The sequence below is a fragment of the Ranitomeya imitator genome, unplaced genomic scaffold (assembly GCF_032444005.1).
Source record: "Ranitomeya imitator isolate aRanImi1 unplaced genomic scaffold, aRanImi1.pri SCAFFOLD_325, whole genome shotgun sequence".
In the NCBI taxonomy this organism is placed as follows: domain Eukaryota; kingdom Metazoa; phylum Chordata; class Amphibia; order Anura; family Dendrobatidae; genus Ranitomeya; species Ranitomeya imitator.
This window is the reverse complement of record NW_027193546.1, coordinates 926,824-998,375: the sequence shown is the minus strand read 5'-3', so window position 1 is coordinate 998,375 and position 71,552 is coordinate 926,824. Positions and strand designations below refer to the sequence as shown.

The 71,552-nt window shown below is 53.8% G+C and overlaps 5 protein-coding genes across 5 annotated transcripts; all 5 read left to right on the top strand.

The window, feature by feature from the left end:
* Nucleotides 1-33,045: 33,045 nt before the first annotated feature.
* Nucleotides 33,046-33,983, top strand: LOC138653664 (histone H3). The gene has a single exon (XM_069743268.1). The coding sequence runs from the start codon at nucleotides 33,076-33,078 to the stop codon at nucleotides 33,484-33,486; it is 411 nt and encodes a 136-aa protein (XP_069599369.1). The 5' UTR covers nucleotides 33,046-33,075; the 3' UTR covers nucleotides 33,487-33,983.
* Nucleotides 33,984-38,941: 4,958 nt separating this feature from the next.
* LOC138653701 (histone H2B 1.1-like) lies at nucleotides 38,942-39,322 on the top strand. Its single transcript, XM_069743309.1, has one exon. It carries the CDS (start codon nucleotides 38,942-38,944, stop codon nucleotides 39,320-39,322), a length of 381 nt encoding a protein of 126 aa, XP_069599410.1.
* Nucleotides 39,323-43,490: 4,168 nt separating this feature from the next.
* Nucleotides 43,491-43,922, top strand: LOC138653723 (histone H2A type 1). The gene has a single exon (XM_069743338.1). The coding sequence runs from the start codon at nucleotides 43,530-43,532 to the stop codon at nucleotides 43,920-43,922; it is 393 nt and encodes a 130-aa protein (XP_069599439.1). The 5' UTR covers nucleotides 43,491-43,529.
* A 5,273-nt stretch (nucleotides 43,923-49,195) lies between these two features.
* LOC138653700 (histone H2B 1.1-like) lies at nucleotides 49,196-49,598 on the top strand. Its single transcript, XM_069743308.1, has one exon. It carries the CDS (start codon nucleotides 49,218-49,220, stop codon nucleotides 49,596-49,598), a length of 381 nt encoding a protein of 126 aa, XP_069599409.1. The 5' UTR covers nucleotides 49,196-49,217.
* A 9,391-nt stretch (nucleotides 49,599-58,989) lies between these two features.
* On the top strand, nucleotides 58,990-59,410 carry LOC138653722 (histone H2A type 1). The gene has a single exon (XM_069743337.1). It carries the CDS (start codon nucleotides 59,018-59,020, stop codon nucleotides 59,408-59,410), a length of 393 nt encoding a protein of 130 aa, XP_069599438.1. The 5' UTR covers nucleotides 58,990-59,017.
* The last annotated feature ends 12,142 nt before the right edge of the window (nucleotides 59,411-71,552 follow it).

The window sequence follows — 71,552 nt, the reverse complement described above, 5'->3', positions numbered from 1 at the left end:
GAGAAATCACCTCCTCCCCGGAGAGCTGTATGATCAGTGCCAACACCTTCTCCCCGCAGAGCTGTATGATCAGTGCCACCACCTCCTCCCTGCAGAGCTGTATGATCAGTGCCACCACCTCCTCCCCGCAGAGCTGTACGATAAGTGCCACCACCTCCTCCCCGCAGAGCTGTATGATCAGTGCCACCACCTCCTCCCCGCAGAGCTGTATGATCAGTGCCACCACCTCCTCCCCGCAGAGCTGCATGATCAGAGCCACCACCTCCTCTCCGCAGAGCTGTATGATCAGAGCCACCACCTCCTCCCTGCAGAGCTGTATGATCAGAGAAATCACCTCCTCCCCGGAGAGCCGTATGATCAGTGCCACCACCTTCTCCCCGCAGAGCTGTATGATCAGAGCCACCACATTCTCCTCGCAGAGCTGTAGGATGAGAGCCATCACCTCCTCCCCGCAGAGCTGTATGATCAGTGCCACCACCCTCTCCCCGCAGAGCTGTATGATCAGAGCCACCACCTACTCCCCTCAGACCTGTATGATCAGAGCCATAACCTCCTCCTCCCTGCAGAGCTGTATGATCAGAGAAATCACCTCCTCCCCGGAGAGCTGTATGATCAGTGCCAACACCTTCTCCCCGCAGAGCTGTATGATCAGTGCCACCACCTCCTCCCTGCAGAGCTGTATGATCAGTGCCACCACCTTCTCCCCCGCAGAGCTGTATGATCAGTGCCACCACCTCCTCCCCGCAGAGCTGTATGATCAGAGCCACCACCTCCTCCCTGCAGAGCTGTATGATCAGAGAAATCACCTCCTCCCCGCACAGCTGTATGATCAGTGCCACCACCTCCTCCCCGCAGAGCTGTATGATCAGTGCCACCACCTCCTCCCCGCACAGCTGTATGATCAGTGCCACCACCTCCTCCCCGCAGAGCTGCATGATCAGAGCCACCACCTCCTCCCCGCAGAGCTGTATGATCAGAGCCACCACCTCCTCCCTGCAGAGCTGTATGATCAGAGAAATCACCTCCTCCCCGGAGAGCCGTATTATCAGTGCCACCACCTTCTCCCCGCAGAGCTGTATGATCAGAGCCACCACATTCTCCCCGCAGAGCTGTAGGATCAGAGCCATCACCTCCTCCCCGCAGAGCTGTATGATCAGTGCCACCACCCTCTCCCCGCAGAGCTGTATGATCAGAGCCACCACCTACTCCCCTCAGACCTGTATGATCAGAGCCATAACCTCCTCCTCCCTGCAGAGCTGTATGATCAGAGAAATCACCTCCTCCCCGGAGAGCTGTATGATCAGTGCCAACACCTTCTCCCCGCAGAGCTGTATGATCAGTGCCACCACCTCCTCCCTGCAGAGCTGTATGATCAGTGCCACCACCTCCTCCCCGCAGAGCTGTACGATCAGTGCCACCACCTCCTCCCCGCAGAGCTGTATGATCAGTGCCACCACCTCCTCCCCGCAGAGCTGTATGATCAGTGCCACCACCTCCTCCCCGCAGAGCTGTATGATCAGTGCCACCACCTCCTCCCCGCAGAGCTGTATGATCAGTGCCACCTCCTCCTCCCCGCAGAGCTGTATGATCAGTGCCACCACCTCCTCCCCGCAGAGCTGTATGATCAGTGCCACCACCTCCTCCCCGCAGAGCTGTATGATCAGTGCCACCACCTCCTCCCCGCAGAGCTGTATGATCAGTGCCACCACCTCCTCCCCGCAGAGCTGTATGATCAGTGCAACCTCCTCCTCCCCGCAGAGCTGTATGATCAGTGCCACCACCTCCTCCCCGCAGAGCTGTATGATCAGTGCCACCACCTCCTCCCCGCAGAGCTGTATGATCAGTGCCACCACCTCCTCCCCGCAGAGCTGTATGATCAGTGCCACCTCCTCCTCCCCGCAGAGCTGTATGATCAGAGCCACCACCTCCTCCCTGCAGAGCTGTATGATCAGAGAAATCACCTCCTCCCCGCACAGCTGTATGATCAGTACCACCACCTCCTCCCCGCAGAGCTGTATGATCAGAGCCACCACCTCCTCCCCGCAGAGCTGTATGATCAGTGCCACCACCTCCTCCCCGCAGAGCTGCATGATCAGAGCCACCACCTCCTCCCCGCAGAGCTGTATGATCAGAGCCACCACCTCCTCCCCGCAGAGCTGTATGATCAGTGCCACCACCTCCTCCCCGCAGAGCTGTATCATCAGTGCCACCACCTACTCCTCCCTGCAGAGCTGTATGATCAGAGAAATCACCTCCACCCCGCAGAGCTGTATGATCAGTGCCACCACCTCCTCCCCGCAGAGCTGTATCATCAGTGCCACCACCTACTCCTCTCTGCAGAGCTGTATGATCAGAGAAATCACCTCCACCCCGCAGAGCTGTATGATCAGTGCCACCACCTTCTCCCCCGCAGAGCTGTATGATCAGAGCCACCACCTCCTCCCCGCAGAGCTGTATGATCAGTGCCACCACCTCCTCCCCGCAGAGCTGTATCATCAGTGCCACCACCTACTCCTCCCTGCAGAGCTGTATGATCAGAGAAATCACCTCCACCCCGCAGAGCTGTATGATCAGTGCCACCACCTCCTCCCCGCAGAGCTGTATCATCAGTGCCACCACCTACTCCTCCCTGCAGAGCTGTATGATCAGAGAAATCACCTCCACCCCGCAGAGCTGTATGATCAGAGCCACCACCTCCTCCCCGCAGAGCTGTATGATCAGAGCCACCACCCTCTCCCCGCAGAGCTGTATAATCAGTGCCACCACCTCCTCCCCGCAGAGATGTATGATCAGAGCCACGACCTCCTCCCTGCAGAGCTGTATGATCAGAGAAATCCCCTCCTCCCCGCAGAGCTGTATGATCAGTGCCACCACCTCCTCCCCGCAGAGCTGTATGATCAGTGCCACCACCTCCTCCCCGCAGAGCTGTATGATCAGTGCCACCACCTCCTCCCCGCAGAGCTGTATGATCAGTGCCACCACCTTCTCCCTGCAGAGCTGTATGATCAGAGAAATCACCTCCTCCCCGCACAGCTGTATGATCAGTACCACCACCTCCTCCCTGCAGAGCTGTATGATCAGAGAAATCACCTCCTCCCCGCAGAGCTGTATGATCAGTGCCACCACCTCCTCCCCGCAGAGCTGTATGATCAGTGCCACCTCCTCCTCCCCGCAGAGCTGTATGATCAGTGCCACCACCTCCTCCCCGCAGAGCTGTATGATCAGTGCCACCACCTCCTCCCCGCAGAGCTGTATGATCAGTGCCACCACCTCCTCCCCGCAGAGCTGGATGATCAGTGCCACCTCCTCCTCCCCGCAGAGCTGTATGATCAGAGCCACCACCTCTTCCCTGCAGAGCTGTATGATCAGAGAAATCACCTCCTCCCCGCACAGCTGTATGATCAGTACCACCACCTCCTCCCCGCAGAGCTGTATGATCAGAGCCACCACCTCCTCCCCGCAGAGCTGTATGATCAGTGCCACCACCTCCTCCCCGCACAGCTGTATGATCAGTGCCACCAACTCCTCCCCGCAGAGCTGCATGATCAGAGCCACCACCTCCTCCCCGCAGAGCTGTATGATCAGAGCCACCACCTCCTCCCCGCAGAGCTGTATGATCAGTGCCACAACCTCCTCCCCGCAGAGCTGTATCATCAGTGCCACCACCTACTCCTCCCTGCAGAGCTGTATGATCAGAGAAATCACCTCCACCCCGCAGAGCTGTATGATCAGTGCCACCACCTCCTCCCCGCAGAGCTGTATCATCAATGCCACCACCTACTCCTCCCTGCAGAGCTGTATGATCAGAGAAATCACCTCCACCCCGCAGAGCTGTATGATCAGTGCCACCACCTTCTCCCCCGCAGAGCTGTATGATCAGAGCCACCACTTCCTCCCCGCAGAGCTGTATAATCAGTGCCACCACCTCCACCCCGCAGAGCTGTATGATCAGAGAAATCACCTCCACCCCGCAGAGCTGTATGATCAGAGCCACCACCTCCTCCCCGCAGAGCTGTATGATCAGAGCCACCACCCTCTCCCCGCAGAGCTGTATAATCAGTGCCACCACCTCCTCCCCGCAGAGCTGTATGATCAGTGCCACCACCCTCTCCCCGCAGAGCTGTATAATCAGTGCCACCACCTCCTCCCCGCAGAGCTGTATGATCAGTATGATCAGAGCTGTATGATCAGAGAAATCACCTCCTCCCCGCACAGCTGTATGATCAGTACCACCACCTCCTCCCCGCAGAGCTGTATGATCAGAGCCACCACCTCCTCCCCGCAGAGCTGTATGATCAGAGCCACCACTTCCTCCCCGCAGAGCTGTATAATCAGTGCCACCACCACCTAGTTAGACCGCACGTGGAGTACTGTGTCCAGTTTTGGGCACCGGTGCTCAGGAAGGATATAATGGAACTAGAGAGAGTACAAAGGAGGGCAACAAAATTAATAAAGGGGATGGGAGAACTACAATACCCAGATAGATTAGCGAAATTAGGATTATTTAGTTTAAAAAAAATGACGACTGAGGGGCGATCTAATAACCATGTATAAGTATATAAGGGGACAATACAAATATCTCGCTGAGGATCTGTTTATACCAAGGAAGGTGACGGGCACAAGGGGGCATTCTTTGCGTCTGGAGGAGAGAAGGTTTTTCCACCAACATAGAAGAGGATTCTTTACTGTTAGGGCAGTGAGAATCTGGAATTGCTTGCCTGAGGAGGTGGTGATGGCGAACTCAGTCGAGGGGTTCAAGAGAGGCCTGGATGTCTTCCTGGAGCAGAACAATATTGTATCATACAATTATTAGGTTCTGTAGAAGGACGTAGATCTGGGTATTTATTATGATGGAATATAGGCTGAACTGGATGGACAAATGTCTTTTTTTCGGCCTTACTAACTATGTTACTATGTTACTATGTTACCTCCTCCCCGCAGAGCTGTATGATCAGAGAAATCACCTCCTCCCCGGAGAGCTGTATGATCAGTGCCAACACCTTCTCCCCGCAGAGCTGTATGATCAGTGCCACCACCTCCTCCCTGCAGAGCTGTATGATCAGTGCCACCACCTACTCCTCCCTGCAGAGCTGTATGATCAGAGAAATCACCTCCACCCCGCAGAGCTGTATGATCAGTGCCACCACCTTCTCCCCCGCAGAGCTGTATGATCAGTGCCACCACCTCCTCCCCGCAGAGCTGTATGATCAGAGCCACCACCTCCTCCCTGCAGAGCTGTATGATCAGAGAAATCACCTCCTCCCCGCACAGCTGTATGATCAGTGCCACCACCTCCTCCCCGCAGAGCTGTATGATCAGTGCCACCACCTCCTCCCCGCAGAGCTGCATGATCAGAGCCACCACCTCCTCCCCGCAGAGCTGTATGATCAGAGCCACCACCTCCTCCCTGCAGAGCTGTATGATCAGAGAAATCACCTCCTCCCCGGAGAGCCGTATGATCAGTGCCACCACCTTCTCCCCGCAGAGCTGTATGATCAGAGCCACCACATTCTCCCCGCAGAGCTGTAGGATCAGAGCCATCACCTCCTCCCCGCAGAGCTGTATGATCAGTGCCACCACCCTCTCCCCGCAGAGCTGTATGATCAGAGCCACCACCTACTCCCCTCAGACCTGTATGATCAGAGCCATAACCTCCTCCTCCCTGCAGAGCTGTATGATCAGAGAAATCACCTCCTCCCCGGAGAGCTGTATGATCAGTGCCAACACCTTCTCCCCGCAGAGCTGTATGATCAGTGCCACCACCTCCTTCCTGCAGAGCTGTATGATCAGTGCCACCACCTCCTCCCCGCAGAGCTGTATGATCAGTGCCACCTCCTCCTCCCCGCAGAGCTGTATGATCAGTGCCACCACCTCCTCCCCGCAGAGCTGTATGATCAGTGCCACCACCTCCTCCCCGCAGAGCTGTATGATCAGTGCCACCACCTCCTCCCCGCAGAGCTGTATGATCAGTGCCACCTCCTCCTCCCCGCAGAGCTGTATCATCAGTGCCACCACCTACTCCTCCCTGCAGAGCTGTATGATCAGAGAAATCACCTCCACCCCGCAGAGCTGTATGATCAGTGCCACCACCTCCTCCCCGCAGAGCTGTATCATCAGTGCCACCACCTACTCCTCCCTGCAGAGCTGTATGATCAGAGAAATCACCTCCACCCCGCAGAGCTGTATGATCAGTGCCACCACCTTCTCCCCCGCAGAGCTGTATGATCAGTGCCACCACCTCCTCCCCGCAGAGCTGTATGATCAGAGCCACCACCTCCTCCCTGCAGAGCTGTATGATCAGAGAAATCACCTCCTCCCCGGAGAGCCGTATGATCAGTGCCACCACCTTCTCCCCGCAGAGCTGTATGATCAGAGCCACCACATTCTCCCCGCAGAGCTGTAGGATCAGAGCCATCACCTCCTCCCCGCAGAGCTGTATGATCAGAGCCACCACCTACTCCCCTCAGACCTGTATGATCAGAGCCATAACCTCCTCCTCCCTGCAGAGCTGTATGATCAGAGAAATCACCTCCTCCCCGGAGAGCTGTATGATTAGTGCCAACACCTTCTCCCCGCAGAGCTGTATGATCAGTGCCACCACCTCCTCCCTGCAGAGCTGTATGATCAGTGCCACCACCTCCTCCCCGCAGAGCTGTACGATCAGTGCCACCACCTCCTCCCCGCAGAGCTGTATGATCAGTGCCACCACCTCCTCCCCGCAGAGCTGTATGATCAGTGCCAACACCTTCTCCCCTCAGAGCTGTATGATCAGTGCCACCACCTCCTCCCCGCAGAGCTGTATGATCAGTGCCACCTCCTCCTCCCCGCAGAGCTGTATGATCAGTGCCACCACCTCCTCCCCGCAGAGCTGTATGATCAGTGCCACCACCTCCTCCCCGCAGAGCTGTATGATCAGTGCCACCACCTCCTCCCCGCAGAGCTGTATGATCAGTGCCACCTCCTCCTCCCCGCAGAGCTGTATCATCAGTGCCACCACCTACTCCTCCCTGCAGAGCTGTATGATCAGAGAAATCACCTCCACCCCGCAGAGCTGTATGATCAGTGCCACCACCTCCTCCCCGCAGAGCTGTATCATCAGTGCCACCACCTACTCCTCCCTGCAGAGCTGTATGATCAGAGAAATCACCTCCACCCCGCAGAGCTGTATGATCAGTGCCACCACCTTCTCCCCCGCAGAGCTGTATGATCAGAGCCACCACTTCCTCCCCGCAGAGCTGTATAATCAGTGCCACCACCTCCACCCCGCAGAGCTGTATGATCAGAGAAATCACCTCCACCCCGCAGAGCTGTATGATCAGTGCCACCACCTCCTCCCCGCAGAGCTGTATCATCAGTGCCACCACCTACTCCTCCCTGCAGAGCTGTATGATCAGAGAAATCACCTCCACCCCGCAGAGCTGTATGATCAGTGCCACCACCTTCTCCCCCGCAGAGCTGTATGATCAGAGCCACCACTTCCTCCCCGCAGAGCTGTATAATCAGTGCCACCACCTCCACCCCGCAGAGCTGTATGATCAGAGAAATCACCTCCACCCCGCAGAGCTGTATGATCAGAGCCACCACCTCCTCCCCGCAGAGCTGTATGATCAGAGCCACCACCCTCTCCCCGCAGAGCTGTATAATCAGTGCCACCACCTCCTCCCCGCAGAGCTGTATGATCAGTGCCACCACCTCCTCCCCGCAGAGCTGTATAATCAGTGCCACCACCTCCACCCCGCAGAGCTGTATGATCAGAGAAATCACCTCCACCCCGCAGAGCTGTATGATCAGAGCCACCACCCTCTCCCCGCAGAGCTGTATAATCAGTGCCACCACCTCCTCCCCGCAGAGCTGTATGAACAGTGCCACCACCTCCTCCCCGCAGAGCTGTATGATCAGTGCCAACACCTCCTCCCCGCAGAGCTGTATGATCAGTGCCACCTCCTCCTCCCCGCAGAGCTGTATGATCAGAGAAATCACCTCCACCCCGCAGAGCTGTATGATCAGTGCCACCACCTCCTCCCCGCAGAGCTGTATCATCAGTGCCACCACCTACTCCTCCCTGCAGAGCTGTATGATCAGAGAAATCACCTCCACCCCGCAGAGCTGTATGATCAGTGCCACCACCTTCTCCCCCGCAGAGCTGTATGATCAGAGCCACCACTTCCTCCCCGCAGAGCTGTATAATCAGTGCCACCACCTCCACCCCGCAGAGCTGTATGATCAGAGAAATCACCTCCACCCCGCAGAGCTGTATGATCAGAGCCACCACCTCCTCCCCGCAGAGCTGTATGATCAGAGCCACCACCCTCTCCCCGCAGAGCTGTATAATCAGTGCCACCACCTCCTCCCCGCAGAGCTGTATGATCAGTGCCACCACCTCCTCCCCGCAGAGCTGTATGATCAGTGCCACCACCTCCTCCCCCCCGCAGAGCTGTATGATCAGTGCCACCTCCTCCTCCCCGCAGAGCTGTATGATCAGAGCCACCTCCTCCTCCCCGCAGAGCTGTATGATCAGTGCCACCACCAGAAGAGGGGACGGGAAGAAAAACATTAGACTCGAACAAAGACGACCCAGGAAAACATACTCAGAAGGGAGGTAAGAACATTTCTAAAACAATCCACAGTGAGGAGATTGGAACAAAACAAAATCCTCTAAACTGCATGCTCGCAAACGCCAGAAGCCTGACAAACAAGATGGAAGAACTAGAAGCAGAAATATCTACAGGTAACTTTGACATAGTGGGAATAACCGAGACATGGTTAGATGAAAGCTATGACTGGGCAGTTAACTTACAGTGTTACAGTCTGTTTAGAAAGGATCGTAAAAATCGGAGAGGAGGAGGGGTTTGTCTCTATGTAAAGTCTTGTCTAAAGTCCACTTTAAGGGAGGATATTAGCGAAGGGAATGAGGATGTCGAGTCCATATGGGTCGAAATTCATGGAGGGAAAAATGGTAACAAAATTCTCATTGGGGTCTGTTACAAACCCCCAAATATAACAGAAACCATGGAAAGTCTACTTCTAAAGCAGATAGATGAAGCTGCAACCCATAATGAGGTCCTGGTTATGGGGGACTTTAACTACCCGGATATTAACTGGGAAACAGAAACTTGTGAAACCCATAAAGGCAACAGGTTTCTGCTAATAACCAAGAAAAATTATCTTTCACAATTGGTGCAGAATCCAACCAGAGGAGCAGCACTTTTAGACCTAATACTATCTAATAGACCTGACAGAATAACAAATCTGCAGGTGGTTGGGCATTTAGGAAATAGCGACCACAATATTGTGCAGTTTCACCTGTCTTTCACTAGGGGGACTTGTCAGGGAGTCACAAAAACACTGAACTTTAGGAAGGCAAAGTTTGAACAGCTTAGAGATGCCCTTAATCTGGTAGACTGGGACAATATCCTCAGAAATGAGAATACAGATAATAAATGGGAAATGTTTAAGAACATCCTAAATAGGCAGTGTAAGCGGTTTATACCTTGTGGGAATAAAAGGACTAGAAATAGGAAAAACCCAATGTGGCTAAACAAAGAAGTAAGACAGGCAATTAACAGTAAAAAGAAAGCATTTGCACTACTAAAGCAGGATGGCACCATTGAAGCTCTACAAAACTATAGGGAGAAAAATACTTTATCTAAAAAACTAATTAAAGCTGCCAAAAAGGAAACAGAGAAGCACATTGCTAAGGAGAGTAAAACTAATCCCAAACTGTTCTTCAACTATATCAATAGTAAAAGAATAAAAACTGAAAATGTAGGCCCCTTAAAAAATAGTGAGGAAAGAATGGTTGTAGATGACGAGGAAAAAGCTAACATATTAAACACCTTCTTCTCCACGGTATTCACGGTGGAAAATGAAATGCTAGGTGAAATCCCAAGAAACAATGAAAACCCTATATTAAGAGTCACCAATCTAACCCAAGAAGAGGTGCGAAACCGGCTAAATAAGATTAAAATAGATAAATCTCCAGGTCCGGATGGCATACACCCACGAGTACTAAGAGAACTAAGTAATGTAATAGATAAACCATTATTTCTTATTTTTTAGTGACTCTATAGCGACAGGGTCTGTTCCGCAGGACTGGCGCATAGCAAATGTGGTGCCAATATTCAAAAAGGGCTCTAAAAGTGAACCTGGAAATTATAGGCCAGTAAGTCTAACCTCTATTGTTGGTAAAATATTTGAAGGGTTTCTGAGGGATGTTATTCTGGATTATCTCAATGAGAATAACTGTTTAACTCCATATCAGCATGGGTTTATGAGAACTCGCTCCTGTCAAACCAATCTAATCAGTTTTTATGAAGAGGTAAGCTATAGACTGGACCACGGTGAGTCATTGGACGTGGTATATCTCGATTTTTCCAAAGCGTTTGATACCGTGCCGCACAAGAGGTTGGTACACAAAATGAGAATGCTTGGTCTGGGGGAAAATGTGTGTAAATGGGTTAGTAACTGGCTTAGTGATAGAAAGCAGAGGGTGGTTATAAATGGTATAGTCTCTAACTGGGTCGCTGTGACCAGTGGGGTACCGCAGGGGTCAGTATTGGGACCTGTTCTCTTCAACATATTCATTAATGATCTGGTAGAAGGTTTACACAGTAAAATATCGATATTTGCAGATGATACAAAACTATGTAAAGCAGTTAATACAAGAGAAGATAGTATTCTGCTACAGATGGATCTGGATAAGTTGGAAACTTGGGCTGAAAGGTGGCAGATGAGGTTTAACAATGATAAATGTAAGGTTATACACATGGGAAGAGGGAATCAATATCACCATTACACACTGAATGGGAAACCACTGGGTAAATCTGACAGGGAGAAGGACTTGGGGATCCTAGTTAATGATAAACTTACCTGGAGCAGCCAGTGCCAGGCAGCAGCTGCCAAGGCAAACAGGATCATGGGGTGCATTAAAAGAGGTCTGGATACACATGATGAGAGCATTATACTGCCTCTGTACAAATCCCTAGTTAGACCGCACATGGAGTACTGTGTCCAGTTTTGGGCACCGGTGCTCAGGAAGGATATAATGGAACTAGAGAGAGTACAAAGGAGGGCAACAAAATTAATAAAGGGGATGGGAGAACTACAATACCCAGATAGATTAGCGAAATTAGGATTATTTAGTCTAGAAAAAAGACGACTGAGGGGTGATCTAATAACCATGTATAAGTATATAAGGGGACAATACAAATATCTCGCTGAGGATCTGTGTATACCAAGGAAGGTGACGGGCACAAGGGGGCATTATTTGCGTCTGGAGGAGAGAAGGTTTTTCCACCAACATAGAAGAGGATTCTTTACTGTTAGGGCAGTGAGAATCTGGAATTGCTTGCCTGAGGAGGTGGTGATGGCGAACACAGTCGAGGGGTTCAAGAGAGGCCTGGATGTCTTCCTGGAGCAGAACAATATTGTATCATACAATTATTAGGTTCTGTAGAAGGACGTAGATCTGGGTATTTATTATGATGGAATATAGGCTGAACTGGATGGACAAATGTCTTTTTTTGGCCTTACTAACTATGTTACTATGTTACTATGTTACCTCCTCCCCGCAGAGCTGTATGATCAGTGCCACCACCTCCTCCCCGCAGAGCTGTATGATCAGTGCCACCACCTCCTCCCCGCAGAGCTGTATGATCAGAGCCACCACCTCCTCCCCGCAGAGCTGTATGATCAGAGAAATCACCTCCTCCCCGCACAGCTGTATGATCAGTACCACCACCTCCTCCCCGCAGAGCTGTATGATCAGAGCCACCACCTCCTCCCCGCAGAGCTGTATGATCAGTGCCACCACCTCCTCCCCGCAGAGCTGTATGATCAGTGCCACCTCCTCCTCCTCGCAGAGCTGTATGATCAGAGAAATCACCTCCACCCCGCAGAGCTGTATGATCAGTGCCACCACCTCCTCCCCGCAGAGCTGTATCATCAGTGCCACCACCTACTCCTCCCTGCAGAGCTGTATGATCAGAGAAATCACCTCCACCCCGCAGAGCTGTATGATCAGTGCCACCACCTTCTCCCCCGCAGAGCTGTATGATCAGAGCCACCACTTCCTCCCCGCAGAGCTGTATAATCAGTGCCACCACCTCCACCCCGCAGAGCTGTATGATCAGAGAAATCACCTCCACCCCGCAGAGCTGTATGATCAGAGCCACCACCTCCTCCCCGCAGAGCTGTATGATCAGAGCCACCACCCTCTCCCCGCAGAGCTGTATAATCAGTGCCACCACCTCCTCCCCGCAGAGCTGTATGATCAGTGCCACCACCTCCTCCCCGCAGAGCTGTATGATCAGTGCCACCACCTCCTCCCCGCAGAGCTGTATGATCAGTGCCACCTCCTCCTCCCCGCAGAGCTGTATGATCAGAGCCACCTCCTCCTCCCCGCAGAGCTGTATGATCAGTGCCACCACCTCCTCCCCGCAGAGCTGTATGATCAGTGCCACCACCTCCTCCCCGCAGAGCTGTATGATCAGTGCCACCACCTCCTCCCCGCAGAGCTGTATGATCAGTGCCACCTCCTCCTCCCCGCAGAGCTGTATGATCAGAGCCACCACCTCCTCCCCGCAGAGCTGTATGATCAGAGCCACCACCTCCTCCCTGCAGAGCTGTATGATCAGAGAAATCACCTCCTCCCCGCACAGCTGTATGATCAGTACCACCACCTCCTCCCCGCAGAGCTGTATGATCAGAGCCACCACCTCCTCCCCGCAGAGCTGTATGATCAGAGCCACCACCTCCTCCCTGCAGAGCTGTATGATCAGAGAAATCACCTCCTCCCCGCAGAGCTGTATGATCAGTGCCACCACCTCCTCCCCGCAGAGCTGTATGATCAGTGCCACCACCTCCTCCCCGCAGAGCTGTATGATCAGTGCCACCATCTCCTCCCCGCAGAGCTGTATGATCAGTGCCACCACCTCCTCCCTGCAGAGCTGTATGATCATAGAAATCACCTCCTCCCCGCACAGCTGTATGATAAGTACCATTACCTCCTCCCTGCAGAGCTGTATGATCAGAGAAATCACCTCCTCCCCGCACAGCTGTATGATTAGTACCACCACCTCCTCCCCGCACAGCTGTATGATCAGTGCCACCACCTCCTCCCCGCACAGCTGTATGATCAGTGCCACCACCTCCTCCCCACACAGCTGTATGATCAGTGCCACCACCTCCTCCCCGCACAGCTGTATGATCAGTGCCACCACCTCCTCCCCGCAGAGCTGCATGATCAGAGCCACCACCTCCTCCCCGCAGAGCTGTATGATCAGAGCCACCACCTCCTCCCTGCAGAGCTGTATGATCAGAGAAATCACCTCCTCTCCGGAGAGCCGTATGATCAGTGCCACCACCTTCTCCCCGCAGAGCTGTATGATCAGAGCCACCACATTCTCCCCGCAGAGCTGTAGGATCAGTGCCACCACCTCCTCCCTGCAGAGCTGTAGGATCAGTGCCACCACCTCCTCCCCGCAGAGCTGTACGATCAGTGCCACCACCTCCTCCCCGCAGAGCTGTATGATCAGTGCCACCACCTCCTCCCCGCAGAGCTGTATGATCAGTGCCACCACCTCCTCCCCGCAGAGCTGTATGGTCAGTGCCACCACCTCCTCCCCGCAGAGCTGTATGATCAGTGCCACCACTTCCTCCCCGCAGAGCTGTATGATCAGTGCCACCTCCTCCTCCCCGCAGAGCTGTATGATCAGTGCCACCACCTCCTCCCCGCAGAGCTGTATGATCAGTGACACCACCTCCTCCCCGCAGAGCTGTATGATCAGTGCCACCACCTCCTCCCCGCAGAGCTGTATGATCAGTGCCACCTCCTCCTCCCCGCAGAGCTGTATGATCAGAGCCACAACCTCCTCCCTGCAGAGCTGTATGATCAGAGAAATCACCTCCTCCCCGCACAGCTGTACGATCAGTACCACCACCTCCTCCCCGCAGAGCTGTATGATCAGAGCCACCACCTCCTCCCCGCAGAGCTGTATGATCAGTGCCACCACCTCCTCCCCGCAGAGCTGCATGATCAGAGCCACCACCTCCTCCCCGCAGAGCTGTATGATCAGAGCCACCACCTCCTCCCCGCAGAGCTGTATGATCAGTGCCACCACCTCCTCCCCGCAGAGCTGTATCATCAGTGCCACCACCTACTCCTCCCTGCAGAGCTGTATGATCAGAGAAATCACCTCCACCCCGCAGAGCTGTATGATCAGTGCCACCACCTTCTCCCCCGCAGAGCTGTATGGTCAGTGCCACCACCTCCTCCCCGCAGAGCTATATGATCAGTGCCACCTCCTCCTCCCCGCAGAGCTGTATGATCAGAGCCACCACCTCCTCCCTGCAGAGCTGTATGATCAGAGAAATCACCTCCTCCCCGCACAGCTGTATGATCAGTACCACCACCTCCTCCCCGCAGAGCTGTATGATCAGTGCCACCACCTCCTCCCCGCACAGCTGTATGATCAGTGCCACCACCTCCTCCCCGCAGAGCTGCATGATCAGAGCCACCACCTCCTCCCCGCAGAGCTGTATGATCAGAGCCACCACCTCCTCCCTGCAGAGCTGTATGATCAGAGAAATCACCTCCTCCCCGGAGAGCCGTATGATCAGTGCCACCACCTTCTCCCCGCAGAGCTGTATGATCAGAGCCACCACATTCTCCCCGCAGAGCTGTAGGATCAGAGCCATCACCTCCTCCCCGCAGAGCTGTATGATCAGTCCCACCACCCTCTCCCCGCAGAGCTGTATGATCAGAGCCACCACCTACTCCCCTCAGACCTGTATGATCAGAGCCATAACCTCCTCCTCCCTGCAGAGCTGTATGATCAGAGAAATCACCTCCTCCCCGGAGAGCTGTATGATCAGTGCCAACACCTTCTCCCCGCAGAGCTGTATGATCAATGCCACCACCTCCTCCCTGCAGAGCTGTATGATCAGTGCCACCACCTCCTCCCCGCAGAGCTGTACGATCAGTGCCACCACCTCCTCCCCGCAGAGCTGTATGATCAGTGCCACCACCTCCTCCCCGCAGAGCTGTATTATCAGTGCCACCACCTCCTCCCCGCAGAGCTGTATGATCAGTGCCACCACCTCCTCCCCGCAGAGCTGTACGATCAGTGCCACCACCTCCTCCCCGCAGAGCTGTATGATCAGTGCCACCACCTCCTCCCCGCAGAGCTGTATGATCAGTGCCACCACCTCCTCCCCGCAGAGCTGTATGATCAGTGCCACCACCTCCTCCCCGCAGAGCTGTATGATCAGTGCCACCTCCTCCTCCCCGCAGAGCTGTATGATCAGAGCCACCACCTCCTCCCTGCAGAGCTGTATGATCAGAGAAATCACATCCTCCCCGCACAGCTGTATGATCAGTACCACCACCTCCTCCCCGCAGAGCTGTATGATCAGAGCCACCACCTCCTCCCCGCAGAGCTGTATGATCAGAGCCACCACCTCCTCCCCGCAGAGCTGTATGATCAGAGCCACCTCCTCCTCCCCGCAGAGCTGTATGATCAGTGCCACCACCTCCTCCCCGCAGAGCTGTATCATCAGTGCCACCACCTACTCCTCCCTGCAGAGCTGTATGATCAGAGAAATCACCTCCACCCCGCAGAGCTGTATGATCAGTGCCACCACCTTCTCCCCCGCAGAGCTGTATGGTCAGTGCCACCACCTCCTCCCCGCAGAGCTATATGATCAGTGCCACCTCCTCCTCCCCGCAGAGCTGTATGATCAGAGCCACCACCTCCTCCCTGCAGAGCTGTATGATCAGAGAAATCACCTCCTCCCCGCACAGCTGTATGATCAGTACCACCACCTCCTCCCCGCAGAGCTGTATGATCAGTGCCACCACCTCCTCCCCGCACAGCTGTATGATCAGTGCCACCACCTCCTCCCCGCAGAGCTGCATGATCAGAGCCACCACCTCCTCCCCGCAGAGCTGTATGATCAGAGCCACCACCTCCTCCCTGCAGAGCTGTATGATCAGAGAAATCACCTCCTCCCCGGAGAGCCGTATGATCAGTGCCACCACCTTCTCCCCGCAGAGCTGTATGATCAGAGCCACCACATTCTCCCCGCAGAGCTGTAGGATCAGAGCCATCACCACCATCATCAGGTGGTGATGGCGAACTCAGTCGAGGGGTTCAAGAGAGGCCTGGATGTCTTCCTGGAGCAGAACAATATTGTATCATACAATTATTAGGTTCTGTAGAAGGACGTAGATCTGGGTATTTATTATGATGGAATATAGGCTGAACTGGATGGACAAATGTCTTTTTTCGGCCTTACTAACTATGTTACTATGTTACTATGTTACTATGTTACCTCCTCCCCGCAGAGCTGTATGATCAGTCCCACCACCCTCTCCCCGCAGAGCTGTATGATCAGAGCCACCACCTACTCCCCTCAGACCTGTATGATCAGAGCCATAACCTCCTCCTCCCTGCAGAGCTGTATGATCAGAGAAATCACCTCCTCCCCGGAGAGCTGTATGATCAGTGCCAACACCTTCTCCCCGCAGAGCTGTATGATCAATGCCACCACCTCCTCCCTGCAGAGCTGTATGATCAGTGCCACCACCTCCTCCCCGCAGAGCTGTACGATCAGTGCCACCACCTCCTCCCCGCAGAGCTGTATGATCAGTGCCACCACCTCCTCCCCGCAGAGCTGTATTATCAGTGCCACCACCTCCTCCCCGCAGAGCTGTATGATCAGTGCCACCACCTCCTCCCCGCAGAGCTGTATGATCAGAGCCACCTCCTCCTCCCCGCAGAGCTGTATGATCAGTGCCACCACCTCCTCCCCGCAGAGGTGTATGATCAGTGCCACCACCTCCTCCCCGCAGAGCTGTATGATCAGTGCCACCACCTCCTCCCCGCAGAGCTGTATGATCAGAGCCACCTCCTCCTCCCCGCAGAGCTGTATGATCAATGCCACCACCTCCTCCCTGCAGAGCTGTATGATCAGTGCCACCACCTCCTCCCCGCAGAGCTGTACGATCAGTGCCACCACCTCCTCCCCGCAGAGCTGTATGATCAGTGCCACCACCTCCTCCCCGCAGAGCTGTATGATCAGTGCCACCACCTCCTCCCCGCAGAGCTGTATGATCAGTGCCACCTCCTCCTCCCCGCAGAGCTGTATGATCAGAGCCACCACCTCCTCCCCGCAGAGCTGTATGATCAGAGCCACCACCTCCTCCCCGCAGAGCTGTATGATCAGAGCCACCACCTCCTCCCTGCAGAGCTGTATGATCAGAGAAATCACCTCCTCCCCGCAGAGCTGTATGATCAGTGCCACCACCTCCTCCCCGCAGAGCTGTATGATTAGTGCCACCACCTCCTCCCCGCAGAGCTGTATGATCAGTGCCACCACCTCCTCCCCGCAGAGCTGTATGATCAGTGCCACCACCTCCTCCCCGCAGAGCTGTATGATCAGTGCCACCTCCTCCTCCCCGCAGAGCTGCATGATCAGTGCCACCACCTCCTCCCCGCAGAGCTGTATGATCAGTGCCACCACCTCCTCCCCGCAGAGCTGTATGATCAGTGCCATCACCTCCTCCCCGCAGAGCTGTATGATCAGTGCCACCTCAACCTCCCCGCAGAGCTGTATGATCAGAGCCACCACCTCCTCCCTGCAGAGCTGTATGATCAGAGAAATCACCTCCTCCCCGCACAGCTGTATGATCAGTACCACCACCTCCTCCCCGCAGAGCTGTATGATCAGTGCCACCACCTCCTCCCCGCACAGCTGTATGATCAGTGCCACCACCTCCTCCCCGCAGAGCTGCATGATCAGAGCCACCACCTCCTCTCCGCAGAGCTGTATGATCAGAGCCACCACCTCCTCCCTGCAGAGCTGTATGATCAGAGAAATCACCTCTTCCCCGGAGAGCCGTATGATCAGTGCCACCACCTTCTCCCCGCAGAGCTGTATGATCAGAGCCACCACATTCTCCTCGCAGAGCTGTAGGATTAGAGCCATCACCTCCTCCCCGCAGAGCTGTATGATCAGTGCCACCACCCTCTCCCCGCAGAGCTGTATGATCAGAGCCACCACCTACTCCCCTCAGACCTGTATGATCAGAGCCATAACCTCCTCCTCCCTGCAGAGCTGTATGATCAGAGAAATCACCTCCTCCCCGGAGAGCTGTATGATCAGTGCCAACACCTTCTCCCCGCAGAGCTGTATGATCAGTGCCACCACCTCCTCCCTGCAGAGCTGTCTGATCAGAGAAATCACCTCCACCCCGCAGAGCTGTATGATCAGTGCCACCACCTTCTCCCCCGCAGAGCTGTATGATCAGTGCCACCACCTCCTCCCCGCAGAGCTGTATGATCAGAGCCACCACCTCCTCCCTGCAGAGCTGTATGATCAGAGAAATCACCTCCTCCCCGCACAGCTGTATGATCAGTGCCACCACCTCCTCCCCGCAGAGCTGTATGATCAGTGCCACCACCTCCTCCCCGCACAGCTGTATGATCAGTGCCACCACCTCCTCCCCGCAGAGCTGCATGATCAGAGCCACCACCTCCTCCCCGCAGAGCTGTATGATCAGAGCCACCACCTCCTCCCTGCAAAGCTGTATGATCAGAGAAATCACCTCCTCCCCGGAGAGCCGTATGATCAGTGCCACCACCTTCTCCCCGCAGAGCTGTATGATCAGAGCCACCACATTCTCCCCGCAGAGCTGTAGGATCAGAGCCATCACCTCCTCCCCGCAGAGCTGTATGATCAGTGCCACCACCATCTCCCCGCAGAGCTGTATGATCAGAGCCACCACCTACTCCCCTCAGACCTGTATGATCAGAGCCATAACCTCCTCCTCCCTGCAGAGCTGTATGATCAGAGAAATCACCTCCTCCCCGGAGAGCTGTATGATCAGTGCCAACACCTTCTCCCCGCAGAGCTGTATGATCAGTGCCACCACCTCCTCCCTGCAGAGCTGTATGATCAGTGCCACCACCTCCTCCCCGCAGAGCTGTACGATCAGTGCCACCACCTCCTCCCCGCAGAGCTGTATGATCAGTGCCACCACCTCCTCCCCGCAGAGCCGTATGATCAGTGCCACCACCTCCTCCCCGCAGAGCTGTATGATCAGAGCCACCACCTCCTCCCCGCAGAGCTGTATGATCAGAGCCACCTCCTCCTCCCCGCAGAGCTGTATGATCAGTGCCACCACCTCCTCCCCGCAGAGGTGTATGATCAGTGCCACCACCTCCTCCCCGCAGAGCTGTATGATCAGTGCCACCACCTCCTCCCCGCAGAGCTGTATGATCAGTGCCACCTCCTCCTCCCCGCAGAGCTGTATGATCAGAGCCACCACCTCCTCCCCGCAGAGCTGTATGATCAGAGCCACCACCTCCTCCCCGCAGAGCTGTATGATCAGAGCCACCACCTCCTCCCTGCAGAGCTGTATGATCAGAGAAATCACCTCCTCCCCGCAGAGCTGTATGATCAGTGCCACCACCCTCTCCCCGCAGAGCTGTATGATCAGTGCCACCTCCTCCTCCCCGCAGAGCTGTATGATCAGAGCCACCACCTCCTCCCCGCAGAGCTGTATGATCAGAGCCACCACCTCCTCCCTGCAGAGCTGTATGATCAGAGAAATCACCTCCTCCCCGCACAGCTGTATGATCAGTACCACCACCTCCTCCCCGCAGAGCTGTATGATCAGTGCCACCACCCTCTCCCCGCAGAGCTGTATGATCAGAGCCACCACCTCCTCCCTGCAGAGCTGTATGATCAGAGAAATCACCTCCTCCCCGCACAGCTGTATGATCAGTACCACCACCTCCTCCCCGCAGAGCTGTATGATCAGTGCCACCACCTCCTCCCCGCACAGCTGTATGATCAGTGCCACCACCTCCTCCCCGCAGAGCTGCATGATCAGAGCCACCACCTCCTCTCCGCAGAGCTGTATGATCAGAGCCACCACCTCCTCCCTGCAGAGCTGTATGATCAGAGAAATCACCTCTTCCCCGGAGAGCCGTATGATCAGTGCCACCACCTTCTCCCCGCAGAGCTGTATGATCAGAGCCACCACATTCTCCTCGCAGAGCTGTAGGATTAGAGCCATCACCTCCTCCCCGCAGAGCTGTATGATCAGTGCCACCACCCTCTCCCCGCAGAGCTGTATGATCAGAGCCACCACCTACTCCCCTCAGACCTGTATGATCAGAGCCATAACCTCCTCCTCCCTGCAGAGCTGTATGATCAGAGAAATCACCTCCTCCCCGGAGAGCTGTATGATCAGTGCCAACACCTTCTCCCCGCAGAGCTGTATGATCAGTGCCACCACCTCCTCCCTGCAGAGCTGTATGATCAGTGCCACCACCTCCTCCACGCAGAGCTGTACGATCAGTGCCACCACCTCCTCCCCGCAGAGCTGTATGATCAGTGCCACCACTTCCTCCCCGCAGAGCTGTATGATCAGTGCCACCACCTCCTCCCCGCAGAGCTGTATGATCAGTGCCACCACCTCCTCCCCGCAGAGCTGTATGATCAGTGCCACCTCCTCCTCCCCGCAGAGCTGTATGATCAGTGCCACCACCTCCTCCCCGCAGAGCTGTATCATCAGTGCCACCACCTACTCCTCCCTGCAGAGCTGTCTGATCAGAGAAATCACCTCCACCCCGCAGAGCTGTATGATCAGTGCCACCACCTTCTCCCCCGCAGAGCTGTATGATCAGTGCCACCACCTCCTCCCCGCAGAGCTGTATGATCAGAGCCACCACCTCCTCCCTGCAGAGCTGTATGATCAGAGAAATCACCTCCTCCCCGCACAGCTGTATGATCAGTGCCACCACCTCCTCCCCGCAGAGCTGTATGATCAGTGCCACCACCTCCTCCCCGCACAGCTGTATGATCAGTGCCACCACCTCCTCCCCGCAGAGCTGCATGATCAGAGCCACCACCTCCTCCCCGCAGAGCTGTATGATCAGAGCCACCACCTCCTCCCTGCAAAGCTGTATGATCAGAGAAATCACCTCCTCCCCGGAGAGCCGTATGATCAGTGCCACCACCTTCTCCCCGCAGAGCTGTATGATCAGAGCCACCACATTCTCCCCGCAGAGCTGTAGGATCAGAGCCATCACCTCCTCCCCGCAGAGCTGTATGATCAGTGCCACCACCATCTCCCCGCAGAGCTGTATGATCAGAGCCACCACCTACTCCCCTCAGACCTGTATGATCAGAGCCATAACCTCCTCCTCCCTGCAGAGCTGTATGATCAGAGAAATCACCTCCTCCCCGGAGAGCTGTATGATCAGTGCCAACACCTTCTCCCCGCAGAGCTGTATGATCAGTGCCACCACCTCCTCCCTGCAGAGCTGTATGATCAGTGCCACCACCTCCTCCCCGCAGAGCTGTACGATCAGTGCCACCACCTCCTCCCCGCAGAGCTGTATGATCAGTGCCACCACCTCCTCCCCGCAGAGCTGTATGATCAGTGCCACCACCTCCTCCCCGCAGAGCTGTATGATCAGTGCCACCACCTCCTCCCCGCAGAGCTGTATGATCAGTGCCACCTCCTCCTCCCCGCAGAGCTGTATGATCAGTGCCACCACCTCCTCCCCGCAGAGCTGTATGATCAGTGCCACCACCTCCTCCCCGCAGAGCTGTATGATCAGTGCCACCACCTCCTCCCCGCAGAGCTGTATGATCAGTGCCACCTCCTCCTCCCCGCAGAGCTGTATGATCAGAGCCACCACCTCCTCCCTGCAGAGCTGTATGATCAGATAAATCACCTCCTCCCCGCACAGCTGTATGATCAGTACCACCACCTCCTCCCCGCAGAGCTGTATGATCAGAGCCACCACCTCCTCCCCGCAGAGCTGTATGATCAGTGTCACCACCTCCTCCCCGCACAGCTGTATGATCAGTGCCACCACCTCCTCCCCGCAGAGCTGCATGATCAGAGCCACCACCTCCTCCCCGCAGAGCTGTATGATCAGAGCCACCACCTCCTCCCCGCAGAGCTGTATGATCAGTGCCACCACCTCCTCCCCGCAGAGCTGTATCATCAGTGCCACCACCTACTCCTCCCTGCAGAGCTGTATGATCAGAGAAATCACCTCCACCCCGCAGAGCTGTATGATCAGTGCCACCACCTCCTCCCCGCAGAGCTGTATCATCAGTGCCACCACCTACTCCTCCCTGCAGAGCTGTATGATCAGAGAAATCACCTCCACCCCGCAGAGCTGTATGATCAGTGCCACCACCTTCTCCCCCGCAGAGCTGTATGATCAGAGCCACCACTTCCTCCCAGCAGAGCTGTATAATCAGTGCCACCACCTCCACCCCGCAGAGCTGTATGATCAGAGAAATCACCTCCACCCCGCAGAGCTGTATGATCAGAGCCACCACCTCCTCCCCGCAGAGCTGTATGATCAGAGCCACCACCCTCTCCCCGCAGAGCTGTATAATCAGTGCCACCACCTCCTCCCCGCAGAGCTGTATGATCAGTGCCACCACCTCCTCCCCGCAGAGCTGTATGATCAGTGCCACCACCTCCTCCCCGCAGAGCTGTATGATCAGTGCCACCTCCTTCTCCCCGCAGAGCTGTATGATCAGAGAAATCACCTCCACCCCGCAGAGCTGTATGATCAGTGCCACCACCTCCTCCCCGCAGAGCTGTATCATCAGTGCCACCACCTACTCCTCCCTGCAGAGCTGTATGATCAGAGAAATCACCTCCACCCCGCAGAGCTGTATGATCAGTGCCACCACCTTCTCCCCCGCAGAGCTGTATGATCAGTGCCACCACCTCCTCCCCGCAGAGCTGTATGATCAGTGCCACCTCCTCCTCCCCGCAGAGCTGTATGATCAGAGCCACCTCCTCCTCCCCGCAGAGCTGTATGATCAGTGCCACCACCTCCTCCCCGCAGAGCTGTATGATCAGTGCCACCACCTCCTCCCCGCAGAGCTGTATGATCAGTGCCAACACCTCCTCCCCGCAGAGCTGTATGATCAGTGCCACCTCCTCCTCCCCGCAGAGCTGTATGATCAGAGCCACCACCTCCTCCCCGCAGAGCTGTATGATCAGTGCCAACACCTTCTCCCCGCAGAGCTGTATGATCAGTGCCACCACCTCCTCCCCGCAGAGCTGTATGATCAGTGCCACCTCCTCCTCCCCGCAGAGCTGTATGATCAGAGCCACCACCTCCTCCCCGGAGAGCTGTATGATCAGTGCCAACACCTTCTCCCCGCAGAGCTGTATGATCAGTGCCACCACCTCCTCCCTGCAGAGCTGTATGATCAGTGCCACCACCTCCTCCCCGCAGAGCTGTACGATCAGTGCCACCACCTCCTCCCCGCAGAGCTGTATGATCAGTGCCACCACCTCCTCCCCGCAGAGCTGTATGATCAGTGCCACCACCTCCTCCCCGCAGAGCTGTATGATCAGTGCCACCACCTCCTCCCCGCAGAGCTGTATGATCAGTGCCACCTCCTCCTCCCCGCAGAGCTGTATGATCAGTGCCACCACCTCCTCCCCGCAGAGCTGTATGATCAGTGCCACCACCTCCTCCCCGCAGAGCTGTATGATCAGTGCCACCACCTCCTCCCCGCAGAGCTGTATGATCAGTGCCACCTCCTCCTCCCCGCAGAGCTGTATGATCAGAGCCACCACCTCCTCCCTGCAGAGCTGTATGATCAGAGAAATCATCTCCTCCCCGCACAGCTGTATGATCAGTACCACCACCTCCTCCCCGCAGAGCTGTATGATCAGAGCCACCACCTCCTCCCCGCAGAGCTGTATGATCAGTGTCACCACCTCCTCCCCGCACAGCTGTATGATCAGTGCCACCACCTCCTCCCCGCAGAGCTGCATGATCAGAGCCACCACCTCCTCCCCGCAGAGCTGTATGATCAGAGCCACCACCTCCTCCCCGCAGAGCTGTATGATCAGTGCCACCACCTCCTCCCCGCAGAGCTGTATCATCAGTGCCACCACCTACTCCTCCCTGCAGAGCTGTATGATCAGAGAAATCACCTCCACCCCGCAGAGCTGTATGATCAGTGCCACCACCTCCTCCCCGCAGAGCTGTATCATCAGTGCCACCACCTACTCCTCCCTGCAGAGCTGTATGATCAGAGAAATCACCTCCACCCCGCAGAGCTGTATGATCAGTGCCACCACCTTCTCCCCCGCAGAGCTGTATGATCAGAGCCACCACTTCCTCCCCGCAGAGCTGTATAATCAGTGCCACCACCTCCACCCCGCAGAGCTGTATGATCAGAGAAATCACCTCCACCCCGCAGAGCTGTATGATCAGAGCCACCACCTCCTCCCCGCAGAGCTGTATGATCAGAGCCACCACCCTCTCCCCGCAGAGCTGTATAATCAGTGCCACCACCTCCTCCCCGCAGAGCTGTATGATCAGTGCCACCACCTCCTCCCCGCAGAGCTGTATGATCAGTGCCACCACCTCCTCCCCGCAGAGCTGTATGATCAGTGCCACCTCCTTCTCCCCGCAGAGCTGTATGATCAGAGAAATCACCTCCACCCCGCAGAGCTGTATGATCAGTGCCACCACCTCCTCCCCGCAGAGCTGTATCATCAGTGCCACCACCTACTCCTCCCTGCAGAGCTGTATGATCAGAGAAATCACCTCCACCCCGCAGAGCTGTATGATCAGTGCCACCACCTTCTCCCCCGCAGAGCTGTATGATCAGTGCCACCACCTCCTCCCCGCAGAGCTGTATGATCAGTGCCACCTCCTCCTCCCCGCAGAGCTGTATGATCAGAGCCACCTCCTCCTCCCCGCAGAGCTGTATGATCAGTGCCACCACCTCCTCCCCGCAGAGCTGTATGATCAGTGCCACCACCTCCTCCCCGCAGAGCTGTATGATCAGTGCCACCACCTCCTCCCCGCAGAGCTGTATGATCAGTGCCACCTCCTCCTCCCCGCAGAGCTGTATGATCAGAGCCACCACCTCCTCCCCGCAGAGCTGTATGATCAGAGCCACCACCTCCTCCCTGCAGAGCTGTATTATCAGAGAAATCACCTCCTCCCCGCACAGCTGTATGATCAGTACCACCACCTCCTCCCCGCAGAGCAGTATGATCAGAGCCACCACCTCCTCCCCGCAGAGCTGTATGATCAGTGCCACCACCTCCTCCCCGCAGAGCTGTATGATCAGTGCCACCTCCTCCTCCCCGCAGAGAAGTATGATCAGAGAAATCACCTCCACCCCGCAGAGCTGTATGATCAGTGCCACCACCTCCTCCCCGCAGAGCTGTATCATCAGTGCCACCACCTACTCCTCCCTGCAGAGCTGTATGATCAGAGAAATCACCTCCACCCCGCAGAGCTGTATGATCAGTGCCACCACCTTCTCCCCCGCAGAGCTGTATGATCAGAGCCACCACTTCCTCCCCGCAGAGCTGTATAATCAGTGCCACCACCTCCACCCCGCAGAGCTGTATGATCAGAGAAATCACCTCCACCCCGCAGAGCTGTATGATCAGAGCCACCACCTCCTCCCCGCAGAGCTGTATGATCAGAGCCACCACCCTCTCCCCGCAGAGCTGTATAATCAGTGCCACCACCTCCTCCCCGCAGAGCTGTATGATCAGTGCCACCACCTCCTCCCCGCAGAGCTGTATGATCAGTGCCACCACCTCCTCCCCGCAGAGCTGTATGATCAGTGCCACCTCCTCCTCCCCGCAGAGCTGTATGATCAGAGCCACCTCCTCCTCCCCGCAGAGCTGTATGATCAGTGCCACCACCTCCTCCCCGCAGAGCTGTATGATCAGTGCCACCACCTCCTCCCCGCAGAGCTGTATGATCAGTGCCACCACCTCCTCCCCGCAGAGCTGTATGATCAGTGCCACCTCCTCCTCCCCGCAGAGCTGTATGATCAGAGCCACCACCTCCTCCCCGCAGAGCTGTATGATCAGAGCCACCACATCCTCCCTGCAGAGCTGTATGATCAGAGAAATCACCTCCTCCCCGCACAGCTGTATGATCAGTACCACCACCTCCTCCCCGCAGAGCTGTATGATCAGAGCCACCACCTCCTCCCCGCAGAGCTGTATGATCAGTGCCACCACCTCCTCCCTGCAGAGCTGTATGATCAGAGAAATCACATCCTCCCCGCAGAGCTGTATGATCAGTGCCACCACCTCCTCCCCGCAGAGCTGTATGATCAGTGCCACCACCTCCTCCCCGCAGAGCTGTATGATCAGTGCCACCACCTCCTCCCCGCAGAGCTGTATGATCAGTGCCACCACCTCCTCCCTGCAGAGCTGTATGATCAGAGAAATCACCTCCTCCCCGCACAGCTGTATGATCAGTACCACCACCTCCTCCCTGCAGAGCTGTATGATCAGAGAAATCACCTCCTCCCCGCACAGCTGTATGATCAGTACCACCACCTCCTCCCCGCAGAGCTGTATGATCAGTGCCACCACCTCCTCCCCGCACAGCTGTATGATCAGTGCCACCACCTCCTCCCCGCAGAGCTGCATGATCAGAGCCACCACCTCCTCTCCGCAGAGCTGTATGATCAGAGCCACCACCTCCTCCCTGCAGAGCTGTATGATCAGAGAAATCACCTCCTCCCCGGAGAGCCGTATGATCAGTGCCACCACCTTCTCCCCGCAGAGCTGTATGATCAGAGCCACCACATTCTCCCCGCAGAGCTGTAGGATCAGAGCCATCACCTCCTCCCCGCAGAGCTGTATGATCAGTGCCACCACCCTCTCCCCGCAGAGCTGTATGATCAGAGCCACCACCTACTCCCCTCAGACCTGTATGATCAGAGCCATAACCTCATCCTCCCTGCAGAGCTGTATGATCAGATAAATCACCTCCTCCCCGGAGAGCTGTATGATCAGTGCCAACACCTCCTCCCCGCAGAGCTGTATGATCAGTGCCACCACCTCCTCCCCGCAGAGCTGTATGATCAGTGCCACCACCTCCTCCCCGCAGAGCTGTATGATCAGTGCCACCTCCTCCTCCCCGCAGAGCTGTATGATCAGTGCCACCACCTCCTCCTCGCAGAGCTGTATCATCAGTGCCACCACCTACTCCTCCCTGCAGAGCTGTATGATCAGAGAAATCACCTCCACCCCGCAGAGCTGTATGATCAGTGCCACCACCTTCTCCCCCGCAGAGCTGTATGATCAGTGCCACCACCTCCTCCCCGCAGAGCTGTATGATCAGAGCCACCACCTCCTCCCTGCAGAGCTGTATGATCAGAGAAATCACCTCCTCCCCGCAGAGCTGTATGATCAGTGCCACCTCCTCCTCCCCGCAGAGCTGTATGATCAGTGCCACCACCTCCTCCCCGCAGAGCTGTATGATCAGTGCCACCATCTCCTCCCCGCAGAGCTGTATGATCAGTGCCACCACCTCCTCCCTGCAGAGCTGTATGATCAGAGAAATCACCTCCTCCCCGCACAGCTGTATGATAAGTACCACCACCTCCTCCCTGCAGAGCTGTATGATCAGAGAAATCACCTCCTCCCCGCACAGCTGTATGATCAGTACCACCACCTCCTCCCCGCAGAGCTGTATGATCAGTGCCACCACCTCCTCCCCGCACAGCTGTATGATCAGTGCCACCACCTCCTCCCCGCACAGCTGTATGATCAGTGCCACCACCTCCTCCCCGCACAGCTGTATGATCAGTGCCACCACCTCCTCCCCGCAGAGCTGCATGATCAGAGCCACCTCCTCCTCCCCGCAGAGCTGTATGATCAGAGCCACCACCTCCTCCCTGCAGAGCTGTATGATCAGAGAAATCACCTCCTCTCCGGAGAGCCGTATGATCAGTGCCACCACCTTCTCCCCGCAGAGCTGTATGATCAGAGCCACCACATTCTCCCCGCAGAGCTGTAGGATCAGTGCCACCACCTCCTCCCTGCAGAGCTGTAGGATCAGTGCCACCACCTCCTCCCCGCAGAGCTGTACGATCAGTGCCACCACCTCCTCCCCGCAGAGCTGTATGATCAGTGCCACCACCTCCTCCCCGCAGAGCTGTATGATCAGTGCCACCACCTCCTCCCCGCAGAGCTGTATGGTCAGTGCCACCACCTCCTCCCCGCAGAGCTGTATGATCAGTGCCACCACCTCCTCCCCGCAGAGCTGTATGATCAGTGCCACCTCCTCCTCCCCGCAGAGCTGTATGATCAGTGCCACCACCTCCTCCCCGCAGAGCTGTATGATCAGTGACACCACCTCCTCCCCGCAGAGCTGTATGATCAGTGCCATCACCTCCTCCCCGCAGAGCTGTATGATCAGTGCCACCTCCTCCTCCCCGCAGAGCTGTATGATCAGAGCCACCACCTCCTCCCTGCAGAGCTGTATGATCAGAGAAATCACCTCCTCCCCGCACAGCTGTATGATCAGTACCACCACCTCCTCCCCGCAGAGCTGTATGATCAGAGCCACCACCTCCTCCCCGCAGAGCTGTATGATCAGTGCCACCACCTCCTCCCCGCAGAGCTGCATGATCAGAGCCACCACCTCCTCCCCGCAGAGCTGTATGATCAGAGCCACCACCTCCTCCCCGCAGAGCTGTATGATCAGTGCCACCACCTCCTCCCCGCAGAGCTGTATCATCAGTGCCACCACCTACTCCTCCCTGCAGAGCTGTATGATCAGAGAAATCACCTCCACCCCGCAGAGCTGTATGATCAGTGCCACCACCTTCTCCCCCGCAGAGCTGTATGATCAGTGCCACCACCTCCTCCCCGCAGAGCTATATGATCAGTGCCACCTCCTCCTCCCCGCAGAGCTGTATGATCAGAGCCACCACCTCCTCCCTGCAGAGCTGTATGATCAGAGAAATCACCTCCTCCCCGCACAGCTGTATGATCAGTGCCACCACCTCCTCCCCGCAGAGCTGTATGATCAGTGCCACCACCTCCTCCCCGCACAGCTGTATGTTCAGTGCCACCACCTCCTCCCCGCAGAGCTGCATGATCAGAGCCACCACCTCTTCCCCGCAGAGCTGTATGATCAGAGCCACCACCTCCTCCCTGCAGAGCTGTATGATCAGAGAAATCACCTCCTCCCCGGAGAGCCGTATGATCAGTGCCACCACCTTCTCCCCGCAGAGCTGTATGATCAGAGCCACCACATTCTCCCCGCAGAGCTGTAGGATCAGAGCCATCAAGTCCTCCCCGCAGAGCTGTATGATCAGTCCCACCACCCTCTCCCCGCAGAGCTGTATGATCAGAGCCACCACCTACTCCCCTCAGACCTGTATGATCAGAGCCATAACCTCCTCCTCCCTGCAGAGCTGTATGATCAGAGAAATCACCTCCTCCCCGGAGAGCTGTATGATCAGTGCCAACACCTTCTCCCCGCAGAGCTGTATGATCAGTGCCACCACCTCCTCCCTGCAGAGCTGTATGATCAGTGCCACCACCTCCTCCCCGCAGAGCTGTACGATCAGTGCCACCACCTCCTCCCCGCAGAGCTGTATGATCAGTGCCACCACCTCCTCCCCGCAGAGCTGTATGATCAGTGCCACCACCTCCTCCCCGCAGAGCTGTATGATCAGTGCCACCACCTCCTCCCCGCAGAGCTGTATGATCAGTGCCACCTCCTCCTCCCCGCAGAGCTGTATGATCAGTGCCACCACCTCCTCCCCGCAGAGCTGTATGATCAGTGCCACCACCTCCTCCCCGCAGAGCTGTATGATCAGTGCCACCACCTCCTCCCCGCAGAGCTGTATGATCAGTGCCACCTCCTCCTCCCCGCAGAGCTGTATGATCAGAGCCACCACCTCCTCCCTGCAGAGCTGTATGATCAGAGAAATCACATCCTCCCCGCACAGCTGTATGATCAGTACCACCACCTCCTCCCCGCAGAGCTGTATGATCAGAGCCACCACCTCCTCCCCGCAGAGCTGTATGATCAGAGCCACCACCTCCTCCCCGCAGAGCTGTATGATCAGAGCCACCTCCTCCTCCCCGCAGAGCTGTATGATCAGTGCCACCACCTCCTCCCCGCAGAGCTGTATGATAAGTGCCACCACCTCCTCCCCGCAGAGCTGTATGATCAGTGCCACCACCTCCTCCCCGCAGAGCTGTATGATCAGTGCCACCTCCTCCTCCCCGCAGAGCTGTATGATCAGAGCCACCACCTCCTCCCCGCAGAGCTGTATGATCAGAGCCACCACCTCCTCCCTGCAGAGCTGTATGATCAGAGAAATCACCTCCTCCCCGCACAGCTGTATGATCAGTACCACCACCTCCTCCCCGCAGAGCTGTATGATCAGAGCCACCACCTCCTCCCCGCAGAGCTGTATGATCAGAGCCACCACCTCCTCCCTGCAGAGCTGTATGATCAGAGAAATCACCTCCTCCCCGCAGAGCTGTATGATCAGTGCCACCACCTCCTCCCCGCAGAGCTGTATGATCAGTGCCACCACCTCCTCCCCGCAGAGCTGTATGATCAGTGCCACCACCTCCTCCCCGCAGCGCTGTATGATCAGTGCCACCACCTCCTCCCCGCAGAGCTGTATGATCAGTGCCACCTCCTCCTCCCCGCAGAGCTGCATGATCAGTGCCACCACCTCCTCCCCGCAGAGCTGTATGATCAGTGCCACCACCTCCTCCCCGCAGAGCTGTATGATCAGTGCCATCACCTCCTCCCCGCAGAGCTGTATGATCAGTGCCACCTCAACCTCCCCGCAGAGCTGTATGATCAGAGCCACCACCTCCTCCCTGCAGAGCTGTATGATCAGAGAAATCACCTCCTCCCCGCACAGCTGTATGATCAGTACCACCACCTCCTCCCCGCAGAGCTGTATCATCAGTGCCACCACCTACTCCTCCCTGCAGAGCTGTCTGATCAGAGAAATCACCTCCACCCCGCAGAGCTGTATGATCAGTGCCACCACCTTCTCCCCCGCAGAGCTGTATGATCAGTGCCACCACCTCCTCCCCGCAGAGCTGTATGATCAGAGCCACCACCTCCTCCCTGCAGAGCTGTATGATCAGAGAAATCACCTCCTCCCCGCACAGCTGTATGATCAGTGCCACCACCTCCTCCCCGCAGAGCTGTATGATCAGTGCCACCACCTCCTCCCCGCACAGCTGTATGATCAGTGCCACCACCTCCTCCCCGCAGAGCTGCATGATCAGAGCCACCACCTCCTCCCCGCAGAGCTGTATGATCAGAGCCACCACCTCCTCCCTGCAGAGCTGTATGATCAGAGAAATCACCTCCTCCCCGGAGAGCCGTATGATCAGTGCCACCACCTTCTCCCCGCAGAGCTGTATGATCAGAGCCACCACATTCTCCCCGCAGAGCTGTAGGATCAGAGCCATCACCTCCTCCCCGCAGAGCTGTATGATCAGTGCCACCACCCTCTCCCCGCAGAGCTGTATGATCAGAGCCACCACCTACTCCCCTCAGACCTGTATGATCAGAGCCATAACCTCCTCCTCCCTGCAGAGCTGTATGATCAGAGAAATCACCTCCTCCCCGCAGAGCTGTATGATCAGTGCCACCACCTCCTCCCCGCACAGCTGTATGATCAGTACCACCACCTCCTCCCCGCAGAGCTGTATGATCAGAGCCACCACATTCTCCCCGCAGAGCTGTAGGATCAGAGCCATCACCTCCTCCCCGCAGAGCTGTATGATCAGTGCCACCACCCTCTCCCCGCACAGCTGTATGATCAGTACCACCACCTCCTCCCCGCAGAGCTGTATGATCAGAGCCACCACCTCCTCCCCGCAGAGCTGTATGATCAGAGCCACCACCTCCTCCCTGCAGAGCTGTATGATCAGAGAAATCACCTCCTCCCCGCAGAGCTGTATGATCAGTGCCACCACCTCCTCCCCGCAGAGCTGTATGATCAGTGTCACCACCTCCTCCCTGCAGAGCTGTATGATCAGAGAAATCACCTCCTCCCCGCACAGCTGTATGATCAGTACCACCACCTCCTCCCTGCAGAGCTGTATGATCAGAGAAATCACCTCCTCCCCGCACAGCTGTATGATCAGAGCCACCACATTCTCCCCGCAGAGCTGTAGGATCAGAGCCATCACCTCCTCCCCGCAGAGCTGTATGATCAGTGCCACCACCCTCTCCCCGCAGAGCTGTATGATCAGAGCCACCACCTACTCCCCTCAGACCTGTATGATCAGAGCCATAACCTCATCCTCCCTGCAGAGCTGTATGATCAGAGAAATCACCTCCTCCCCGGAGAGCTGTATGATCAGTGCCAACACCTTCTCCCCGCAGAGCTGTATGATCAGTGCCACCACCTCCTCCCTGCAGAGCTGTATGATCAGTGCCACCACCTCCTCCCCGCAGAACTGTACGATCAGTGCCACCACCTCCTCCCCGCAGAGCTGTATGATCAGTGCCACCACCTCCTCCCCGCAGAGCTGTATGATCAGTGCCACCACCTCCTCCCCGCAGAGCTGTATGATCAGTGCCACCACCTCCTCCCCGCAGAGCTGTATGATCAGTGCCACCTCCTCCTCCCCGCAGAGCTGTATGATCAGTGCCACCACCTCCTCCCCGCAGAGCTGTATCATCAGTGCCACCCCCTACTCCTCCCTGCAGAGCTGTATGATCAGAGAAATCACCTCCACCCCGCAGAGCTGTATGATCAGTGCCACCACCTTCTCCCCCGCAGAGCTGTATGATCAGTGCCACCACCTCCTCCCCGCAGAGCTGTATGATCGGTTTTCCTACTTGTAATGTTTTTAATATAACTGATGCTGGGCGCAGTCTCAGGATGGGGGGTTTGTGTGATCTGACGATAATGTGGGAGCTGCACTGTACAGCGCTATACACGGCGACATTTCAACGCAGATACATCAGCTGCTCCAGCAGCGGCAAATGAGTGATCTGAGGACAGACGCATCACGAAAGAGGCGGGGACTTCAGGGGGCGGGGTTACTGGGCGGGAATAATAACAATGACTGGTCAAACATATCAACCCTTATTGGCCTCTTTTTTTCATGAAAGAACCAGTGGAGCGCAGGGGGCGTGTTTCCCGGAGACCAATGAGGACGCGCACCGGAGCATAAATACCCTGCTCCCGCCGCTCCTCTCATCACATCTGTGCCCGCCACGTCTATACGGAGCCATGGCAAGAACAAAGCAGACCGCTCGTAAATCCACCGGAGGGAAAGCTCCCCGCAAGCAGCTGGCCACAAAGGCCGCCAGGAAGAGCGCTCCCGCCACTGGTGGAGTGAAGAAGCCGCATCGTTACCGGCCAGGAACAGTCGCTCTCCGTGAGATCCGCCGCTATCAGAAATCCACCGAGCTGCTGATCCGTAAGCTTCCCTTCCAGCGCCTGGTGAGGGAGATCGCCCAGGACTTCAAGACCGATCTGCGTTTCCAGAGTTCGGCCGTCATGGCCCTGCAGGAGGCCAGCGAGGCTTATCTGGTGGGGTTGTTCGAGGACACCAACCTGTGCGCCATCCACGCCAAGAGGGTCACCATCATGCCCAAAGACATCCAGCTGGCCCGCCGGATCCGTGGGGAGAGAGCTTAGATCTGCCCCGGCTGCGACCACAACACAAAGGCTCTTTTCAGAGCCACCAAATCCTCCCACAAATGAGCCGAGTCCTGAACGGTCTCTCTTCTGCGCGTATTCTCCATATACGGAGCGCGGTCAGGAAAGGTAATAGCCGGCTGCTGTGTCCGATATTGTAGGTGATCAGCGATATTCCAGTTACCGCTCCGCGCATCCTTTATTCTCACCAAGTCCAAAAGTGCGACATCAATTACATGACTGACGTTTTATAAGGACAGGGTAAAGTGTGCGCTGTGCACAGCCCGGGTCTTTGGTGGTGGAGGCGCGGTTTCTGTACAGCGCAGACGTAAATGGGGTCCTAGTGCCGCCTCTGCAGTCTTGCGGCTTTAGGTTGTAATTATCATATATTTGAGTTTTCTCATCTTATCTGTGGCTGGTGCCGCCGGGGGTCTGGTTACATACAGCTCCCTGCTCTGCAGTGACCGGTAATGGCCACCAGTCGGGCACCACGTGTAATGATGAGTGACTGCCGGGGATCAGATGAGTTATCTGTAGATCAGTGTCCTTAAAATGTATTTTTTATTCTACTTTATAACAAGCTGTAAAATAACAACCGAAACTACAATGGAAGTAAAAATCAAAATAACCAACAGATCTAAGCGACGCTGAGATGAGAAGAATAGAGAAGCGGGAAAAGAAGAGCACAATAAGTGGAAAATTCAAAATCTCCAACCGTTCTGTGCTCAACCAATCAGACGAAAGGGAGGAGCTAGGAGCTAATTGCAAAATTTCTACTAGCAATCTCCCCCGGATACGCGTCGGAACAGGTGAATATGCATGGCTCACCCTCCCCCGTCATACTCACCCTCCTGGCAGCGTCTCTGCAAGTCCCTGCTTCTCCGATGGTCTCTGGTGCCGGCAACTTGTTCCTGTGTTCGTCATGGTACCGCTCATTAAAGTAATGAATATGCGCTCCACGCCTGTGGGAGTGGAGCCACGTATGTATTCATTACTTTGTTTAGTGGTCACGTGGTACCACTCATTACAGGAAGAGATGCAGGCGCCAGAGACTATCTGAGAAGCAGAGACCGCGCCAGTATGAGGTGAGTATGATGTGCCAGCCGCCGACCCCCTGGTACAATGACTCCAGTATAAGACGAGAGGGGCACTTTCAGCCTAAAAAAAATGGCTGCAAATCTCAGATTATACTCGAATGTATAAGGTAAATGCCTCTGGCACTATAGAGGGCGATGTAGTAAGGATTATTTTTCAGTTACACTGGTGTTTAACCCTCTTGCTGCCTGTACAGTTTTTACATTAAAGCAATGAATTAAAAAAAAACACCAACAAACTAATTTGTACTTTACAATTATGAGCAGGTTCCTGTAATTTTGCATTAAAGCATGATATTTTATATAAAAACAAATGCATAAAAATGTCTTTCTGGGTTGTAATTGGTACATGAGGTAACGGCATAAATGAAGTACCATCATCTGGTGATTAAATGATGGGAAATCTCTTCTAATTTCACTTGCTTCTTTCGTCCTTCCAAATTTCCATTTATGGAAGTTCTTCATCAGAAAATGAACAAATGTCTATCATTGCATTACGCTGAGGTTGGGACGCTCTGGGGGTATCACATCCACAGGAAGGATATAATGGAACTAGAGAGAGTACAAAGGAGGCCAACAAAATTAATAAAGGGAATGGGAGAACTACAATACCCAGATAGGTTAGCGAAATTAGGATTATTTAGTCTAGAAAAAAGACGGGGCGATCTAATAACCATGTATAAGTATATAAGGGGACAATACAAATATCTCGCTGAGGATCTGTTTATACCAAGGAAGGTGACGGGCACAAGGGGGCATTCTTTGCGTCTGGAAGAGAGAAGGTTTTTCCACCAACATAGAAGAGGATTCTTTACTGTTAGGGCAGTGAGAATCTGGAATTGCTTGCCTGAGGAGGTGGTGATGGCGAACTCAGTCGAGGGGTTCAAGAGAGGCCTGGATGTCTTCCTGGAGCAGAACAATATTGTATCATACAATTATTAGGTTCTGTAGAAGGACGTAGATCTGGGGATTTATTATGATGGAATATAGGCTGAACTGGAAGGACAAATGTATTTTTTCGGCCTTACTAACTATGTTACTATGTTACATTGTATAGGGGATAACTGTGGGTGCATCAAAGTGTGTGTGTGTGTGTGGGGGGGGGGGGACTTAGGGCATCATACTGTTTGGGGAGTTACTGGGGGTATTATACCCCCACACAGTAACTGTGGGGACATCCTGCTGTGTGGGTATCTTACTGTGTAGGAGGCATCATACTGTGTGGAGGGTAACTGGGGGCATCATCTGTTGTGGAAGATATGATCCACCATGATCTGGAACAGTAATGACAATATTTAGGATACCCTCAATCATAAGGGAAGGAAATTACACATAATAGAAGCTGGAAAGATAATTGCAGAAACTGAGCAATGAGCGGGAAAATCAAACTTCCCTACAGTTTAGTATTTAGCCAATCAGCAGAGAAAGGGAGGAGCTAATGTAGATTCTGTAAGCCCCGTCCCGGAAGTGCGTCATCTCTGCAGTTCTCTCTCTGGTCCATTCTCCCTCCATATAAAGGTGCAGTCCCTGAGGCTCAGGAATCAGTTTTTGCTCATTAACTGCAGAAAATGTCTGGTCGCGGCAAAGGAGGAAAAGGTCTCGGGAAGGGCGGCGCCAAACGGCACAGGAAGGTGCTCCGTGATAACATCCAGGGCATCACCAAGCCTGCCATCCGCCGTCTAGCTCGCAGAGGAGGCGTCAAGCGCATCTCCGGCCTCATCTATGAGGAGACTCGCGGTGTCCTGAAAGTCTTCCTGGAGAACGTGATCCGTGACGCCGTCACCTACACCGAGCACGCCAAGAGGAAGACCGTCACCGCCATGGACGTGGTGTACGCGCTCAAGCGCCAGGGCCGCACTCTCTACGGCTTCGGAGGTTAATTGTGTTCTCTTCTGTCTTCACAACCCAAAGGCTCTTTTCAGAGCCACCCACATCTTCTAAGTGAGAGGCTGCACCTGACTGCTAGGATCTCATTTCTCTGCTGTGGTGATGTCGCTGTAATGTTAGTAGAACACTCATCGGTGCCGAATTTACGCTCCGAATACTGAATAGTCGAAAACTACCATCGGCCAAATAATTGTGGGGAATGGTAATTCTGACCCTGATCCGCAGTTCGGTAACGTCCTCTGATGCCGTTTTTGGGCGGATGGTTCTGTCGCTGCTTTTGGTTGTGAGACCTATTTGCAAATCCTGTTTTGTACCCGACGGATTCCGTGTGTGTATGATCTGGGAGTAGGGTCTCTTTAACCATATTCCCACACATTCAGTTTCCGAAGGATATCCTGACGTGGAAAGGCTTATTGGAAGCAGATCTCTCTACAGCTCTAATCAGGGGGTGTTCCGGGCGGTTTCCAAATGTAGGTTAATATTCTGTCTAGACATTTAAGATCCTGTTCTTATTGGGCGCTGATTGATTAGTATCCGGCTCAGCGTCTCTGCAGGGCAAAATATCCCCTGTGCGGCTGCCTGTAGTACCGGCCTCAGCCTGGGACGTGCTAGTTGTATGCTCCCGGGTCCTGACATACTGGGGCCGTGTCTGCTCCCCCGTCTTTCACCGCGGACTTCGGGTGATGCGGTTTCTACTCATTGACCTACAAAGATAACATGGATTCATGGGGGATATATATCCGCACTGGGCCGCAGTGATAATTTCCTGATCAGATCCGTGTACAGGGAATGTGGCTGTAAGAGGCAGCTGGATAGATGGACGCCCTGTGTACCGGGTACGGAGGCTCCTGTGTGATGACCAAGTCCTGGACACTAATGTGTCGGATGGATGTCGCCTCTGAAGACTATTATAACCTCCTCAGAATAATAATGGCGACTGATCCTCGTGTTTGGGGGCAGACAGTTGGGAGGACAGGACCCGGTATTATCAGCGGGGTAGAGCTGCTCCCACCGGTATACACAGCGATCGCCGCTCCAGCAGAGGGGCCGGTAATAATCCGACGGACAAAGAAAAGCGATTGAGCGGGAAATTCAAAACCAGCAACGGATCTGTAATCAGCCAATGAGCGAGAGACATCCACAGGCGCCGACCAATCCCAGATACAGGAACATCCGCCCCCATTAACTCCTTAGTGTCCGTGTGTGCTGACCCCCACTACTCACTCGCTTTATAGAAGCGGCGACTTCCCCCACCCGAGACCCGGCAGCGTCACATCAGGCTCCGGGCAGAACATAGGAGACTTGTCTCAGTCAGGCTGTGATAGGATCAGCGCGGACACCACAGGGGATCTGCACAGGATAATACGCGGGTGAGTGAGGAGCCGCCTCCTGTGCAGATGGAGCGGAGGAGAAACACTGACAGGGATTAACCCCTCACCCGCCAGACTGTCAGTGCAAATTGAGTGTCGCTCGCAGAACTGAGCCTCGGAATAATCTGCAGATAGCTGGAAATTAGCCCTTATTGAAGGAGGACTTTGTGCAGTGATTGGGACAGATAATGGCCGTTTCCTCGTAGATCCAGGAAGCGGCTAGTCTGCTGTGCCAGGACTGTAAACTCCGCTCCTCCACATCTGTCCACACACTCAAAGGCTCTTCTAAGAGCCCCCACATCCTCCTCCTAAGAGCCGCACCGCTGATCACACTGATGGTTCACACTGCACCAGGCGGTATATAGAGGTCACTATACACGATCCGTGCTCCACTGTACTGCGGTCACCACAGAGCAGAGATTCGTGGCTGAAGTGACTGATCCGGCTTCATGTTACTGAGATCACACACAGGAGGGATAAGTGCAGTTTATACAGTGGACACAGCTCCTGAGGGAAGCCGGCTCTTCCTAGAAAACTGGGTGCGGCTACTAACGAAACATCTCACTGAATTCACAGGGTTTGCAGTCCTGGCACAGCTGACTAGCTGGGGTTTCCAGCACCATCTGGAGATATTACTGCACTATACGGAGTGTAACATGTCGGGCGCTGTACTGTAACTGCCTGCATAATGTGGCACAGTCATTTGTCAGTAGGTTGCAGTATATGGGGGTACTCTGCACTATTCAGATGAATAACAGCACTATGAAGGGTAAATAGAACATGAACACATACAGCGCTATATGAGGGTGCACTGCGGTATATGGAGCTTCACAGCACTATTTAGATGTATAGAGCATTATACAGGGTTTTACATCGCTATACAGCATCCCCGCTGCAAAGATGAAGCAATGATTTGGGAAACCACCAATCAGCTGCAGTGGGCGGAGCGTCTAACGTTCTCGTTGGTCACATGACTTCATCACCCAATAGAACGGCGGTCTGACAGCAGTGCTCATCTGCATGGCCGGGCTATAAATTCCGCCGCTCTTGGAGGCGCAGGATCATTATTCTTCTCACTTGTGCTGAGACCGGTTTGTTGTTATCATGCCTGATCCCGCTAAGTCTGCGCCTGCGCCCAAGAAGGGCTCCAAGAAAGCCGTGACTAAGACTCAGAAGAAGGACGGCAAGAAGCGGAGGAAGAGCAGGAAGGAGAGCTACGCCATCTACGTGTACAAGGTGCTGAAGCAGGTCCACCCCGACACCGGCATCTCCTCCAAGGCCATGGGCATCATGAACTCTTTCGTCAACGACATCTTCGAGCGCATCGCAGGGGAAGCCTCCCGCCTGGCTCACTACAACAAGCGCTCCACCATCACCTCCCGGGAGATCCAGACCGCTGTGCGCCTGCTGCTGCCCGGAGAGCTGGCCAAGCACGCCGTGTCCGAGGGCACCAAGGCCGTCACCAAGTACACCAGCGCCAAGTGATCGGCTCCGTGCTCCGCTCCTCACCCCAAAGGCTCTTCTAAGAGCCACCCACACCCTCCCTATAAGAGCCACCTACACCCTCACTATAAGAGCCACCCACACTGCTCCGGTGTCCTCTCCCGTCTCCCCGAGGTGTCTGCTCGCTCCGCCCTGGGCTCTGCGCCTGGTGACGAGGGAGATGGTGAGAAAATCTCAGGAATTATCTGGGCATTGCTCAGCGAGTTGATGTGTATTCAGGGACTTCTTATTTAACTCCTTGCTGCACAGATCTCGGCATTCTGGGGTCTCGTTTATTAGTTCATTACTCTCGTTTCTCAGGTAACAGGAGCCATTTGTGGTGGAGTTGATCTAGAGCCTAATCTGGATTCTTTTTACAGTGTAAGTGACGTCATTACATTTAGAAGCGGCGGGAAATTCAAACCCCCAACCGTCCTGTGTTCAGCCAATCAGCAGAGGGAGGAGCTAATGTTTCCAATGGTAACACGTTTACGGTTCCCGCTTTTTTCCGTCTTTTGTCTTCATATAACACCTGGTCCCAGGACCGATATCGGGAAATCTGCTTGTGTTGAGCGATCATTGGTCTCTTACATCCCACACAGGAATCTGCAGATTTCCAGGTTAGCGGCGCTGTATCCGCTCCGGTTTCCTCTCATGGATATAGAGAATGATGTTCTCCACATGCTGTGATGTTCCCGTGTGTCTGACCTGGAGACGATCAGATCGTCCCTTTCCCGTCACAATCCGTATTATGGAGACGATATACTGGTCAGGGACATATCCTACAAGAGACATTTCAGGGAAGACCAATTCTGCCCTTCCCAGCAGATCCCACCATGTCTCCCCATTACAGATCAGTCCTACGGCTGCAGGCAGGAGGTCTGTGATGGGAAATGTAGGATCATGTGTAGAAGATTGCGGAGTGTCCCTGCTCAGAACATTACCCTGTGGTGTCAGGATCTCACAGGTCAGGCAGTTACATTATCGGCCGTCACATCCTCCTCACAGGATCCCTGCTCAGTTACTGATCGTCCTTCTGTTCTATCACTTTTCCTCCCCCGCTTCATCTAGTGTCAGGACTGGCGGCTCTCGGGCAATATTATTATTTATTATTATAGCTTTACATGTGAGGAGGGGTATACATAATAACAGGTACAATGATCTTGAACAATACAAGTCATAACTGGTACAGGAGGAGAGAGGACCCTGCCCACGAGGGCTCGCAATCTACAATGGATGGATGAGGATACAGTAGGTGAAGGTAGAGCTGGTCGATCAGTGGTGGTTACTGCAGGTTGTAGGCTTGTCGGAAGAGGTGGGTCTTTAGGCTCTTTTTGAAGGTTTCCATGGTAGGTGAGAGTCTGATGTGTTGTGGTAGAGGGTTCCAGAGTAGGGGTGATGCGCAAGAGAAATCTTGTATGCGATTGTGGGAAGAGGAGATAAGAGGGGAATAGAGAAGGAGATCTTGTGAGGATCGGAGGTTGCAGGAAAGTACCGGGAGAGGAGGTCACAGATGTATAAAGGAGACATTTTGTGGATGGCTTTGTATGTCATGGTTAGGCTTTTGTACTGGAGTCTCTGGGTAATGGGGAGCCAGTGAAGGGATTGACAGAGGGGAGAGGCCGGGGAATAGCGGGGGACAGGTTGGTTAGTCGGGCAGGAGAGTTTAGAATAGATAGGAGGGGTGCGAGAGTGTTAGAGGGGAGGCCACAGAGCAGGAGGTTACAGTAGTCCAGGCGGGAGATGATGAGGGCATAGACTAGGGTTTTTGCAGATTCTTGGTTTAGAAATCTACAGATCCTTGAAATATTTTGAGTTGAAGGCGGCAGGAAGTGGAAAGGGCTTGGATATGAGGTTTGAAGGAGAGATGAGTGTCAAGGATTACCCCGAGGCAGCGAACTTGGACTGAGGAGAGTGGGCAGCCGTTTCCTGTAATGGATAGGTTCGTTGGGGGGTTGCGTGTGATGTGGGAAAGACAATGAATTCTGTTTTGCCCACATGTAGAAGTTCCGAGAATGTGGAGGGGAACAACGAATCATGGGAGAAATATCCCAATACAATTGCAGGATAGGATCCTCTAGCACTAGATGTAATAATGTAAAACGAATGCCATAGATCTCATAGGGTTAATATGACGTGAGATAAAACCACTGCAGTGCAGAGAGATCCGATCACAAGTCTGACTGTAAGATGCCCCAAGTACTGGTGACTCCCATCACAGCACAAATGCGGTTTCTTCTTATTGATATATAAAATAAATAGAACACGGAATTACAGGGAAATGGGCTGTACAGTAATATTCTCCTGATCAGATCCGTGTGGGGTGAATAGGGCAGCGAATATTCACAGGGAATGTGGCTGTCTGAGGCAGCTGGATAGATGGACGCCCTGTGTACCGGGTACGGAGACTCCTATGTGATGACCACGTCCCGGACACTAATGTTTCGGATGGATGGCGCCTATGAAGGTTATTATAACCTCCCCAGAGTAATAATGGCGACCGATCCCCGCCCGTGTTTGGGGGCATGAACAAGGATAATGGTGTGCACTCAGGTCAAGGACACGGAGGTGCTGGTAAAACAGACCGTGTGGTCAAGTTAATAGTAGAAGAAAAAATACCGCACACTCGAAACTGGTATGATGCAAAAGGTATATGCCAGATTTATTCACGAAAACAAGTCAACAATTGCCACTGTGATAATTCGTAGATAGAAACCCGACGTTTCGACCCTCCCGGGTCTTATTCATGGGGTTACTAGGAAAGCAAATAAACAGTATAAGTAACTGTATGTGACATAACATTATATGTAATAGAAAACGAATAAGAACAAAAAAGACAAAATAATAAACATACACCAAAATATAAAATATAATATGTACAATATTTACAAGGCAACCAGAGGCGATGAAGGGAATACTGTCCGGAGCAGCGAAAAGTAAGAGTCTGTGGATGCCAATGTAGAAGATAGTTGTGTTTCAATTGCTCTAATACTGTCCTTTGTTTCCGTAATAGCCTTTTGTAGAAATTCAATGGTCAGAATAATGATGTCTAAAGAACATTTATTTAGTATTCTCTTGTATTTGTCACAGTAATCGGGATCTTCAGAAAAAAGTGTTGGGCGCAGGTTGCACCTAAGACCTCTCGGGATCTTGCCCTGTTTATGATGTTCTGCCAAAGTTATGCAGTGTAAATCATATGAGATTAATTTTCGTCGCTCCTTCTCGTAGTCCCTCGTCCTCAACTCATGGGGAGGGGTTTTCAAGAATTCACTTGAGTTTGAAACTTGCGATAAGATGCTGGAACTGGTTGCGTCGTCGTATGCGAAGATGTCAGACGTCATCTGGTAAACCGGTGCTACACCAAGCAAAAAATCACATGAACAAGGATAATGGTGTGCACTCAGGTCAAGGACACGGAGGTGTTTGGGGGCAGACAGCTGGGATGACAGGACCCGGTATTATCAGCGATCGCCGCTCCAGCACAGGGGCCGGTAATAAACCCGACGGACAAAGAGCAGAAACTGAGCGGGGAATTCAAAACCAGCAACGGATCTGTAATCAGCCAATGAGCGAGAGACATCCGCAGGCGCCGACCAATCCCAGATACAGGAATATCCGCCTCCATTTAACTCCTCAGTGTCCGTGTGTGCTGACCCCCCACTACACACTCGCTTTACAGAAGCGGCGACTTCCCCCACCCGAGACCCGGCAGCGTCACATCAGGCTCCGGGCAGAACATAGGAGACTTGTCTCAGTCAGGCTGTGATAGTATAAGCGCGGACACCACAGGGGATCTGCACAGGATAATAAGCGGGTGAGTGAGGAGCCTCCTCCTGACAGGAATTAACCCCTCACCCGCCAGACTGTCAGTGCAATATATGGCTGATAGAAGACACAAGTCCAACAAGTGCAAACAACAAGTCAACAGAATATTTCTGCATTTCCTTCTGCTCCAGGACAGATATCTGTTTTCACCCCTTATCTATTCTGTCCAAAGCGAACGTTTTCTATTGGGTGAGAAACTCATTTGAGAAAGGAGCAATAATAAGCTCCGCCCTCTGTAGCTCATTGGTGGATCTCCAATACTCTTCTCCATTTTCATCTTCAGATCCGTCCAACGACAGGAGAGGAGGGCGGAGCAACGGACTATATAAGGCGACACAGCACAGACTCTTCTCTACACGATTTTCCGTCATTAGTTATCGGCATCATGTCTGGACGCGGCAAACAAGGAGGAAAGGTCCGTGCTAAGGCCAAGACCCGCTCATCCCGGGCAGGACTGCAGTTCCCAGTCGGCCGTGTGCACAGGCTTCTCCGCAAGGGCAACTACGCTGAGAGAGTCGGCGCCGGCGCTCCGGTCTATCTGGCCGCTGTGCTGGAGTATCTGACCGCTGAGATCCTGGAATTGGCCGGCAATGCTGCCCGGGACAACAAGAAGACCCGCATCATCCCCCGTCACCTGCAGCTGGCGGTGCGCAATGACGAGGAGCTGAACAGGCTGCTGGGTGGGGTGACCATTGCCCAGGGGGGCGTCCTGCCCAACATCCAGGCCGTGCTGCTGCCCAAGAAGACCGAGAGCAGCAAGGCGAGCAAGAGCAAGTGAGCGCTGCCGCCAATCTCTACAAAACCAAAGGCTCTTCTAAGAGCCACCCACACCGTCACCACAAGAGCCGGCGCCGCCTATCTCGGGGGTCCTCGCATGAGGCTGATAGTTCATACACCATTGCCGCCATTGTTGGTGCACATATCCACAGAATAACAGGAGATGAATGGGTCAATCCCACATGAAGTCTCAGACCCTCAGGTGGAGTGTCGTCTGCCAAGCTCGCAGGAAATGTCCCCTCCTTAGTGTCTGATACTCCGCGGTGAGGTCTACATGTAGTTAGCAGGTCCCGCAGTAAGGGGGTGGGGGATGGTTGTCGCTATCAGTGACCTGTAACAATCCTCCGGAGATTATGAGCGGGGAATTCAAATTCCCCAACGGATTCTGTGATCAGACAATGAGCGAGAAACCTTGGTAACGCTCAGCCTTCAGTGATGTACATAGTAACATAGTTAGTAAGGCCGAAAAAAGACATCTGTCCATCCAGTTCAGCCCACACTCCATCACAACAAATCCCCAGATCTACGTCCCTCTACAGAACCTAATTGTATGATACAATATTGTTCTGCTCCAGGAAGACATCCAGGCCTCTCTTGAACCCCTCGACTGAGTTCGCCATCACCACCTCCTCAGGCAAGCAATTCCAGATTCTCACTGCCCTAACAGTAAAGAATCCTCTTCTATGTTGGTGGAAAAACCTTCTCTCCTCCAGACGCAAAGTCCCTGCTTCTCCGATGGTCTCTGGTGCCGGCAACTTGTTCCTGTGTTCGTCATGGTACCGCTCATTAAAGTAATGAATATGCGCTCCACGCCTGTGGGAGTGGAGCCACGTATGTATTCATTACTTTGTTTAGTGGTCACGTGGTACCACTCATTACAGGAAGAGATGCAGGCGCCAGAGACTATCTGAGAAGCAGAGACCGCGCCAGTATGAGGTGAGTATGATGTGCCAGCCGCCGACCCCCTGGTACAATGACTCCAGTATAAGACGAGAGGGGCACTTTCAGCCTAAAAAAAATGGCTGCAAATCTCAGATTATACTCGAATGTATAAGGTAAATGCCTCTGGCACTATAGAGGGCGATGTAGTAAGGATTATTTTTCAGTTACACTGGTGTTTAACCCTCTTGCTGCCTGTACAGTTTTTACATTAAAGCAATGAATTAAAAAAAAACACCAACAAACTAATTTGTACTTTACAATTATGAGCAGGTTCCTGTAATTTTGCATTAAAGCATGATATTTTATATAAAAAAAATGCATAAAAATGTCTTTCTGGGTTGTAATTGGTACATGAGGTAACGGCATAAATGAAGTACCATCATCTGGTGATTAAATGATGGGAAATCTCTTCTAATTTCACTTGCTTCTTTCGTCCTTCCAAATTTCCATTTATGGAAGTTCTTCATCAGAAAATGAACAAATGTCTATCATTGCATTACGCTGAGGTTGGGACGCTCTGGGGGTATCACATCCACAGGAAGGATATAATGGAACTAGAGAGAGTACAAAGGAGGCCAACAAAATTAATAAAGGGAATGGGAGAACTACAATACCCAGATAGGTTAGCGAAATTAGGATTATTTAGTCTAGAAAAAAGACGGGGCGATCTAATAACCATGTATAAGTATATAAGGGGACAATACAAATATCTCGCTGAGGATCTGTTTATACCAAGGAAGGTGACGGGCACAAGGGGGCATTCTTTGCGTCTGGAAGAGAGAAGGTTTTTCCACCAACATAGAAGAGGATTCTTTACTGTTAGGGCAGTGAGAATCTGGAATTGCTTGCCTGAGGAGGTGGTGATGGCGAACTCAGTCGAGGGGTTCAAGAGAGGCCTGGATGTCTTCCTGGAGCAGAACAATATTGTATCATACAATTATTAGGTTCTGTAGAAGGACGTAGATCTGGGGATTTATTATGATGGAATATAGGCTGAACTGGAAGGACAAATGTATTTTTTCGGCCTTACTAACTATGTTACTATGTTACATTGTATAGGGGATAACTGTGGGTGCATCAAAGTGTGTGTGTGTGTGTGTGGGGGGGGGACTTAGGGCATCATACTGTTTGGGGAGTTACTGGGGGTATTATACCCCCACACAGTAACTGTGGGGACATCCTGCTGTGTGGGTATCTTACTGTGTAGGAGGCATCATACTGTGTGGAGGGTAACTGGGGGCATCATCTGTTGTGGAAGATATGATCCACCATGATCTGGAACAGTAATGACAATATTTAGGATACCCTCAATCATAAGGGAAGGAAATTACACATAATAGAAGCTGGAAAGATAATTGCAGAAACTGAGCAATGAGCGGGAAAATCAAACTTCCCTACAGTTTAGTATTTAGCCAATCAGCAGAGAAAGGGAGGAGCTAATGTAGATTCTGTAAGCCCCCTCCCGGAAGTGCGTCATCTCTGCAGTTCTCTCTCTGGTCCATTCTCCCTCCATATAAAGGTGCAGTCCCTGAGGCTCAGGAATCAGTTTTTGCTCATTAACTGCAGAAAATGTCTGGTCGCGGCAAAGGAGGAAAAGGTCTCGGGAAGGGCGGCGCCAAACGGCACAGGAAGGTGCTCCGTGATAACATCCAGGGCATCACCAAGCCTGCCATCCGCCGTCTAGCTCGCAGAGGAGGCGTCAAGCGCATCTCCGGCCTCATCTATGAGGAGACTCGCGGTGTCCTGAAAGTCTTCCTGGAGAACGTGATCCGTGACGCCGTCACCTACACCGAGCACGCCAAGAGGAAGACCGTCACCGCCATGGACGTGGTGTACGCGCTCAAGCGCCAGGGCCGCACTCTCTACGGCTTCGGAGGTTAATTGTGTTCTCTTCTGTCTTCACAACCCAAAGGCTCTTTTCAGAGCCACCCACATCTTCTAAGTGAGAGGCTGCACCTGACTGCTAGGATCTCATTTCTCTGCTGTGGTGATGTCGCTGTAATGTTAGTAGAACACTCATCGGTGCCGAATTTACGCTCCGAATACTGAATAGTCGAAAACTACCATCGGCCAAATAATTGTGGGGAATGGTAATTCTGACCCTGATCCGCAGTTCGGTAACGTCCTCTGATGCCGTTTTTGGGCGGATGGTTCTGTCGCTGCTTTTGGTTGTGAGACCTATTTGCAAATCCTGTTTTGTACCCGACGGATTCCGTGTGTGTATGATCTGGGAGTATGGTCTCTTTAACCATATTCCCACACATTCAGTTTCCGAAGGATATCCTGACGTGGAAAGGCTTATTGGAAGCAGATCTCTCTACAGCTCTAATCAGGGGGTGTTCCGGGCGGTTTCCAAATGTAGGTTAATATTCTGTCTAGACATTTAAGATCCTGTTCTTATTGGGCGCTGATTGATTAGTATCCGGCTCAGCGTCTCTGCAGGGCAAAATATCCCCTGTGCGGCTGCCTGTAGTACCGGCCTCAGCCTGGGACGTGCTAGTTGTATGCTCCCGGGTCCTGACATACTGGGGCCGTGTCTGCTCCCCCGTCTTTGACCGCGGACTTCGGGTGATGCGGTTTCTTCTCATTGACCTACAAAGATAACATGGATTCATGGGGGATATATATCCGCACTGGGCCGCAGTGATAATTTCCTGATCAGATCCGTGTACAGGGAATGTGGCTGTAAGAGGCAGCTGGATAGATGGACGCCCTGTGTACCGGGTACGGAGGCTCCTGTGTGATGACCAAGTCCTGGACACTAATGTGTCGGATGGATGTCGCCTCTGAAGACTATTATAACCTCCTCAGAATAATAATGGCGACTGATCCCCGTGTTTGGGGGCAGACAGTTGGGAGGACAGGACCCGGTATTATCAGCGGGGTAGAGCTGCTCCCACCGGTATACACAGCGATCGCCGCTCCAGCAGAGGGGCCGGTAATAATCCGACGGACAAAGAAAAGCGATTGAGCGGGAAATTCAAAACCAGCAACGGATCTGTAATCAGCCAATGAGCGAGAGACATCCACAGGCGCCGACCAATCCCAGATACAGGAACATCCGCCCCCATTAACTCCTTAGTGTCCGTGTGTGCTGACCCCCACTACTCACTCGCTTTATAGAAGCGGCGACTTCCCCCACCCGAGACCCGGCAGCGTCACATCAGGCTCCGGGCAGAACATAGGAGACTTGTCTCAGTCAGGCTGTGATAGGATCAGCGCGGACACCACAGGGGATCTGCACAGGATAATACGCGGGTGAGTGAAGAGCCGCCTCCTGTGCAGATGGAGCGGAGGAGAAACACTGACAGGGATTGACCCCTCACCCGCCAGACTGTCAGTGCAAATTGAGTGTCGCTCGCAGAACTCAGCCTCGGAATAATCTGCAGATAGCTGGAAATTAGCCCTTATTGAAGGAGGACTTTGTGCAGTGATTGGGACAGATAATGGCCGTTTCCTCGTAGATCCAGGAAGCGGCTAGTCTGCTGTGCCAGGACTGTAAACTCCGCTCCTCCACATCTGTCCACACACTCAAAGGCTCTTCTAAGAGCCCCCACATCCTCCTCCTAAGAGCCGCACCGCTGATCACACTGATGGTTCACACTGCACCAGGCGGTATATAGAGGTCACTATACACGATCCGTGCTCCACTGTACTGCGGTCACCACAGAGCAGAGATTCGTGGCTGAAGTGACTGATCCGGCTTCATGTTACTGAGATCACACACAGGAGGGATAAGTGCAGTTTATACAGGGGACACAGCTCCTGAGGGAAGCCGGCTCTTCCTAGAAAACTGGGTGCGGCTACTACCGAAACATCTCACTGAATTCACAGGGTTTGCAGTCCTGGCACAGCTGACTAGCTGGGGTTTCCAGCACCATCTGGAGATATTACTGCACTATACGGAGTGTAACATGTCGGGCGCTGTACTGTAACTGCCTGCATAATGTGGCACAGTCATTTGTCAGTAGGTTGCAGTATATGGGGGTACTCTGCACTATTCAGATGAATAACAGCACTATGAAGGGTAAATAGAACATGAACACATACAGCGCTATATGAGGGTGCACTGCGGTATATGGAGCTTCACAGCACTATTTAGATGTATAGAGCATTATACAGGGTTTTGCATCGCTATACAGCATCCCCGCTGCAAAGATGAAGCAATGATTTGGGAAACCACCAATCAGCTGCAGTGGTCTAACGTTCTCGTTGGTCACATGACTTCATCACCCAATAGAACGGCGGTCTGACAGCAGTGCTCATCTGCATGGCCGGGCTATAAATTCCGCCGCTCTTGGAGGCGCAGGATCATTATTCTTCTCACTTGTACTGAGACCGGTTTGTTGTTATCATGCCTGATCCCGCCAAGTCTGCGCCTGCGCCCAAGAAGGGCTCCAAGAAAGCCGTGACTAAGACTCAGAAGAAAGACGGCAAGAAGCGGAGGAAGAGCAGGAAGGAGAGCTACGCCATCTACGTGTACAAGGTGCTGAAGCAGGTCCACCCCGACACCGGCATCTCCTCCAAGGCCATGGGCATCATGAACTCCTTCGTCAACGACATCTTCGAGCGCATCGCAGGGGAAGCCTCCCGCCTGGCTCACTACAACAAGCGCTCCACCATCACCTCCCGGGAGATCCAGACCGCCGTGCGCCTGCTGCTGCCCGGAGAGCTGGCCAAGCACGCCGTGTCCGAGGGCACCAAGGCCGTCACCAAGTACACCAGCGCCAAGTGATCGGCTCCGTGCTCCGCTCCTCACCCCAAAGGCTCTTCTAAGAGCCACCCACACCCTCACTATAAGAGCCACCCACACTGCTCCGGTGTCCTCTCCCGTCTCCCCGAGGTGTCTGCTCGCTCCGCCCGGGGCTCTGCGCCTGGTGACGAGGGAGATGGTGAGAAAATCTCAGGAATAATCTGGGCATTGCTCAGCGAGTTGATGTGTATTCAGGGACTTCTTATTTAACTCCTTGCTGCACAGATCTCGGCATTCTGGGGTCTCGTTTATTAGTTCATTACTCTCGTTTCTCAGGTAACAGGAGCCATTTGTGGTGGAGTTGATCTAGAGCCTAATCTGGATTCTTTTTACAGTGTAAGTGACGTCATTACATTTAGAAGCGGCGGGAAATTCAAACCCCCAACCGTCCTGTGTTCAGCCAATCAGCAGAGGGAGGAGCTAATGTTTCCAATGGTAACACGTTTACGGTTCCCGCTTTTTTCCGTCTTTTGTCTTCATATAACACCTGGTCCCAGGACCGATATCGGGAAATCTGCTTGTGTTGAGCGATCATTGGTCTCTTACATCCCACACAGGAATCTGCAGATTTCCAGGTTAGCGGCGCTGTATCCGCTCCGGTTTCCTCTCATGGATATAGAGAATGATTCGTGTTCTCCACATGCTGTGATGTTCCCGTGTGTCTGACCTGGAGACGATCAGATCGTCCCTTTCCCGTCACAATCCGTATTGTGGAGACGATATACTGGTCAGGGACATATCCTACAAGAGACATTTCAGGGAAGACCAATTCTGCCCTTCCCAGCAGATCCCACCATGTCTCCCCATTACAGATCAGTCCTACGGCTGCAGGCAGGAGGTCTGTGATGGGAAATGTAGGATCATGTGTAGAAGATTGCGGAGTGTCCCTGCTCAGAACATTACCCTGTGGTGTCAGGATCTCACAGGTCAGGCAGTTACATTATCGGCCGTCACATCCTCCTCACAGGATCCCTGCTCAGTTACTGATCGTCCTTCTGTTCTATCACTTTTCTTCCCCCGCTTCATCTAGTGTCAGGACTGGCGGCTCTCGGGCAATATTATTATTTATTATTATAGCGCCATTTATTCCATGGCGCTTTACATGTGAGGAGGGGTATACATAATAACAGGTACAATGATCTTGAACAATACAAGTCATAACTGGTACAGGAGGAGAGAGGACCCTGCCCACGAGGGCTCGCAATCTACAATGGATGGATGAGGATACAGTAGGTGAAGGTAGAGCTGGTCGATCAGTGGTGGTTACTGCAGGTTGTAGGCTTGTCGGAAGAGGTGGGTCTTTAGGCTCTTTTTGAAGGTTTCCATGGTAGGTGAGAGTCTGATGTGTTGTGGTAGAGGGTTCCAGAGTAGGGGGGATGCGCAAGAGAAATCTTGTATGCGATTGTGGGAAGAGGAGATAAGAGGGGAGTAGAGAAGGAGATCTTGTGAGGATCGGAGGTTGCAGGAAAGTACCGGGAGAGGAGGTCACAGATGTATAAAGGAGACATTTTGTGGATGGCTTTGTATGTCATGGTTAGGCTTTTGTACTGGAGTCTCTGGGTAATGGGGAGCCAGTGAAGGGATTGACAGAGGGGAGAGGCCGGGGAATAGCGGGGGACAGGTTGGTTAGTCGGGCAGGAGAGTTTAGAATAGATAGGAGGGGTGCGAGAGTGTTAGAGGGGAGGCCACAGAGCAGGAGGTTACAGTAGTCCAGGCGGGAGATGATGAGGGCATAGACTAGGGTTTTTGCAGATTCTTGGTTTAGAAATCTACAGATCCTTGAAATATTTTGAGTTGAAGGCGGCAGGAAGTGGAAAGGGCTTGGATATGAGGTTTGAAGGAGAGATGAGTGTCAAGGATTACCCCGAGGCAGCGAACTTGGACTGAGGAGAGTGGGCAGCCGTTTCCTGTAATGGATAGGTTCGTTGGGGGGTTGCGTGTGATGTGGGAAAGACAATGAATTCTGTTTTGCCCACATGTAGAAGTTCCGAGAATGTGGAGGGGAACAACGAATCATGGGAGAAATATCCCAATACAATTGCAGGATAGGATCCTCTAGCACTAGATGTAATAATGTAAAACGAATGCCATAGATCTCATAGGGTTAATATGACGTGAGATAAAACCACTGCAGTGCAGAGAGATCCGATCACAAGTCTGACTGTAAGATGCCCCAAGTACTGGTGACTCCCATCACAGCACAAATGCGGTTTCTTCTTATTGATATATAAAATAAATAGAACACGGAATTACAGGGAAATGGGCTGTACAGTAATATTCTCCTGATCAGATCCGTGTGGGGTGAATAGGGCAGCGAATATTCACAGGGAATGTGGCTGTCTGAGGCAGCTGGATAGATGGACGCCCTGTGTACCGGGTACGGAGACTCCTATGTGATGACCACGTCCCGGACACTAATGTTTCGGATGGATGGCGCCTATGAAGGTTATTATAACCTCCCCAGAGTAATAATGGCGACCGATCCCCGCCCGTGTTTGGGGGCATGAACAAGGATAATGGTGTGCACTCAGGTCAAGGACACGGAGGTGCTGGTAAAACAGACCGTGTGGTCAAGTTAATAGTAGAAGAAAAAATACCGCACACTATTATCAGCGATCGCCGCTCCAGCAAAGGGGCCGGTAATAAACCCGACGGACAAAGAGCAGAAACTGAGCGGGGAATTCAAAACCAGCAACGGATCTGTAATCAGCCAATGAGCGAGAGACATCCGCAGGCGCCGACCAATCCCAGATACAGGAATATCCGCCTCCATTTAACTCCTCAGTGTCCGTGTGTGCTGACCCCCCACTACACACTCGCTTTACAGAAGCGGCGACTTCCCCCACCCGAGACCCGGCAGCGTCACATCAGGCTCCGGGCAGAACATAGGAGACTTGTCTCAGTCAGGCTGTGATAGTATAAGCGCGGACACCACAGGGGATCTGCACAGGATAATAAGCGGGTGAGTGAGGAGCCTCCTCCTGACAGGAATTAACCCCTCACCCGCCAGACTGTCAGTGCAATATATGGCTGATAGAAGACACAAGTACAACAAGTCAACAGAATATTTCTGCATTTCCTTCTGCTCCAGGACAGATATCTGTTTTCACCCCTTATCTATTCTGTCCAAAGCGAACGTTTTCTATTGGGTGAGAAACTCATTTGAGAAAGGAGCAATAATAAGCTCCGCCCTCTGTAGCTCATTGGTGGATCTCCAATACTCTTCTCCATTTTCATCTTCAGATCCGTCCAACGACAGGAGAGGAGGGCGGAGCAACGGACTATATAAGGCGACATAGCACAGACTCTTCTCTACACGATTTTCCGTCATTAGTTATCGGCATCATGTCTGGACGCGGCAAACAAGGAGGAAAGGTCCGTGCTAAGGCCAAGACCCGCTCATCCCGGGCAGGACTGCAGTTCCCAGTCGGCCGTGTGCACAGGCTTCTCCGCAAGGGCAACTACGCTGAGAGAGTCGGCGCCGGCGCTCCGGTCTATCCTTGAACCAGGGATTCAAGCTTCAGGAGGCTAATTTGCATATTCCAGGTGCCTTCTGGGAGAAGCGAAGTCTCCCTAAGCTAGAAGATCGTTGGGTACAGCCGGGACCAGCTGCTTCGAAAGCATCACCAAACCAGGGATTCAAGCTTCAGGAGGCTAATTTGCATATTCCAGGTGCCTTCTGGGAGAAGCGAAGTCTCCCTAAGCTAGAAGATCGTTGGGTACAGCCGGGACCAGCTGCTTCGAAAGCATCACCAAACCAGGGATTCAAGCTTCAGGAGGCTAATTTGCATATTCCAGGTGCCTTCTGGGAGAAGCGAAGTCTCCCTAAGCTAGAAGATCGTTGGGTACAGCCGGGACCAGCTGCTTCGAAAGCATCACCAAACCAGGGATTCAAGCTTCAGGAGGCTAATTTGCATATTCCAGGTGCCTTCTGGGAGAAGCGAAGTCTCCCTAAGCTAGAAGATCGTTGGGTACAGCCGGGACCAGCTGCTTCGAAAGCATCACCAAACCAGGGATTCAAGCTTCAGGAGGCTAATTTGCATATTCCAGGTGCCTTCTGGGAGAAGCGAAGTCTCCCTAAGCTAGAAGATCGTTGGGTACAGCCGGGACCAGCTGCTTCGAAAGCATCACCAAACCGCGCGAATTTTTGCCTGTAGGACATTATTGCAAGAGAGCTTGGCTGAGTAGATTACACAAGAAGGAAAACACACAGCAAGTCAGCAGGATCTAGGAGCAACATGGCAGATGTGACAACCTACATGGTGAGCTGCAGCATGTGCTACATGTTCACAGATCGACCAGAAGAAGAATCCAATTTCACCTGTCAGAAGTGTAGACTAGTGGCCCTTTTAGAAGAAAAGGTGCGGGGTCTGGAAGAAAGAATAGCAACTTTGAAACTCATCAAAGAGAATGAAGACTTTCTAGACAGAACAGAAGCATCTCTACTGGTCACAGAAGGTGCAAAAAGTGTCAGAGAACCTCCAAAAGCAGATGAGTGGAAGCATGTGACCAAAAGAAGCAAGAAGACCATGGAGAAATCACCAACCACACAACTGAAGAACCGATATCAAATCTTTGTAGAGGATGAAGATGGCACACCTAAGAATGAAGCAATACCAGCAAGCAAAAAAGAAAAGGGCACACAGCAACAAGTGACAGCAAAAAGTACAGCCAAGAAGCAACGAAGAGTGGTGGTGGTGGGAGACTCACTACTGAGAGGCACCGAAGCAGCCATCTGCAGACCGGACATAACTGCAAGAGAAGTATGCTGCCTTCCAGGTGCGATGATCAAGGATGTGACCGATAGGATACCAAAGCTCTTCAGCTCCAAGGACGTCCACCCATTTCTTCTGATACATGTTGGCACCAATGACACGGCAAGGAAGGACCTACCGACAATCTGCAAGGACTTTGAAGAGTTGGGGAAGAAAGTAAAGGAACTGGATGCACAGGTAGTTTTTTCTTCTATCCTTCCAGTAGACGGGCATGGCACCAGGAGATGGAACAGGATCCTTGATGCAAACAACTGGCTAAGACGATGGTGCAGACAACAAGGATTTGGATTCCTGGACCACGGTGTGAATTACTGGTATGATGGACTCCTTGCCAGAGACGGACTACACCTCAACAAACCTGGGAAACACACATTCGCCAGAAGACTCGCTACACTCATCAGGAGGGCGTTAAACTAGAAGAAGAGGGGACGGGAAGAAAAACATTAGACTCGAACAAAGACGACCCAGGAAAACATACTCAGAAGGGAGGTAAGAACATTTCTAAAACAATCCACAGTGAGGAGATTGGAACAAAACAAAATCCTCTAAACTGCATGCTCGCAAACGCCAGAAGCCTGACAAACAAGATGGAAGAACTAGAAGCAGAAATATCTACAGGTAACTTTGACATAGTGGGAATAACCGAGACATGGTTAGATGAAAGCTATGACTGGGCAGTTAACTTACAGGGTTACAGTCTGTTTAGAAAGGATCGTAAAAATCGGAGAGGAGGAGGGGTTTGTCTCTATGTAAAGTCTTGTCTAAAGTCCACTTTAAGGGAGGATATTAGCGAAGGGAATGAGGATGTCGAGTCCATATGGGTTGAAATTCATGGAGGGAAAAATGGTAACAAAATTCTCATTGGGGTCTGTTACAAACCCCCAAATATAACAGAAAGCATGGAAAGTCTACTTCTAAAGCAGATAGATGAAGCTGCAACTCATAATGAGGTCCTGGTTATGGGGGACTTTAACTACCCGGATATTAACTGGGAAACAGAAACCTGTGAAACCCATAAAGGCAACAGGTTTCTGCTAATAACCAAGAAAAATTATCTTTCACAATTGGTGCAGAATCCAACCAGAGGAGCAGCACTTTTAGACCTAATACTATCTAATAGACCTGACAGAATAACAAATCTGCAGGTGGTTGGGCATTTAGGAAATAGCGACCACAATATTGTGCAGTTTCACCTGTCTTTCACTAGGGGGACTTGTCAGGGAGTCACAAAAACATTGAACTTTAGGAAGGCAAAGTTTGAACAGCTTAGAGATGCCCTTAATCTGGTAGACTGGGACAATATCCTCAGAAATGAGAATACAGATAATAAATGGGAAATGTTTAAGAACATCCTAAATAGGCAGTGTAAGCGGTTTATACCTTGTGGGAATAAAAGGACTAGAAATAGGAAAAACCCAATGTGGCTAAACAAAGAAGTAAGACAGGCAATTAACAGTAAAAAGAAAGCATTTGCACTACTAAAGCAGGATGGCACCATTGAAGCTCTAAAAAACTATAGGGAGAAAAATACTTTATCTAAAAAACTAATTAAAGCTGCCAAAAAGGAAACAGAGAAGCACATTGCTAAGGAGAGTAAAACTAATCCCAAACTGTTCTTCAACTATATCAATAGTAAAAGAATAAAAACTGAAAATGTAGGCCCCTTAAAAAATAGTGAGGAAAGAATGGTTGTAGATGACGAGGAAAAAGCTAACATATTAAACACCTTCTTCTCCACGGTATTCACGGTGGAAAATGAAATGCTAGGTGAAATCCCAAGAAACAATGAAAACCCTATATTAAGGGTCACCAATCTAACCCAAGAAGAGGTGCGAAACCGGCTAAATAAGATTAAAATAGATAAATCTCCGGGTCCGGATGGCATACACCCACGAGTACTAAGAGAACTAAGTAATGTAATAGATAAACCATTATTTCTTATTTTTAGTGACTCTATAGCGACAGGGTCTGTTCCGCAGGACTGGCGCATAGCAAATGTGGTGCCAATATTCAAAAAGGGCTCTAAAAGTGAACCTGGAAATTATAGGCCAGTAAGTCTAACCTCTATTGTTGGTAAAATATTTGAAGGGTTTCTGAGGGATGTTATTCTGGATTATCTCAATGAGAATAACTGTTTAACTCCATATCAGCATGGGTTTATGAGAAATCGCTCCTGTCAAACCAATCTAATCAGTTTTTATGAAGAGGTAAGCTATAGACTGGACCACGGTGAGTCATTGGACGTGGTATATCTCGATTTTTCCAAAGCGTTTGATACCGTGCCGCACAAGAGGTTGGTACACAAAATGAGAATGCTTGGTCTGGGGGAAAATGTGTGTAAATGGGTTAGTAACTGGCTTAGTGATAGAAAGCAGAGGGTGGTTATAAATGGTATAGTCTCTAACTGGGTCGCTGTGACCAGTGGGGTACCGCAGGGGTCAGTATTGGGACCTGTTCTCTTCAACATATTCATTAATGATCTGGTAGAAGGTTTACACAGTAAAATATCGATATTTGCAGATGATACAAAACTATGTAAAGCAGTTAATACAAGAGAAGATAGTATTCTGCTACAGATGGATCTGGATAAGTTGGAAACTTGGGCTGAAAGGTGGCAGATGAGGTTTAACAATGATAAATGTAAGGTTATACACATGGGAAGAGGGAATCAATATCACCATTACACACTGAACGGGAAACCACTGGGTAAATCTGACAGGGAGAAGGACTTGGGGATCCTAGTTAATGATAAACTTACCTGGAGCAGCCAGTGCCAGGCAGCAGCTGCCAAGGCAAACAGGATCATGGGGTGCATTAAAAGAGGTCTGGATACACATGATGAGAGCATTCTACTGCCTCTGTACAAATCCCTAGTTAGACCGCACATGGAGTACTGTGTCCAGTTTTGGGCACCGGTGCTCAGGAAGGATATAATGGAACTAGAGAGAGTACAAAGGAGGGCAACAAAATTAATAAAGGGGATGGGAGAACTACAATACCCAGATAGATTAGCGAAATTAGGATTATTTAGTCTAGAAAAAAGACGACTGAGGGGCGATCTAATAACCATGTATAAGTATATAAGGGGACAATACAAATATCTCGCTGAGGATCTGTTTATACCAAGGAAGGTGACGGGCACAAGGGGGCATTCTTTGCGTCTGGAGGAGAGAAGGTTTTTCCACCAACATAGAAGAGGATTCTTTACTGTTAGGGCAGTGAGAATCTGGAATTGCTTGCCTGAGGAGGTGGTGATGGCGAACTCAGTCGAGGGGTTCAAGAGAGGCCTGGATGTCTTCCTGGAGCAGAACAATATTGTATCATACAATTATTAGGTTCTGTAGAAGGACGTAGATCTGGGTATTTATTATGATGGAATATAGGCTGAACTGGATGGACAAATGTCTTTTTTCGGCCTTACTAACTATGTTACTATGTTACTATGTTACTATGCCCCAAGTACTGGTGACTCCCATCACAGCACAAATGCGGTTTCTTCTTATTGATATATAAAATAAATAGAACACGGAATTACAGGGAAATGGGCTGTACAGTAATATTCTCCTGATCAGATCCGTGTGGGGTGAATAGGGCAGCGAATATTCACAGGGAATGTGGCTGTCTGAGGCAGCTGGATAGATGGACGCCCTGTGTACCGGTACGGAGACTCCTATGTGATGACCACGTCCCGGACACTAATGTTTCGGATGGATGGCGCCTATGAAGGTTATTATAACCTCCCCAGAGTAATAATGGCGACCGATCCCCGCCCGTGTTTGGGGGCATGAACAAGGATAATGGTGTGCACTCAGGTCAAGGACACGGAGGTGCTGGTAAAACAGACCGTGTGGTCAAGTTAATAGTAGAAGAAAAAATACCGCACACTATTATCAGCGATCGCCGCTCCAGCAAAGGGGCCGGTAATAAACCCGACGGACAAAGAGCAGAAACTGAGCGGGGAATTCAAAACCAGCAACGGATCTGTAATCAGCCAATGAGCGAGAGACATCCGCAGGCGCCGACCAATCCCAGATACAGGAATATCCGCCTCCATTTAACTCCTCAGTGTCCGTGTGTGCTGACCCCCCACTACACACTCGCTTTACAGAAGCGGCGACTTCCCCCACCCGAGACCCGGCAGCGTCACATCAGGCTCCGGGCAGAACATAGGAGACTTGTCTCAGTCAGGCTGTGATAGTATAAGCGCGGACACCACAGGGGATCTGCACAGGATAATAAGCGGGTGAGTGAGGAGCCGCCTCCTGACAGGAATTAACCCCTCACCCGCCAGACTGTCAGTGCAATATATGGCTGATAGAAGACACAAGTACAACAAGTCAACAGAATATTTCTGCATTTCCTTCTGCTCCAGGACAGATATCTGTTTTCACCCCTTATCTATTCTGTCCAAAGCGAACGTTTTCTATTGGGTGAGAAACTCATTTGAGAAAGGAGCAATAATAAGCTCCGCCCTCTGTAGCTCATTGGTGGATCTCCAATACTCTTCTCCATTTTCATCTTCAGATCCGTCCAACGACAGGAGAGGAGGGCGGAGCAACGGACTATATAAGGCGACATAGCACAGACTCTTCTCTACACGATTTTCCGTCATTAGTTATCGGCATCATGTCTGGACGCGGCAAACAAGGAGGAAAGGTCCGTGCTAAGGCCAAGACCCGCTCATCCCGGGCAGGACTGCAGTTCCCAGTCGGCCGTGTGCACAGGCTTCTCCGCAAGGGCAACTACGCTGAGAGAGTCGGCGCCGGCGCTCCGGTCTATCTGGCCGCTGTGCTGGAGTATCTGACCGCTGAGATCCTGGAATTGGCCGGCAATGCTGCCCGGGACAACAAGAAGACCCGCATCATCCCCCGTCACCTGCAGCTGGCGGTGCGCAATGACGAGGAGCTGAACAGGCTGCTGGGTGGGGTGACCATTGCCCAGGGGGGCGTCCTGCCCAACATCCAGGCCGTGCTGCTGCCCAAGAAGACCGAGAGCAGCAAGGCGAGCAAGAGCAAGTGAGCGCTGCCGCCAATCTCTACAAAACCAAAGGCTCTTCTAAGAGCCACCCACACCGTCACCACAAGAGCCGGCGCCGCCTATCTCGGGGGTCCTCGCATGAGGCTGATAGTTCATACACCATTGCCGCCATTGTTGGTGCACATATCCACAGAGCCACCACCCTTTCCCCGCAGAGCTGTATAATCAGTGCCACCACCACTCCCCGCAGAGCTGTATGATCAGTGCCACCAACCTCTCCCGCAGAGCTGTATGATCAGTGCCACCACCCTCTCCCGCAGAGCTGTATGATCAGTGCCAGTGTGCCACCACCTCTCCCCGCAGAGCTGTATGATCAGTGCCACCACCTCCCCGCACAGCTGTATGATCAGTGCCACCTCCTCCTCCCCGCAGAGCTGTATGATCAGAGCCACCACCTCCTCCCCGCAGAGCTGTATGATCAGAGCCACGACCTCCTCCCTGCAGAGCTGTATGATCAGAGAAATCACCTCCTCCCCGCAGAGCTGTATGATCAGTGCCACCACCTCCTCCCCACAGAGCTGTATGATCAGTGCCACCACCTCCTCCCCGCAGAGCTGTATGATCAGTGCCACCACCTCCTCCCCGCAGAGCTGTATGATCAGAGCCACCACCTCCTCCCTGCAGAGCTGTATGATCAGAGGAATCACCTCCTCCCCGCACAGCTGTATGATCAGTGCCACCACCTCCTCCCCGCAGAGCTGTATGATCAGAGCCACCACCTCCTCCCCGCAGAGCTGTATGATCAGTGCCACCACCTCCTCCCCGCACAGCTGTATGATCAGTGCCACCACCTCCTACCCGCACAGCTGTATGATCAGTGCCACCACCTCCTCCCCGCAGAGCTGCATGATCAGAGCCACCACCTCCTCCCCGCAGAGCTGTATGATCAGAGCCACCACCTCCTCCCTGCAGAGCTGTATGATCAGAGAAATCACCTCCTCCCCGGAGAGCCGTATGATCAGTGCCACCACCCTCTCCCCGCAGAGCTGTATGATCAGAGCCACCACCTACTCCCCGCAGAGCTGTATGATCAGTGCCACCTCCTCCTCCCCGCAGAGCTGTATGATCAGAGCCACCACCTCCTCCCCGCAGAGCTGTATGATCAGAGCCACCACCTCCTCCCTGCAGAGCTGTATGATCAGAGAAATCACCTCCTCCCCGCACAGCTGTATGATCAGTGCCACCACCTCCTCCCCGCAGAGCTGTATGATCAGAGCCACCACCTCCTCCCCGCAGAGCTGTATGATCAGTGCCACCACCTCCTCCCCGCACAGCTGTATGATCAGTGCCACCACCTCCTCCCCGCAGAGCTGCATGATCAGAGCCACCACCTCCTCCCCGCAGAGCTGTATGATCAGAGCCACCACCTCCTCCCTGCAGAGCTGTATGATCAGAGAAATCACCTCCTCCCCGCACAGCTGTATGATCAGTGCCAACACCTTCTCCTCCCCGCAGAGCTGTATGATCAGAGCCACCACCTTCTCCCCGCAGAGCTGTATGATCATTGCCACCACCTCCTCCCCGCAGAGCTGTATGATTAGTGCCACCACCTTCTCCCCGCAGAGCTGTATGATCAGTGCCACCACCTTCTCCCCGCAGAGCTGTATGATCAGTGCCACCACCTCCTCCCTGCAGAGCTGTATGATCAGTGCCACCACCTCCTCCCCGCAGAGCTGTACGATCAGTGCCACCACCTTCTCCTCCCCGCAGAGCTGTATGATCAGAGCCACCACCTTCTCCCCGCAGAGCTGTATGATCAGAGCCACCACCTCCTCCTCCCTGCAGAGCTGTATGATCAGAGAAATCACCTCCTCCGCGCAGAGCCGTATGATCAGAGCCACCACCTTCTCCCCGCAGAGCTGTATGATCAGTGCCACCACCACTCCCCGCAGAGCTGTATGATCAGTGCCACCACCCTCTCTCGCAGAGCTGTATGATCAGTGCCACCACCTCCTCCCCGCAGAGCTGTATCATCAGTGCCACCACCTACTCCTCCCTGCAGAGCTGTATGATCAGAGAAATCACCTCCACCCCGCAGAGCTGTATGGTCAGTGCCACCACCTTCTCCCCCGCAGAGCTGTATGATCAGAGCCACCACTTCCTCCCCGCAGAGCTATATAATCAGTGCCACCACCTCCACCCCGCAGAGCTGTATGATCAGAGAAATCACCTCCACCCCGCAGAGCTGTATGATCAGAGCCACCACCTCCTCCCCGCAGAGCTGTATGATCAGAGCCACCACCCTCTCCCCGCAGAGCTGTATGATCAGTGCCACCACCCTCTCCCGCAGAGCTGTATGATCAGTGCCACCACCTCTCCCCGCAGAGCTGTATTATCAGTGCCACCACCCTCTCCCTGCAGAGCTGTATGATCAGTGCCACCACTTTCTCCCCGCAGAGCTGTATGATCAGTGCCACCTCCTCCTCCACGCAGAACTGTATGATCAGTACCACCACCCTCTCCCCGCAGAGCTGTATGATCAGTGCCACCACCTCCTCCCCGCAGAGCTGTATGATCAGTGCCACCACCTCCTCCCCGCAGAGCTGTATGATCAGTGCCACCTCCTCCTCCCCGCAGAGCTGTATGATCAGTGCCACCACCTCCTCCCCGCAGAGCTGTATGATCAGTGCCACCACCTCCTCCCCGCAGAGCTGTATGATCAGTGCCACCTCCTCCTCCCCGCAGAGCTGTATGATCAGAGCCACCACCTCCTCCCCGCAGAGCTGCATGATCAGAGCCACCACCTCCTCCCCGCAGAGCTGTATGATCAGAGCCACCACCTCCTCCCTGCAGAGCTGTATGATCAGAGAAATCACCTCCTCCCCGGAGAGCTGTATGATCAGTGCCACCACCTTCTCCCCGCAGAGCTGTATGATCAGAGCCACCACATTCTCCCCGCAATGCTGGAGGATCAGAGCCATCACCTCCTCCCCGCAGAGCTGTATGATCAGTGCCACCACCCTCTCCCCGCAGAGCTGTATGATCAGAGCCACCACCTACTCCCCTCAGAGCTGTATGATCAGAGCCATAACATCCTCCTCCCTGCAGAGCTGTATGATCAGAGAAATCACCTCCTCCCCGGAGAGCTGTATGATCAGTGCCAACACCTTCTCCCCGCAGAGCTGTATGATCAGTGCCACCACTTCCTCCCTGCAGAGCTGTATGATCAGTGCCACCACCTCCTCCCCGCAGAGCTGTACGATCAGTGCCACCACCTTCTCCTCCCCGCAGAGCTGTATGATCAGAGCCACCACCTTCTCCCCGCAGAGCTGTATGATCAGAGCCACCACCTCCTCCTCCCTGCAGAGCTGTATGATCAGAGAAATCACCTCCTCCCCGGAGAGCTGTATGATCAGTGCCAACACCTTCTCCCCGCAGAGCTGTATGATCAGTGCCACCACTTCCTCCCTGCAGAGCTGTATGATCAGTGCCACCACCTCCTCCCCGCAGAGCTGTACGATCAGTGCCACCACCTTCTCCTCCCCGCAGAGCTGTATGATCAGTGCCACCACCCTCTCCCCGCAGAGCTGTATGATCAGAGCCACCACCTACTCCCCGCAGAGCTGTATGATCAGTGCCACCTCCTCCTCCCCGCAGAGCTGTATGATCAGAGCCACCACCTCCTCCCCGCAGAGCTGTATGATCAGAGCCACCACCTCCTCCCTGCAGAGCTGTATGATCAGAGAAATCACCTCCTCCCCGCACAGCTGTATGATCAGTGCCACCACCTCCTCCCCGCAGAGCTGTATGATCAGAGCCACCACCTCCTCCCCGCAGAGCTGTATGATCAGTGCCACCACCTCCTCCCCGCACAGCTGTATGATCAGTGCCACCACCTCCTCCCCGCAGAGCTGCATGATCAGAGCCACCACCTCCTCCCCGCAGAGCTGTATGATCAGAGCCACCACCTCCTCCCTGCAGAGCTGTATGATCAGAGAAATCACCTCCTCCCCGGAGAGCTGTATGATCAGTGCCACCACCTTCTCCCCGCAGAGCTGTATGATCAGAGCCACCACATTCTCCCCGCAATGCTGCAGGATCAGAGCCATCACCTCCTCCCCGCAGAGCTGTATGATCAGTGCCACCACCCTCTCCCCGCAGAGCTGTATGATCAGAGCCACCACCTACTCCCCTCAGAGCTGTATGATCAGAGCCATAACCTCCTCCTCCCTGCAGAGCTGTATGATCAGAGAAATCACCTCCTCCCCGGAGAGCTGTATGATCAGTGCCAACACCTTCTCCCCGCAGAGCTGTATGATCAGTGCCACCACTTCCTCCCTGTAGAGCTGTATGATCAGTGCCACCACCTCCTCCCCGCAGAGCTGTACGATCAGTGCCACCACCTTCTCCTCCCCGCAGAGCTGTATGATCAGAGCCACCACCTCCTCCTCCCTGCAGAGCTGTATGATCAGAGAAATCACCTCCTCCGCGCAGAGCCGTATGATCAGAGCCAACACCTTCTCCCCGCAGAGCTGTATGATCAGTGCCACCATCTCCTCCCTGCAGAGCTGTATGATCAGTGCCACCACCTCCTCCTCCCTGCAGAGCTGTATGATCAGAGAAATCACCTCCTCCGCGCAGAGCCGTATGATCAGAGCCAACACCTTCTCCCCGCAGAGCTGTATGATCAGTGCCACCATCTCCTCCCTGCAGAGCTGTATGATCAGTGCCACCACCTCCTCCTCCCTGCAGAGCCGTATGATCAGAGCCAACACCTTCTCCCCGCAGAGCTGTATGATCAGTGCCACCATCTCCTCCCTGCAGAGCTGTACGATCAGTGCCACCACCTTCTCCTCCCCACAGAGCTGTATGATTAGAGCCACCACCTTCTCCCCGCAGAGCTGTATGATCAGTGCCAACACCTTCTCCTCCCCGCAGAGCTGTATGATCAGAGCCACCACCTTCTCCCCGCAGAGCTGTATGATCATTGCCACCACCTCCTCCCCGCAGAGATGTATGATCAGTGCCACCACCTTCTCCCCCCAGAGCTGTATGATCAGTGCCAACACCTTCTCCCCGCAGAGCTGTATGATCAGTGCCACCATCTCCTCCCTGCAGAGCTGTATGATCAGTGCCACCACCTCCTCCTCCCTGCAGAGCTGTATGATCAGAGAAATCATCTCCTCCGCGCACAGCCGTATGATCAGTGCCACCACCTTCTCCCCGCAGAGCTGTATGATCAGTGCCAAAACCTTCTCCCCGCAGAGCTGTATGATCAGTGCCACCACCTCCTCCCCGCAGAGCTGTATGATCAGTGCCACCACATTCTCCCCGCAGAGCTGTAGGATCAGAGCCATCACCTCCTCCCCGCAGAGCTGTATGATCAGTGCCACCACCCTCTCCCCGCAGAGCTGTATGATCAGAGCCACCACCTCCTCCTCGCAGAGTTGTATGATCAGAGAAATCACCTCCTCCCCGGAGAGCTGTATGATCAGTGCCAACACCTTCTCACCGCAGAGCTGTATGATCAGTGCCACCACCTCCTCCCTGCAGAGCTGTATGATCAGTGCCACCACCTCCTCCCCGCAGAGCTGTACGATCAGTGCCACCACCTTCTCCTCCCCGCAGAGCTGTATGATCAGAGCCACCACCTCCTCCTCCCTGCAGAGCTGTATGATCAGTGCCACCACCTCCTCCCCGCAGAGCTGTACGATCAGTGCCACCACCTTCTCCTCCCCGCAGAGCTGTATGATCAGAGCCGCCACCTTCTCCCCGCAGAGCTGTATGATCAGAGCCACCACCTCCTCCTCCCTGCAGAGCTGTATGATCAGAGAAATCACCTCCTCCGCGCAGAGCCGTATGATCAGAGCCACCACCTTCTCCCCGCAGAGCTGTATGATCAGTGCCACCACCACTCCCCGCAGAGCTGTATGATCAGTGCCACCACCCTCTCCCGCAGAGCTGTATGATCAGTGCCACCACCTCCTCCCCGCAGAGCTGTATCATCAGTGCCACCACCTACTCCTCCCTGCAGAGCTGTATGATCAGAGAAATCACCTCCACCCCGCAGAGCTGTATGATCAGTGCTACCACCTTCTCCCCCGCAGAGCTGTATGATCAGAGCCACCACTTCCTCCCCGCAGAGCTATATAATCAGTGCCACCACCTCCACCCCGCAGAGCTGTATGATCAGAAATATCACCTCCACCCCGCAGAGCTGTATGATCAGAGCCACCACCCTCTCCCCGCAGAGCTGTATAATCAGTGCCACAACCACTCCCGCAGAGCTGTATGATCAGTGCCACCACCTCTCCCCGCAGAGCTGTATGATCAGTGCCACCACCCTCTCCCTGCAGAGCTGTATGATCAGTGCCACCACTTTCTCCCCGCAGAGCTGTATGATCAGTGCCACCTCCTCCTCCACGCAGAGCTGTATCATCAGTGCCACCACCTCCTCCTCCCTGCAGAGCTGTATGATCAGAGCCACCACCTTCTCCCCGCAGAGCTGTATGATCAGAGCCACCACCTCCTCCTCCCTGCAGAGCTGTATGATCAGAGAAATCACCTCCTCCGCGCAGAGCCGTATGATCAGAGCCACCACCTTCTTCCCGCAGAGCTGTATGATCAGTGCCACCACCACTCCCCGCAGAGCTGTATGATCAGTGCCACCACCCTCTCCCGCAGAGCTGTATGATCAGTGCCACCACCTCCTCCCCGCAGAGCTGTATCATCAGTGCCACCACCTACTCCTCCCTGCAGAGCTGTATGATCAGAGAAATCACCTCCACCCCGCAGAGCTGTATGATCAGTGCCACCACCTTCTCCCCCGCAGAGCTGTATGATCAGAGCCACCACTTCCTCCCCGCAGAGCTATATAATCAGTGCCACCACCTCCACCCCGCAGAGCTGTATGATCAGAGAAATCATCTCCTCCTCGCAGAGCTGTATGATCAGAGAAATCACCTCCTCCCCGGAGAGCTGTATGATCAGTGCCAACACCTTCTCCCCGCAGAGCTGTATGATCAGTGCCACCACCTCCTCCCTGCAGAGCTGTATGATCAGTGCCACCACCTCCTCCCCGCAGAGCTGTACGATCAGTGCCACCACCTTCTCCTCCCCGCAGAGCTGTATGATCAGAGCCACCACCTTCTCCCCGCAGAGCTGTATGATCAGAGCCACCACCTCCTCCTCCCTGCAGAGCTGTATGATCAGAGAAATCACCTCCTCCGCGCAGAGCCGTATGATCAGAGCCACCACCTTCTCCCCGCAGAGCTGTATGATCAGTGCCACCACCACTCCCCGCAGAGCTGTATGATCAGTGCCACCACCCTCTCCCGCAGAGCTGTATGATCAGTGCCACCACCTCCTCCCCGCAGAGCTGTATCATCAGTGCCACCACCTACTCCTCCCTGCAGAGCTGTATGATCAGAGAAATCACCTCCACCCCGCAGAGCTGTATGATCAGTGCCACCACCTTCTCCCCCGCAGAGCTGTATGATCAGAGCCACCACTTCCTCCCCGCAGAGCTATATAATCAGTGCCACCACCTCCACCCCGCAGAGCTGTATGATCAGAGAAATCACCTCCACCCCGCAGAGCTGTATGATCAGAGCCACCACCTCCTCCCCGCAGAGCTGTATGATCAGAGCCACCACCCTCTCCCCGCAGAGCTATATGATCAGTGCCACCACCCTCTCCCGCAGAGCTGTATAATCAGTGCCACCACCTCTCCCCGCAGAGCTGTATGATCAGTGCCACCACCCTCTCCCTGCAGAGCTGTATGATCAGTGCCACCACTTTCTCCCCGCAGAGCTGTATGATCAGTGCCACCTCCTCCTCCACGCAGAACTGTATGATCAGTACCACCACCCTCTCCCCGCAGAGCTGTATGATCAGTGCCACCACCTCCTCCCCGCAGAGCTGTATGATCAGTGCCACCAACTCCTCCCCGCAGAGCTGTATGATCAGTGCCACCTCCTCCTCCCCGCAGAGCTGTATGATCAGTGCCACCACCTCCTCCCCGCAGAGCTGTATGATCAGTGCCACCACCTCCTCCCGCAGAGCTGTATGATCAGTGCCACCACCTCCTCCCCGCAGAGCTGTATGATCAGTGCCACCTCCTCCTCCCCGCAGAGCTGTATGATCAGAGCCACCACCCCCTCCCTGCAGAGCTGTATGATCAGAGAAATCACCTCCTCCCCGCACAGCTGTATGATCAGTGCCACCACCTCCTCCCCGCAGAGCTGTATGATCAGAGCCACCACCTCCTCCCCGCAGAGCTGTATGATCAGTGCCACCACCTCCTCCCCGCACAGCTGTATGATCAGTGCCACCACCTCCTCCCCGCAGAGCTGCATGATCAGAGCCACCACCTCCTCCCCGCGAGCTGTATGATCAGAGCCACCACCTCCTCCCTGCAGAGCTGTATGATCAGAGAAATCACCTCCTCCCCGGAGAGCTGTATGATCAGTGCCACCACCTTCTCCCCGCAGAGCTGTATGATCAGAGCCACCACATTCTCCCCCAGAGCTGTAGGATCAGAGCCATCACCTCCTCCCCGCAGAGCTGTATGATCAGTGCCACCACCCTCTCCCCGCAGAGCTGTATGATCAGAGCCACCACCTACTCCCCTCAGAGCTGTATGATCAGAGCCATAACCTCCTCCTCCCTGCAGAGCTGTATGATCAGAGAAATCATCTCCTCCCCGGAGAGCTGTATGATCAGTGCCAACACCTTCTCCCCGCAGAGCTGTATGATCAGTGACACCACCTCCTCCCTGCAGAGCTGTATGATCAGTGCCACCACCTCCTCCCCGCAGAGCTGTACGATCAGTGCCACCACCTTCTCCTCCCCGCAGAGCTGTATGATCAGAGCCACCACCTTCTCCCCGCAGAGCTGTATGATCAGAGCCACCACCTCCTCCTCCCTGCAGAGCTGTATGATCAGAGAAATCAACTCCTCCGCGCAGAGCCGTATGATCAGAGCCACCACCTTCTCCCCGCAGAGCTGTATGATCAGTGCCAACACCTTCTCCTCCCCGCAGAGCTGTATGATCAGAGCCACCACCTTCTCCCCGCAGAGCTGTATGATCATTGCCACCACCTCCTCCCCGCAGAGCTGTATGATCAGTGCCACCACCTTCTCCCCCCAGAGCTGTATGATCAGTGCCAACACCTTCTCCCCGCAGAGCTGTATGATCAGTGCCACCATCTCCTCCCTGCAGAGCTGTATGATCAGTGCCACCACCTCCTCCTCCCTGCACAGCTGTATGATCAGAGAAATCATCTCCTCCGCGCACAGCCGTATGATCAGTGCCACCACCTTCTCCCCGCAGAGCTGTATGATCAGTGCCAAAACCTTCTCCCCGCAGAGCTGTATGATCAGTGCCACCACCTCCTCCCCGCAGAGCTGTATGATCAGTGCCACCACATTCTCCCCGCAGAGCTGTAGGATCAGAGCCATCACCTCCTCCCCGCAGAGCTGTATGATCAGTGCCACCACCCTCTCCCCGCAGAGCTGTATGATCAGAGCCACCACCTCCTCCTCGCAGAGCTGTATGATCAGAGAAATCACCTCCTCCCCGGAGAGCTGTATGATCAGTGCCAACACCTTCTCCCCGCAGAGCTGTATGATCAGTGCCACCACCTCCTCCCTGCAGAGCTGTATGATCAGTGCCACCACCTCCTCCCCGCAGAGCTGTACGATCAGTGCCACCACCTTCTCCTCCCCGCAGAGCTGTATGATCAGAGCCACCACCTTCTCCCCGCAGAGCTGTATGATCAGAGCCACCACCTCCTCCTCCCTGCAGAGCTGTATGATCAGAGAAATCACCTCCTCCGCGCAGAGCCGAATGATCAGAACCATCACCTTCTCCCCGCAGAGCTGTATGATCAGTGCCACCACCACTCCCCGCAGAGCTGTATGATCAGTGCCACCACCCTCTCCCGCAGAGCTGTATGATCAGTGCCACCACCTCCTCCCCGCAGAGCTGTATCATCAGTGCCACCACCTACTCCTCCCTGCAGAGCTGTATGATCAGAGAAATCACCTCCACCCCGCAGAGCTGTATGATCAGTGCCACCACCTTCTCCCCCGCAGAGCTGTATGATCAGAGCCACCACTTCCTCCCCGCAGAGCTATATAATCAGTGCCACCACCTCCACCCCGCAGAGCTGTATGATCAGAAATATCACCCCCACCCCGCAGAGCTGTATGATCAGAGCCACCACCCTCTCCCCGCAGAGCTGTATAATCAGTGCCACCACCACTCCCCGCAGAGCTGTATGATCAGTGCCACCACCCTCTCCCGCAGAGCTGTATGATCAGTGCCAACATCCTCTCCCGCAGAGCTGTATGATCAGTGCCACCACCTCTCCCCGCAGAGCTGTATGATCAGTGCCACCACCCTCTCCCTGCAGAGCTGTATGATCAGTGCCACCACTTTCTCCCCGCAGAGCTGTATGATCAGTGCCACCTCCTCCTCCACGCAGAACTGTATGATCAGTACCACCACCCTCTCCCCGCAGAGCTGTATGACCAGTGCCACCACCTCCTCCCCGCAGAGCTGTATCATCAGTGCCACCACCTCCTCCTCCCTGCAGAGCTGTATGATCAGAGCCACCACCTTCTCCCCGCAGAGCTGTATGATCAGAGCCACCACCTCCTCCTCCCTGCAGAGCTGTATGATCAGAGAAATCACCTCCTCCGCGCAGAGCTGTATGATCAGTGCCACCACCCTCTCCCCGCAGAGCTGTATGATCAGAGCCACCACCTACTCCCCGCAGAGCTGTATGATCAGTGCCACCTCCTCCTCCCCGCAGAGCTGTATGATCAGAGCCACCACCTCCTCCCCGCAGAGCTGTATGATCAGAGCCACCACCTCCTCCCTGCAGAGCTGTATGATCAGAGAAATCACCTCCTCCCCGCACAGCTGTATGATCAGTGCCACCACCTCCTCCCCGCAGAGCTGTATGATCAGAGCCACCACCTCCTCCCCGCAGAGCTGTATGATCAGTGCCACCACCTCCTCCCCGCACAGCTGTATGATCAGTGCCACCACCTCCTCCCCGCAGAGCTGCATGATCAGAGCCACCACCTCCTCCCCGCAGAGCTGTATGATCAGAGCCACCACCTCCTCCCTGCAGAGCTGTATGATCAGAGAAATCACCTCCTCCCCGGAGAGCTGTATGATCAGTGCCACCACCTTCTCCCCGCAGAGCTGTATGATCAGAGCCACCACATTCTCCCCGCAATGCTGCAGGATCAGAGCCATCACCTCCTCCCCGCAGAGCTGTATGATCAGTGCCACCACCCTCTCCCCGCAGAGCTGTATGATCAGAGCCACCACCTACTCCCCTCAGAGCTGTATGATCAGAGCCATAACCTCCTCCTCCCTGCAGAGCTGTATGATCAGAGAAATCACCTCCTCCCCGGAGAGCTGTATGATCAGTGCCAACACCTTCTCCCCGCAGAGCTGTATGATCAGTGCCACCACTTCCTCCCTGCAGAGCTGTATGATCAGTGCCACCACCTCCTCCCCGCAGAGCTGTACGATCAGTGCCACCACCTTCTCCTCCCCACAGAGCTGTATGATTAGAGCCACCACCTTCTCCCCGCAGAGCTGTATGATCAGTGCCAACACCTTCTCCTCCCCGCAGAGCTGTATGATCAGAGCCACCACCTCCTCCCTGCAGAGCTGTGTGATCAGAGAAATCACCTCCTCCCCGGAGAGCTGTATGATCAGTGCCACCACCTTCTCCCCGCAGAGCTGTATGATCAGAGCCACCACATTCTCCCCGCAATGCTGCAGGATCAGAGCCATCACCTCCTCCCCGCAGAGCTGTATGATCAGTGCCACCACCCTCTCCCCGCAGAGCTGTATGATCAGAGCCACCACCTACTCCCCTCAGAGCTGTATGATCAGAGCCATAACCTCCTCCTCCCTGCAGAGCTGTATGATCAGAGAAATCACCTCCTCCCCGGAGAGCTGTATGATCAGTGCCAACACCTTCTCCCCGCAGAGCTGTATGATCAGTGCCACCACTTCCTCCCTGCAGAGCTGTATGATCAGTGCCACCACCTCCTCCCCGCAGAGCTGTACGATCAGTGCCACCACCTTCTCCTCCCCACAGAGCTGTATGATTAGAGCCACCACCTTCTCCCCGCAGAGCTGTATGATCAGTGC

Bases quoted from the DNA above. Each gene is read 5' to 3' on its own strand.
- LOC138653664 (XM_069743268.1), top strand. From the start codon at position 33,076: ATGGCAAGAACAAAGCAGACCGCTCGTAAATCCACCGGAGGGAAAGCT.
- LOC138653701 (XM_069743309.1), top strand. From the start codon at position 38,942: ATGCCTGATCCCGCTAAGTCTGCGCCTGCGCCCAAGAAGGGCTCCAAG.
- LOC138653723 (XM_069743338.1), top strand. From the start codon at position 43,530: ATGTCTGGACGCGGCAAACAAGGAGGAAAGGTCCGTGCTAAGGCCAAG.
- LOC138653700 (XM_069743308.1), top strand. From the start codon at position 49,218: ATGCCTGATCCCGCCAAGTCTGCGCCTGCGCCCAAGAAGGGCTCCAAG.
- LOC138653722 (XM_069743337.1), top strand. From the start codon at position 59,018: ATGTCTGGACGCGGCAAACAAGGAGGAAAGGTCCGTGCTAAGGCCAAG.